Raw genomic sequence first — 72,089 nt, forward strand, 5'->3', positions numbered from 1 at the left:
CTCCACCCGGAATGCCGCCGGACACTACAGGAAGGATGGATGGCCCGGACCACCCTGACAGGTAGGGGGAGAGAAGCGGGTGGTGGTGGTGGTGGCGGCGGCGGTCTGTGGCACCGCAAAAGCCACTGCAGTGCATTGATTTAAAGCGCCCGCTTTAACCCCTTAAGGACTCAGCCTATTTTGGCCTTAAGGACTCAGACAATTTAATTTTTATGTTTTCATTTTTTCCTCCTCGCCTTCTAAAAATGATAACTCTTTTATATTTTCATCCACAGACTAGTATGAGGGCTTGTTTTTTGCGCGACCAGTTTTCCTTTGTAATGACATCACTCATTATATCATAAAATGTATGGCGCAACCAAAAAACACTATTTTTGTGGGGAAATTAAAACGAAAAACGCAATTTTGCTAATTTTGGAAGGTTTTGTTTTCACGCCGTACACTTTATGGTAAAAAAGACGTGTGTTCTTTATTCTGAGGGTCAATACAATTAAAATGATACCCATTATTACATACTTTTATATTATTGTTGCGCTTAAAAAAAATCACAAACTTTTTAACCAAATTACTATGTTTATAATCCCTTTATTTTGATGACCTCTAACTTTTTTATTTTTCCGTATAAGCGGCGGTATGGGGGCTCATTTTTTGAGCCATGATCTGTACTTTTTGATACCACATTTACATATAAAAAACTTTTAATTCATTTTTTATAATTTTTTTTTTAATAAAATGTATTAAAAAAGTAGGAATTTTGGACTTATTTTTTTTTTTCGTTCACGCCGTTCACCGTACGGGATCATTAACATTTTATTTTAATAGTTCGGACATTTACGCACGCGGCGATACCAAATATGTCTATAAAAAAAAATTTTTACGCTTTTTGGGGGTAAAATAGGAAAAAACGGACGTTTTACTTTTTTATTGGGGGAGGGGATTTTTCACTATTTTTTTTACTTTTACATTTTTTTTTACACTTGAATAGTCCCCATAGGGGACTATTCATAGCAATACCATGATTGCTAATACTGATCTGTTCTATGTATAGGACATAGAACAGATCAGTGTTTTCGGTGATCTTCTGCTCTGGTCTGCTCGATCACAGACCAGAGCAGGAGATGCCGGGAGCCGCACGGAGGAAGGAGAGGGGACCTCCGTGCGGTGTTATGAATGATCGGATCCCCGCAGCAGCGCTGCGGGCGATCCGATCATTCATTCAAACCGCGCACTGCCGCAGATGCCGGGATCTGTATTGATCCCGGCACCTGAGGGGTTAATGGCGGACGCCCGCGAGATCGCGGGCATCGGCCATTGCCGGCGGGTCCCTGGCTGCGATCAGCAGCCGGGATCAGCTGCGCATGACACGGGCATCGCTCCGATGCCCGCGGTTATGCACAGGACGTAAATGTACGTCCTGGTGCGTTAAGTACCACCTCACCAGGACGTACATTTACGTCCTGCGTCCTTAAGGGGTTAAATCAATGACCTGCAGCGGTGTCGAGGGGAGATAAATAGCCGATAACTTATACCGGAATATCGGTATAAGTTATCGGCTATAGGCCCTAACCTTTACCGATTGCCGGTATTGGCCCTAAAAAAACGATATCGGTCGATCCCTACCCTGGACTATAACTCGCATCATGGACAGAGTCTGTCATTGATGGGAGTAGTAGTCCTAAAAGTCCCGCAGCCAGGGGATGTGCAAGTGCCATCCCTCAGTGCTGCGGTACTACAACTACTCCCATCAAGGGACAGACTCTGTGCCATGATGGGAGTAGTAGTCCAAGGGCAGAGGGACAGATCGAGCTACACAGTCCAGGCCTGACTCTGTTCTCATTATGCGTTTTGCATAATGGGAACAGAGCCTTTCTGGCAGTGTGTTCCCAAACATGGAGACTCCAGCTGTTGCTTAACTACAGCCCCCATGATGGGAGTTGTAGTTTAGCAACAATTGGAGGCTCCCTGTTTATGAACACACTGCAATATGTGTGCTCTCCCCAGGGGAGAGCGTAAAAAATGTACTAACCCATATTTCTTGTTTTTCATTTCTTCTCATTTCAGATACCTGAATGCAGAGGACTACGACAGATTCGGTGGACTGCGACGATGACCAGCGTTTTTTTTTTATTTCAATAAAATGGTTAACGATGGCTGTGGGGGAGTGTTTTTTTTTAATAAAATTTTTTTTCAATGTGTTGTGTTTTTTATAATTGAATTTTCAGGCTTAGTAGTGGAAGCCGTCTTATAGATGAAATCCATTACTATGCCAGGGCTAACGCTAACCTCTAATTATTACCCCGGTACCCACCGCCACAGTGGTGCCAGGCAGAGCAGGTACCAACAGGCGTCAAAAATGGTGCTCTTGGGCCTAGGCAGTAACAGGCTGGCATTATTTAGGCTGGGAAGGGCCAGTAACAATGGTCCTCGCCCACCCTGGTAACATCAGGCTGTTGCTGCTTGGTTAGGAAGTAACTTCAAGTGGTTTCTTTTTTCTTAAAAAATCGGTGCGGTGCATATAATCCATAAAGCGGGACGCCAGAAGTCTGCGGGCAGAACAGGTGAATAGCTGCTTTCGCACGGAACAAGCACCGCTTCTTCTGACCAGCGTGTTGGTCAGAAGAAGCGCTGCTTGTTCGGCGCGAAAGCAGCTGTTCACCTGTTCGGCCTGCAGACTTCTGGCATCCCGCTTTATGGATTATATGCACCGCACCGATTTTTTAAGAATGAAGAAACCACTTGAAGTTACTTCTTAACCGTGAGTGCTCCCTCTGTTCTCTTCTATTGTGTATAAAATAGTTTGTATAGTATACTAAAGTACACATAGTCGTGTACACAATAAATGTACACATAGTTATGTATACACAATTCAAGTATACCTCAGTAACATACAGTAGTACTGTATCACTCACATTACACAGTCTACTCAGTGTCAAATGTCTCTAATGTCATATGTTCTTGTATTCTTGCGCAGGATACTTTCCTGGCCAGAAAGTACTCCTGAAACTAAACTAAAGCACGTAGTCAGTAAAATGTAACATGAATGTCAAAACGTTATCTGTATTCATTGTCTAGCATAAAAATGTTTAGAGAAAACTAAAAATAGTGTTCTGGGGAGATGTGTTTTTATGCCAAGAGACCCCAGTAGCCAAGGCATTGGGCAGAGAGCCTCAGGCAACCCAATCCAAAAATGTCTAAGTCTCAAATTCTAAGTCTAGTCATGTATACAATATCTAGTAGATAGTCTACAGACAAAGGATAAGTTAGCCAGCACTATTATATGGACCTGGCTTACAGGTGCACGCTGCTGGGCTAAATATACAGCAACAGAAGAATACAGCAGCACACTGCTAGCACAAAGATATAGCTAAAACAAGAGTATATAGATAAAACATGAAAAGCTATACAGCTATGGTGCAAATAAATGGAAATATAAAATTATGAAGTTATGAAATAGTGAGGTACTTAGCTTGCAATTTGGTGGCCAGATAGCTTGGACCATCCCACCACGGTAAGGTGACCTCATTGGGATGGACCCTACACTATGAATATGCCTCTGTGTGATCAGTTCAGCAGGCACTGCAGGACCTGAAACATCCAAGACACTTTATATACACCTGATAGAGGTGGGAGGGGTGTAAGAGCCAATATGGAGGTAGCCACCCCCCCCCCCCCCGTATGTGTATACAGACAAAGGATAAGTTAGCCAGCACTATTGATTCCAAACTATTATATGGACCCGGCTTACAGGTGCACGCTGCTGAGCTAAATATACAGCAACAGAAGAATACAGCAGCACACTGCTAGCATAAAGATATAGATAAAACATGAGTATATAGATAAAACATGAAAAGCTATACAGCTATAGTGCAAATAAACGGAAATATAAAATTATGAACTTATGAAATAGTGAGGTACTTAGCTTGCAATTTGGCGGCCAAATAGCTTGGACCATCCCACCACGGTAAGGTGACCTCATATAGTCTAGTCATGTACAGTATATCACATACGTAATCAAAATGTCATGTTATGTCTAGTAAACTGTTATGTAAATTAGTAAGTGCATAGTCAAAGATCCTTACCAGTAAAGTAAACTTATATGTACTAGTTATATATCATCGCTAATCCTGTTCAACCACAAGACAAAGCGTGTATGGACTATTATACAAAGCCTCTAATGATATTCGTTATTTCACCAGCCTGAAATGGACGTTTTTGCAAAAATGCCTCAGGACTGCATCTGGCCCCACGGCCACTTCCTTCCTCAACCCTGACAGAACCTAGATCAAGGATGACTTATGTTAAGTAGGGGGGGGTTATGATGTTCCAGCACAGGACATGGTCCTGTACTACCCTTAGGCCCTGTCAGGTTGAGACCCTCAGTGACCTGGGGACTCCCCTGCAAGGTCTCCCCCTGTTGTTCTATAATGTTGTGTATATCACTTTAATGCCTGAACAGTATCCTTATGAATAGGTAGTACAAAGGACCTGTGGGAGGTCTCAATGACCTGTGTATGTCTGTCACATGTTATGTTATGCAGTCACATGTTTGTTGTCACATGTTCACCCAGAGAGCATCAGCTTAATCTATGACCTGCAGTTTGACCAATGGGCTTTAGTTCAGCCCCCTACTATATAAAGGGGTGGCCATTACAATTCACTCTCTTTGCTACCAGCTCTGCTGCTGCAAGCATCAAGTCTTTGATGAGCACAGCAACCACCATAGATCTCAGTGCAAGTGATCGGCATCTGGAAGACCCCAAAAGCTGCAGTCATTCCAGTAAGTCTCAAGTCTATGTCTGCTGTCACTTAAACTACTCAAGTCCTGCATATAGTCAAGTCCAGTCTCAAGTCAAGTTAGTTACAAGTATATTGGTCCAGCAAGCTGCGAGGTCCTTCTGGGTCCTGGCCACCTCTCTGGGAAATCTGGCCTTAGCTGTGAAGATAATTCCATCTGTCTTATACTCAGTAAAGCCTCCGTTTGACCATAACTGGTTGTGAACTCTCATGTTACTACTAGCAACTGGGATAACGGAGAAACCGGGCGTGTGGTGTTCCGGAACCCTAAGACGACACTGGCATCACGAACACTAGGGGTTAACAACATCCCCCGGGGTTAATACCATCTAATCCCACCACTCACACCGCTACACCTGTGGTCCCGCCATATACCCGTGGGTCACCACATCTCCTGTTAAGAGAAGATTGCGCATGCATAATCACGGCCACAGGAGATATGAAATTAAATCTCTCTGCTTGCCAGAGAGATTTCATAGGTGAAGGGGCTCAGCACAGGGAGGATGGGTTTATGTGAAGATCAAGGCTAGATGGCATGGTGCACTTGGGGCTTGGGAGCTCATTCCAGGCCACCCTAAGGCCACTTCAGAAACTGTTTGGGACAATGTGGCCTCTGCAAGGCTTACCAATGGACACAAGGACTTGTTGTGGATGGCCATTCAAGGAGGACTGTCCCTGAGGTAATTTATGCATGACCGTGGCCTTAGCAGAACCAGGTACTGCCCCAGGTGCTTCTATGTGGAGGAAACATCTGTACATGTCTTTTGGCAGTACCCCTTTGCACAGGGTCTGTTGAACACCCTGGAACTTGAACTTAGAGACTTGGTACCCAGGAATAACTTATGGTACCATTCGGTGCTTTATGGATCTTTTCCTGGGGTTCACAAATTGGATGACATCCAGGAGGCCTGGCGCCTTATGAACTGTTTTAACACCTTAACGACGCAGGATGTAAATGTACGTCCTGGTGAGGTGGTACTTAACGCACCAGGATTTACATTTATGTCCTAAGCATAACCGCAAGCATCGGAGCGATGCCCAGATCATGCTCAGTAGGTCCCAGCTGCTGATCGCAGCCAGGGACCCGCCCGTAATGGCCATTAACCCCTCAGATGCCGTGATCAATACAGATCACGGCATCTGCAGCATCGCGGTCATTAAAATAGATGATCGGATCGCTCGCACGGCAGACGATGATCCGATCGTCCAGCACGGCAGACGGAGCTCCCCTCACCTGGCTCCGCTGCCTTACCGGCGTCTTCTGCTCTGATCTGCCTTCCCACAGACCAGAGCAGAAGATGACCGATGACACTGATCAGTGCTATGTCCTATACATAGCACTGAAGAGTATTAGCAATCGAACAATTACTATAAATAGTCCCCTATGGGGACTATTAAAGTGTAAAAAGAAAAGTAAAAAAATAAAGTTAAAAAAAAGTGAAAAACCCCCTCCCCCAATAAAAACGAAAATTGTCCCATTTTCCCTATTTCACCCCCAAAAAGTGTTAAAAAAATGTATATACATATTTGGTATCACCGCGTGCGTAAATATCTGAACTATTAAAATAAAATGTTAATGATACCATACGGAGAACGGCGTGAACGTTAAAAAAAAGTCCAAAATAGCTGCTTTTTTATAACATTTCATTAAAAAAAATTCATAAAAAATAGATTAAAAGTTTTATATAAGCAAATATGGTATCAACAAAAAGTACAGATCACGGCGCTAAAAATGAGCCCTCATACCGCCACTTATATGGAAAAATGAAAAAGTTATAGGTCTTCAAAATAGGGGGATTTTAAACGTACTAATTTGGTTAAAAAGTTTGCGATTTTTTTTAAGCGCAACAGTAATAGAAAAGTATGTTATCATGGGTATCATTTTAATCGTATTGACCCAAAGAATAAAGAACACATGTTATTTATACCATAAATTGTACGGCGTGAAAACAAAACCTTCCAAAATTAGCAAAATTGTGGTTTTCTTTTTAATTTCACCATACAAATAGTATTTTTTGGTTGCGCTATACATTTTATGATAAAGTGAGGGATGGCATTATACTAGTCTTTGGATGAAAATATAACAGGGTTATGATTTTTTGAAGGCGAGGAGGAAAAAACGAAAATGTAAAACTAAAATTGTCTGCGTCCTTAAGGGGTTAAGGACTCTATATGGTTGGCCAGGAACCGCCTCATCTTTAACAAGGAGGACATGTCCGTCCGGGACTGCCACAGGCTGATCCACAGCAGGCTTAGAGACTATTCCATCTTGGACAGTCCGAACGTCAATGAAGAAGAGGACTAACACCCCTCTACTTCCTCACCTCCCTATACGTTTGCTGAGTAGTTTGGCCCTGTGATCAGCCCCTCACTACCCCTATAGACCCCACACCCCCTCCCCAATCATAGATTATAATGCATTAACTTTGTTTCTTCGATAATGAGTGATGGAGCGGAATGTTTGTGCAACATGTGGTATAGTGTATAACGCAGAGAACCTGTGCTATATATTGTACTGTCATGCTATGTATGATTGTAATTTATTGTATGATTTGTAATGACAACTGAATGGTTACCCAAGCTTTTTCGATAAACGTGGGAACTTAATTTGCATAATAAGAAAACTTTGCCAGGCAGGGGGAAATACTCTGCATACGTGCTATGAGCAGACACACAGGGCTTTCCCCCCCCCCCCAAAGCCTGTTTGTATAGTGAGGTTTGGAGGCTGGGCGAGCGCAGAGTTGTAACTGGAATGTGATTCGCCTCCAAACCTTATTGCACACACAGGGCTATGGTGGGGAAAGCGTTGTGTTTAACCCTACCCTTAGGATCTATTCACACGTACAGATTCTGAAGCTGCAGATTTTATGCTGCAGTTTTCAATGTAAACTAAATGACTGAACACAGCATCAAATCTTCAGCTTCAAATCATGTGCATCAAATATGTGCAGGATACTGTACTTTTGAATAAACCCTAACCCAATGTTTTATTTCTTACAGCCTAGGGCTCTGGTATCTATAAATGCAGTATTGCATTTTTCTGTGTAACATAGTAGCATAAGTTCAACCTAAAACCCTACTGTGTTGATCCACAGGAAGGCAAAAAACCCCATGAGGCTGATGCCAATTGCCCCATGGCATTGGAAAGCGCCATATTAACCAATCAGATGGCTCCTTTAGAGGCCTTTTCAAAAATAGGCTGGGTTCACATTAGCATTCAAAGCTCTGTAGTGAAGCTCCGTTTGCTGATTCTGTAATTTTGACAGGCTTTAGAGGAGAAAGCCAGCCGTTATCAGCTGTTGTAACGGAGCTCCACAAAGTTGATGTGAACATATCCTTAGCTATGAGCAACTGCACCACTTTTTCTCTGCACAGGTTTTGAGAAATCTGCCCCATACAGTACATAGATTTGGTCATGAAAATGTAGAAAATTTTGCATTTTTCTATTGCAAAATTTCCGTGTATGATGCACGCTCTCCTGCTGTGTGTGCGTTAGCACTAAAATGCTGGTTTTACCCCAAATGTTTCATTTTCACAAGGGGTAATCGGAGAAAAAGCCTCCCAAAATTTGTAACCCCATTTCTGAAAATACCCCATATATGGATGTAAAGTGTTCTGCGGGCGAACTACAATGCTCATAAGAGAAGGAGCGCCGTGGTGCCAGAACAGTGGATGCCCCCAGATGTGACATTATTTTGGAAACTACACCCTTCACAGAATTTAATAAGGGGTGCAGTGAACATTTACACCCCACTGGCGTTTGACAGACCTTTGGAACAGAGAGGGCTGTGCAAATGAAAATTTTAATTTTTCATTTTTACAGACCACTGTTCCAAAAATCTGTCAGACAACTGTGGGTGTAAATGCTCACTGTACTCCTTGTTACAATACGTGAGGGGTGTAGTTTCCAAAATGGGGTCACATGTGGGGGGGTCCACTGTTCTGGCACTATGTGGGCTTTGTAAACACACATGGCCTTCAATTTCGGACACATTCTTTCTCCAGAAGCCCAATAGTGCTCCTTCTCTTCTGAGCATTGTAGGTCACCCGCAGAGCACTTTACATCCACATATGGGGTATGTTCTTACTCAGAGGAAATGAGGCAACACATTTTGGGGGGCTTTTTTCCTATTCTCCCTTGTGAAAATTAAAAATGTAGGGTAACACCAGCATTTTAGTGAAAATATTTTTTTTTCATTTTCACATCCAACTTTAACGGAAATTTGTCAAACACTTGTGGGGTGTTAAGGCTCACTTTACCCCTTGTTACATTCCGTGAGGGGTCTAGTTTCCAAAATGGGGTCACATGTGGGTATTTTTTGTTTTGCGTTTATGTCAGAACCCCTGTAAAATCAGCCAAACCTGTGCAAATCACCAATTTAGACCTCAAATGTACATGGCACGCTCTCACTTCTGAGCCATGTTGTGGGCCTGCAGAGCACTTTACGCCCACATATGGGGTAGTTCTGTACTCAGGAGAAATTGCGTTACAAATTTTGGGGGTCTTTTTTTCCTTTTACCGCTTTTGAAAATTAAAAGTATGGGGCAACATCAGCATGTTAGTGTAAAAAACTTTTTTTTTTACACTAACATGCTGGTGTAAACCCTAACTTTACCTTTTCATAATGGGTAAAAGGAGAAAAAGTCCCCCAAAATTTGTAACGCAATTTCTCCCGAGTACGGAGATACTCCATATGTGGCCCTAAACAGTTTCCTTGAAATACGACAGGGCTCCGAAGTGAGAGCGCCATGTGCATTTGAGGACTAAATTGGGGATTTGAATCCGTCACAAAAATACTCTATGGCAGTGTTTCCCAAACAGGGTGTCTCTAGCTGTTGCAAAACTCCCGGCATGCCTTGACAGTCAGGGAGCACTGGCGTACAATACGTTTTTTTTTATTTGGGGGGGACTGTGTAGGGGTATGAGTATATGTACTGTTTTACCCTTTATTATGTGTAGGTGTAGTGTAGTGTTTTTAGGGTACATTCACACGGGCAGAGGTTTACAAGGTTGAGTTTCTCGCTGGGAGTTTGAGCTGCAGCGGAAAATTTGCTGCATCTCAAACTTACAGCAGAACTCGCTGTAAACCCGCCCGTGTGAATGTACCCTATACATTCACATGGGGAGGGGGGGCGAACCTCCAGCTGTTGCAAAACTACAACTCCCAGCATGCACTGACATACCATACATGCTGGGAGTTGTAGTTATGAAACAGCTGGAGACACATTGGTTGCGAAACACAGAGTTTGTTACTTAACTCAGTGTTTCGAAACCAGTGTGCTTCCAGCTGTTGCAAAACTAGAACTCCCAGCACGTACTGTCTCTCAGTGCATGCTGGGAGTTGTATTTTTGCAACAGCTTGAGGCACACTGGTTGCAAAACACTGAGTTAGGTAACAAACTCGGTTTCATAACCAATGTGTCTCCAGCTGTTGCAAAACTGCAACAATCAGCATGCATTGACAGTGGAAGGGTATGCTGGGAGTTGTAGTTTTGCAATAGCTGGAGGCACACTGCTACAACTCCCAGCATGCCCTTTGGTAGTCTGTGCATACTGGGAGTTGTAGTTATGCAACAGCTGGCTGCACACTTTTTCATAGAAAAAAAAGTGCCTCCAGCTGTTGCATAACTACAACCCCCAGCATGCACAGACTACCAAAGGGCATGCTGGGAGTTGTAGATGGAACTCCAGCTGTTGCAAAACTACAACTCCCAGCATGCCCCTTGGCTGTGCATGCTGCGAGTTGTTGCTAAGCAACAGCAGGAGGTGAACAGGCCTCACCTCCTGCTGTATCCTGCCGCCGGGACCGCCGCTGATCCTGCTGCTCCTGTCACTGCCACCGATCCCGAGGGGACCCCCGCCAGACCAGGGCCAGGTAGGGGACTCCCGCCTGCGCCGATCGATCAATCACGTGATCGTGAGGCGGCACCCGTGCAACCTCACTCCTGCTGGGTAAGGGACCCCCCCGGGGTTTGCACAGGGTGCCTGCTGATAGATATCAGTAGTCACCCCGGTCCGGTCCCCGCCCGGCGAGCGGCGGGGACCGGAATTCCCTTGGGCGTATCCATACGCCCTCAGTCCTTAAAGGGGTATTCCGATGAAAACCTTTTTTCTTTTAAATCAACTGGTGGCAGAAAGTTAAACATATTTGTAAATTATTTCTATTAAAAAATCTTAATCCTTCCTCTACTTATTAGCTGCTGAATACTACAGAGGAAATTCTTTTCTTTTTGGAATGCTCTCTGATGACACCACAGTTCTCTCTGCTGACTAGAGATGAGTGAACTTACAGTAAATTCGATTCGTCACGAACTTCTCAGCTCGGCGGTTGCTGACTTTTTCTGCATAAATTAGTTCAGCTTTCCGGTGGGCTGGAAAAGGTGGATACAGTCCTAGGAAAGAGTCTCCTAGGACTGTATCCACCTTTTCCAGCCCACGGGAGCACCTGAAAGCTGAACTAATTTATGCAGGAAAAGTCAGCAACCGCCGAGCCGAGAAGTTCGTGACGAATCAAATTTACTGTAAGTTCGCTCATCTCTACTGCTGACGTTATTACAATAATAATAAATCATTATTTATCATTGTCCTTAGTGGGATTTGAACCCAAGTCCCCAGCACTGCAAGGCAGCAATGCTAACCACTGAGCCACCATGCTGCCCTTTGCATACATCTGCTATGCATCTGCTATGCATGGTTGCTAAAATGGACAGAGATGTCAGCAGAGAGCACTGTGTTCGTGATGTCATCAGTGTTCCAAAAAGAAAGGAATTTCCTCTGTAGCATTCAGCAGCTAATAAGTACTGGAAGGGTTAAGATTTTTTAAGAGAAGTAATTTACAAATATGTTTAACTTTCTGCCACCAGTTGATTTAAAAGAAAAAAGTTTTTCACCGGAGAAGGGGTTCTCCGGTGCTTACACAACTTTTCCCCTATCCAAAGGATAGGGGATAAGATGCCTGATCGCGGGAGTCCCGCCGCTGGGGACCCCCGAGATTATACACGCGGCACCCTGTTTGTAATCAGTCCCCGGAGCGCGCTCGCTAAGGGGACTGATTACAGGCGACCACCGGGCCGACCGCGTATAACGTCACGCCTCCGCCCCGTGTGATGTCACGCCTCCGCCCCTCAATGCAAGCCTACTGGAGGGGGTGTGATAGCTGTCATGCCCCCTCTCGTAGGCTTGCATTGAGGGGCGGAGCAGGACTTTAAAACAGGGGCGTATGGATACGCCTGGCATCGTTAAGGGGTTAATACTGATATGCCAATTGCCAGAATGATAACCCAGAGTATAGCCGAAAGTAAAAATGATGCCTGCCCCAAACCCTATGCTCTGAATTATCATTCTGGGAATGTGATGTGTGTCGCCATCCCTATTCTGTTACCTCAAATGCTCAGGTGGGGAGACAGCACTGCGCATTTAAGGCAACTGCAAACCCCCAATGCTGTTGATTCTGTGTCCCATGACCCATTTTTTGGGGGAAAATAAAAATTGGCAAAGGGGTGTTTTGGTTTTAAATTTGGAAGACAATGTACTCTGGACTGGTACATTGGAGTTGAATTCTGGGGAATGAAAATCGGGTGAAAATTTAGAACTCCATGGAAGTGTGATACTCCCTGAAGCAGTTTTTAATGCAGATGTCCGGATGATCGGGGCAAGTGTCGCACTGAGTGGTGGAGTCCTTCTGAAACTGCATCTTCTGAAACTGCGACACACTGCATTTTTTCTGGGATCGTCCCTTCTTTCCAGTGTGGGGGACCTCTACTGGAAAGTGTTGGCCGGGGACAATCCGGGGGCCCACAGTTCCAGCGCCCTGGGACAGTACAAAAGAGTTATACATGGCAACCTGTACCATGTACACCGCAACTTTTATGTACCATGCCCGTGTTTTGCGCATGGCATTATAGTCATGGCCGTAAATGTTGGCACCCCTGAATTTTTTCAAGAAGAATTATTTCTCACAGAAAAGGAGTGCAGTAACACATGTTTTGCACGTTTATTCCCTTTGTGTGTATTGGAACTAAACCAAAAAAAGCTAATTGGACATAATGTCACAACAAACTCCAAAAATGGTCTGGACAAAATTATTGGCACCCTTAACTTAATATTTGGTTGCACACCCTTTGGAAAAAATAACTGAAATCAGTCGCTTCCTATAACCATCGTATTTTTCGCCCTATAGGATGCAACGGCATATGAGACGCACCGAATTTGAAAGGTGCCGTTGGCTGTCCGGGCTGGGAGTTGTAGTTTTGCAACATCTGGAGGTCCGCAGGTTGAAGACCACTGGAGGAGGTAGTACTCACATGTCCCCGCCGCTCCGGACCCGTCACCGCTCGTCACCACTTCCCTGGATGTCGCTCCATCGCTGTTGCCGCGTCCCCGTGGTGTCCCCGACGATCCGGACGTCTTCTTCCCTGGGATCCACACTCTCCGTCGACGTCATCACGTCGCCGACATCACATCGCTACGCACGCCACTCCTATTGGATGACGGGATGGCGTGTGCGGCATAAGGTCCCTCCCGGTGTCCTGTAAGCTGTTCTGGACGCCACGATTTCACCGACTGAGCAGCCGGATTAGTGTCACTTTCCCTTCAGACGCGGCGGTCAGCTTTGATCGCCGCGTCTGAAGGGTTAATACAGGGCATCACCGCGATCGGTGATGTCCTGTATTAGCCGCGGGTCACGGCTGTTGATGGCCGCAGGGACCACCGCGATAGGTGTGTGTATTCGCCGTATAAGACGCACCAATTTTTTCTGCCCAGTTTTGGGGAAGAAAAAGGGCGTCTTATACGGCGAAAAATACGGTAAGCTTCTTACACCTCTCAGCCAGAAGGTTGGACCACTCTTCCTTTGCAAACTGCTCCAGGTCTCTCTTATTGGAAAAGCGCCTTTACTCAAAAGCAATTTTAAGATCTCTCCACAGGTGTCCAATGGGATTTGGATCTGGACTCATTTCTGGCCTCTTCAGAACTCTCCAACACTTTATTGCCATTCATTTCTGGGTGCTTTTTGACGTATGTTTGGGGTCATTGTCCTGCTGGAAGACCCAAGATCTCGGACACAAACCCAGCTTTCTGACACTGGGCTGTACAGTGCGACCCAAAATCTGTTGGTAATCCTCAGATTTCATGATGCCTTGCACACATTCAAGGCACCCAGTGCCAGAGGCAGCAAAACAACCCCAAAACATCATTGAACCTCCACCATATTTCACTGTAGGTACTGTGTTCTTTTCTTTGTCGGCCTCATTCCGTTTTCAGTAAACAGTAGAATGATGTGCTTTACCAAAAAGCTCTATCTTGGTCTTATCTGTCCACAAGATGTTTTCCCAGAAGGATTATGGCTTACTCAAGTTCATTTTGGCAAAATGTAGTGCTTTTTTATGTGTCTGTGTCAGCAGTGGGGTCCTCCTGGGTCTCCTGCCAGTGTTTCATTTCATTTAAATATCAACGGATAATTCACGCTGACACTGAGGCTTCCTGAGCCTGCAGGACAGCTTGAATGTCTTTGTAACTTGTTTGGGGCTGCTTAGCCACCATCCAGACTATCCCGCGTTGACACCTTTCATCAATTTTTATCTTCCATCCATGCCCAGGGAGATTAGCTACAGTGCCATGGGTTGCAAACTTCTTGATAATGTTGCACACTGTGGACAAAGGCAAATATAGATCTCTGGAGATGGACTTGTAACCTTGAGATTAATGATATTTTTCCACAATTTTGGTTCTCAAGTCCTCAGACAGTTCTCTTCTCCTCTTTCTGTTGTCCATGTTTAGTGTGGCACACACAGACACAATGCAAAGACTAAGTGAACTTCTCTCCTTTTTATCTGCTTTCAGGTGTGATTTTTATATTGCCCACACCTGTTACTTGCCCCAGATGAGTTTAAAGGAGCATCACATGCTTGAAACAATCTTATTTTTGGTGTGACATTATGTCCAATTAGCTTTTTTTCCTCCCTTTTATTGGTTTAGTTCCAATACACACAAAGGGAATAAACATGTGTATAGCAAAACATGTGTTACTGCAATCCTTTTCTGTGAGAAATACTTCATTTTTAAAAAAAAATTCAGGGGTGCCAACATTTACGGCCATGACTGTATATGGCTTGAGGACTTGATCAGAAAGATCAACTCCCCCCATATACTGATTGCAGTGCAGAATACAGTCAGGCTTGAGGACCGATCCCTTGGTACCTCGCACAGGGACAGAGGTGCTGCCGTTCCCATGAATTGTCGACAGCATAAGGACATCCCTCTTGTCCTTATACCGGAACAGCAACAGGTTTTCATGGGAAAAGGTACGGGACTCACCCGGGGGATAGAAATTTTGGCGGGGGGGGGGGGGGGGGGGGGGGATAGGAAAAAAGGCCTCTTTGATTCTTCTGCACTGTCCCACAAGCGAGCGTGGATCTGGTGGCGAGGGATATGAAAAGAGGGATACTAGTATAAAAGTAATCCATGTAAAGGTGGTAACCTTTATCTAGCAATGGGTGCAGAAGGCCCCAAACGATTTTCCTGTTAACACCCAGAGTGAGGGGACATTCTGGGGGTTCAATACGGGAATCTCGTCCCTCATACACGATAAACTTGCAAGTGTACCCAGAGGTACTCTCGCAAGGTTTATACATCTTCACGCCATACCACGCTCGCTTGGTTGGGATGTACGGAAGCTGAGTCTCCCCTTAAAGCTGATGAGAGACTCATCAATAGCGACCTCCCGCCCCAGGACATAGGCCTCCCAAAATTTGGCCCTGAAGTGATTGATGACCGGCCTGATTTTATACAGGCGGTCATACGTGGGGACATGCCGCATTATCAGCATAATGCAAACATTTCCGAATGGCCTCGAACCGGGGACATGTCATGGCCATATTGTAGAGCGGGGTCTCGTAAAGGACTAAACGACATCCCCACTCTAATATTGCCTGACACTGGGTTTTTTGACCAGCCCCATATGCACCTCCTATCAAATAAATGCACCAGACGTGAAAATATAAATAAAATAACAAGCTTTATTAAACATATATAATAATTGAATAAAAAACATAAATAATGAGAATCAGCAATAGCCAGAAAAATGTGCTATGATCTAATAAAGACTATTCTCTTAAAGGTTTGCCATTACCAGTTAAACACATACTGCAGAAAAACACTGCGACATTGAGCACACATAGAAAAGGCAAACAAAAAATGAATGATAATAAGAGAAGAGAGACAACGTATACAGGTGATCTATTGGTGCACTGTGGGAGCCTGAGAAAACTAGAGACAAAAGTGTGTTGGTATGAGACCTGAAGAAATCAACAAGTGCATCCATCGCAACATCACTGCACTAGAGAAATACGCCAGCCCACGGAAGGGAAGAAAGGGTAAACACGCTGCCACAGTGCATCCGGAGTCACCACGTTATACTCACATAAAAGATCACACACAACCCCTACGCCGTTTCGCTACCCGCTTCGTCAGGGAGTATCTGGGTGATAGCTGGGTAAACTATTTATACAACAGAGGACCAATCAGATATTTGGAATGAGAATTACCTGGATAAAAGCAGCTGTGTTCCGTACCGCCAGAGCTCATAGCTGCCGGCGCCATCTTGGGCTCTCGGGCGCACGCGCATGGTGGAGAGGCGACGTCTGTGCACCAAAGTCACCACGCACTGAATCGGCGCGTGCGCACAAGAGTTCACGAAGTAGACGCCAAGTGTTTGGCGCATGCGCAGACAAACTAGAGTCCGCTATGACACGGAGCCAGGTCTGGGCATGCGCATGAACTTAGACATGGAACAAGGAGACGGATGCACTAACATTGGTGTGCATAGTGAAACCCTTGGAAATAGATATAAGGAGTTTTATATAGAGAGAACATTTTATAATAAAAAGCAGAAAAAAACGTGAAGTGCAGGTGCAAAAGATAAGAACAAACGTGAACACACGTGAAGCATGCAGAGAGATTTATATATGTATATATATATACAAAGCATATGGATCATTTAGACAAAAATAAAAATAATATACCCCTGTATTAATCATAATGTGCTATTAAGCAAACTTGTGAACAACATGTAAGTGTGGCAATATGTATATATATATATGTGCACGTGTAGAATGGAATGTCAGGTATTAAGACTTGACACTCAGGTAAAAAATATATATAAAAAATTTTTGATAAATGTGTAAAAATACAATATTCATGAAAAGTGTAAGAAAATTGTTACGCCGAGCGCTCCGGGTCCCCGCTCCTCCCCGGAGCGCTCGCAACATCCTCGCTACGGCAGCGCCCCGGTCAGATCCACTGACCGGGTGCGCTGCGATACCGCCTCCAGCCGGGATGCGATTCGCGATGCGGGTGGCGCCCGCTCGCCATGCGCACCCCGGCTTCCGTACCTGACTCGCTCTCCCTCGGTCCTGTCCCGGCACGCGCGGCCCCGCTCCCTAGGGCGCGCGCGCGCCGGGTCTCTGCGATTTAAAGGGCCACTGCGCCACTGATTGGCGCAGTGGTTCCAATTAGTGTCTTCACCTGTGCACTCCCTATGTATACCTCACTTCCCCTGCACTCCCTCGCCGGATCTTGTTGCCCTTGTGCCTAGTGAAAGCGTTCCCTTGTGTGTTCCTAGCCTGTGTTCCAGACCTCCTGCCGTTGCCCCTGACTACGATCCTTGCTGCCTGCCCCGACCTTCTGCTACGTCCGACCTTGCTTTTGTCTACTCCCTTGTACCGCGCCTATCTTCAGCAGTCAGAGAGGTTGAGCCGTTGCTAGTGGATACGACCTGGTTACTACCGCCGCAGCAAGACCATCCCGCTTTGCGGCGGGCTCTGGTGAACACCAGTAGTACCTTAGAACCGGTCCACTAGCACGGTCCACGCCAATCCCTCTCTGGCACAGAGGATCCACCTCCTGCCAGCCGGCATCGTGACAGTAGATCCGGCCATGGATCCCGCTGAAGTTCCTTTGCCAGTTGTCGCCGACCTCACCACGGTGGTCGCCCAGCAGTCACAACAGATAGCGCAACAAGGCCATCAGCTGTCTCAACTGACCGTGATGCTACAGCAGCTACTACCACAGCTTCAGCAATCATCTCCTCCGCCAGCTCCTGCACCTCCTCCGCAGCGAGTGGCCGCTTCCAGCCTACGACTATCCTTGCCGGATAAATTTGATGGGGACTCTAAGTTTTGCCGTGGCTTTCTTTCACAATGTTCCCTGCACATGGAGATGATGTCGGACCAGTTTCCTACTGAAAGGTCTAAGGTGGCTTTCGTAGTCAGCCTTCTGTCTGGAAAAGCTCTGTCATGGGCCACACCGCTCTGGGACCGCAATGACCCCGTCACTGCCTCCGTACACTCCTTCTCGGAAATTCGAAGTGTCTTTGAGGAACCTGCCCGAGCCTCTTCTGCTGAGACTGCCCTGCTGAACCTGGTCCAGGGTAATTCTTCCGTTGGCGAGTACGCCATACAATTCCGTACTCTTGCTTCCGAATTATCCTGGAATGATGAGGCCCTCTGCGCGACCTTTAAAAAAGGCCTATCCAGCAACATTAAAGATGTTCTGGCCGCACGAGAAATTCCTGCTAACCTACATGAACTCATTCATCTAGCCACTCGCATTGACATGCGTTTTTCCGAAAGGCGTCAGGAGCTCCGCCAGGATATGGACTTTGTTCGCACGAGGCGTTTTTTCTCCCCGGCTCCTCTCTCCTCTGGTCCTCTGCAATCCGTTCCTGTGTCTCCCGCCGTGGAGGCTATGCAAGTTGACCGGTCTCGCCTGACACCTCAAGAGAGGACACGACGCCGCATGGAGAATCTCTGCCTGTACTGTGCCGGTACCGAACACTTCCTGAAGGATTGTCCTATCCGTCCTCCCCGCCTGGAAAGACGTACGCTGACTCCGCACAAAGGTGAAACAGTCCTTGATGTCAACTCTGCTTCTCCACGTCTTACTGTGCCTGTGCGGATATCTGCCTCTACCTTCTTCTTCTCCACTAAGGCCTTCTTGGATTCCGGATCTGCAGGAAACTTTATTTTGGCCTCTCTCATCAACAGGTTCAACATCCCAGTGACCAGTCTCGCCAGACCCCTCTACATCAATTGCGTTAACAATGAAAGATTGGACTGTGCCGTGCGTTACCGCACGGAACCCCTCCTAATGTGCATCGGACCTCATCACGAAAAAATTGAGTTTTTGGTCCTCCCCAATTGCACTTCCGAAATTCTCCTTGGACTACCATGGCTTCAACGCCATTCCCCTACCCTTGATTGGTCCACAGGGGAGATCAAGAGCTGGGGTACCTCTTGTTTCAAAGACTGCCTTAAACCGGTTCCCAGTACTCCCTGCCGTGACCCTGTGGTTCCCCCTGTAACCGGTCTCCCTAAGGCCTATATGGACTATGCTGACGTATTTTGCAAAAAACAAGCTGAGACTTTACCTCCTCACAGGCCTTATGACTGTCCTATTGACCTCCTTCCGGGCACTACTCCACCCCGGGGCAGAATTTATCCTCTGTCCGCCCCAGAGACTCTTGCTATGTCTGAATACATCCAGGAAAATTTAAAAAAGGGGTTTATCCGCAAATCCTCCTCTCCTGCCGGAGCTGGATTTTTCTTTGTGTCCAAGAAAGATGGCTCCCTACGTCCTTGCATTGACTACCGCGGACTTAATAAAATCACGGTAAAGAACCGCTACCCCCTACCTCTTATCTCTGAACTCTTTGATCGCCTCCAAGGTGCCCACATCTTTACCAAACTGGACTTAAGAGGTGCTTATAATCTCATCCGCATCAGGGAGGGGGACGAATGGAAAACGGCATTTAACACTAGAGATGGACACTTTGAGTATCTGGTCACGCCCTTTGGCCTGTGCAACGCCCCTGCCGTCTTCCAAGACTTTGTTAATGAAATTTTTCGTGATCTCTTATATTCCTGTGTTGTTGTGTATCTGGACGATATTCTGATTTTTTCTGCCAACTTAGAAGAACACCGCCAGCATGTCCGCATGGTTCTTCAGAGACTTCGAGACAATCAACTTTATGCCAAAATGGAGAAATGTCTGTTTGAATGTCAATCTCTTCCTTTCCTAGGATACTTGGTCTCTGGCCAGGGACTACAAATGGATCCAGATAAACTCTCTGCCGTCTTAGATTGGCCACGCCCCTCCGGACGTGCTATCCAACGTTTTTTGGGGTTCGCCAATTATTACAGACAATTTATTCCACATTTTTCCACCATTGTGGCTCCTATCGTGGCTTTAACCAAGAAGAATGCCAATCCTAAGTCCTGGCCTCCTCAAGCGGAAGACGCTTTTAAACGGCTCAAGTCTGCCTTTTCTTCTGCTCCCGTGCTCTCCAGACCTGACCCATCTAAACCCTTCCTATTGGAGGTTGATGCCTCCTCAGTGGGAGCTGGAGCGGTCCTTCTACAAAAAAACTCTTCCGGGCATGCTGTTACTTGTGGGTTTTTTTCTAGGACCTTCTCTCCGGCGGAGAGGAACTACTCCATCGGGGATCGAGAGCTACTGGCTATTAAATTAGCACTTGAGGAATGGAGGCATCTGCTGGAGGGATCAAAATTTCCAGTTATCATTTACACCGATCACAAGAATCTCTCCTATCTCCAGTCTGCCCAACGGCTGAATCCTCGCCAGGCCAGGTGGTCTCTGTTCTTTGCCCGTTTTAATTTTGAAATTCACTTTCGCCCTGCCGACAAGAACATTAGGGCCGATGCTCTCTCTCGTTCCTCGGATGCCTCGGAAGTAGAGCTCTCTCCGCAACACATCATTCCTCCTGACTGCCTGATCTCCACTTCTCCAGCCTCCATCAGGCAAACTCCTCCAGGGAAGACCTTTGTCTCTCCACGCCAACGCCTCGGAATCCTCAAATGGGGTCACTCCTCCCATCTCGCAGGCCATGCGGGCATCAAGAAATCCTTGCAACTCATCTCTCGTTTCTATTGGTGGCCGACTCTGGAGACGGATGTTGTTGATTTTGTGCGGGCCTGCACTGTCTGTGCCCGGGATAAGACTCCTCGCCAGAAGCCTGCTGGTCTCCTTCATCCTCTGCCTGTCCCCGAACAGCCTTGGTCTCTGATTGGTATGGACTTTATTACAGACTTACCCCCATCCCGTGGCAACACTGTTGTTTGGGTGGTCGTTGATCGATTTTCCAAGATGGCGCATTTTATTCCTCTTCCTGGTCTTCCTTCAGCGCCTCAGTTGGCAAAACAATTTTTTGTACACATTTTTCGTCTTCACAGGTTGCCCACGCAGATCGTCTCGGATAGAGGCGTCCAATTCGTGTCAAAATTCTGGAGGGCTCTCTGTAAACAACTCAAGATTAAATTAAACTTTTCTTCTGCTTATCATCCTCAATCCAATGGGCAAGTAGAAAGAATTAACCAGGTCCTGGGTGATTATTTACGGCATTTTGTTTCCTCCCGCCAGGATGACTGGGCAGATCTTCTACCATGGGCCGAATTCTCGTACAACTTCAGAGTCTCTGAATCTTCTTCCAAATCCCCATTTTTCGTGGTGTACGGCCGTCACCCTCTTCCCCCCCCCTCCCTACTCCTTTGCCCTCTGGTTTGCCCGCTGTGGATGAAATAACTCGTGATCTTTCCACCATATGGAAAGAGACCCAAAATTCTCTCTTACAGGCTTCATCGCGCATGAAAAAGTTTGCCGATAAGAAAAGAAGAGCTCCCCCCATTTTTTCTCCCGGAGACAAGGTATGGCTCTCCGCTAAATATGTCCGCTTCCGTGTTCCCAGCTACAAATTGGGACCACGCTATCTTGGTCCTTTCAAAATCTTGTGCCAAATTAATCCTGTCTCTTACAAACTTCTTCTTCCTCCTTCTCTTCGTATTCCTAATGCCTTTCATGTCTCTCTTCTTAAACCACTCATCATCAACCGTTTCTCTCCCAAACTTATTTCTCCTACTCCTGTCTCCGGTTCTTCAGACATCTTCTCCGTTAAGGAGATACTGGCCTCCAAAAAGGTCAGAGGAAAAACTTTTTTTTTAGTTGACTGGGAGGGCTGTGGTCCTGAAGAGAGATCCTGGGAACCTGAGGACAATATCCTAGATAAAAGTCTGGTCCTCAGGTTCTCAGGCTCTAAGAAGAGGGGGAGACCCAAGGGGGGGGTACTGTTACGCCGAGCGCTCCGGGTCCCCGCTCCTCCCCGGAGCGCTCGCAACATCCTCGCTACGGCAGCGCCCCGGTCAGATCCACTGACCGGGTGCGCTGCGATACCGCCTCCAGCCGGGATGCGATTCGCGATGCGGGTGGCGCCCGCTCGCGATGCGCACCCCGGCTTCCGTACCTGACTCGCTCTCCCTCGGTCCTGTCCCGGCGCGCGCGGCCCCGCTCCCTAGGGCGCGCGCGCGCCGGGTCTCTGCGATTTAAAGGGCCACTGCGCCACTGATTGGCGCAGTGGTTCCAATTAGTGTCTTCACCTGTGCACTCCCTATGTATACCTCACTTCCCCTGCACTCCCTCGCCGGATCTTGTTGCCCTTGTGCCTAGTGAAAGCGTTCCCTTGTGTGTTCCTAGCCTGTGTTCCAGACCTCCTGCCGTTGCCCCTGACTACGATCCTTGCTGCCTGCCCCGACCTTCTGCTACGTCCGACCTTGCTTTTGTCTACTCCCTTGTACCGCGCCTATCTTCAGCAGTCAGAGAGGTTGAGCCGTTGCTAGTGGATACGACCTGGTTACTACCGCTGCAGCAAGACCATCCCGCTTTGCGGCGGGCTCTGGTGAACACCAGTAGTACCTTAGAACCGGTCCACTAGCACGGTCCACGCCAATCCCTCTCTGGCACAGAGGATCCACCTCCTGCCAGCCGGCATCGTGACAAAAATAAATAAAATTGATAAATATAAATATCAATCGTTGTTACTTGTAATCATACAGTGTACTGAGATAAAGTGCTGTATAGATAAGCTATTATTCAAAAAAGTGCACTAGAATAAAGTGCAATATATAGAAGCAACTATAATAAATATCAATACATATACCGATCTAGTTATAAAGTTATTATCATGAAAATTATTATAATAAAACATTTTTTGTAAAGCATGCCCCACCCATCATACCCCTAGGGGTAGCATACTAAATATTAAAATGGGACAATAAGGGCCATATCATGACAAAATTAATAAGTCATCTGGCCATGAAAGGTGCTTCACTAGTGCCTTCCGGTCCACATCAAGCTGACACTTCTTCCAGGATCTAAAAAACACACAGACCAAGCTACAAACAAACAACAAACAGACAAACAAATAAACATAAAAAAAGAGACAAACAAAGAAACAGCCAAACACATAAGACACAATGAACAAACACCAAAAAACCAACAAGAAACAGCAACAAACACAAAACAAACGACAAAAAACAAACAACAAAAAACAAGAAAACAACAAAAAACAACAACAACAATGAGTAAGTGTGTAAAATAAATAGGTCCTAACTGTCTATGATGAAATGTCCTGTTAAAATAAAGCTAAAACCCCAAAACTAAAAATATGTATACAGAACAGATTACAATGTATTATACACCAAGTACATCACAAAAAAGATGTATAACTATTATTTTCCTTTAGTCCCCATGGGGTAATGGTTTTTAAGTCAAAAATCCAACGTGCCTCCTTCTGCGCTAATATTCTTTTCCAGTTTCCCCCTCTAGGGCCCACCATAACTTTGTCGATCCCCCTTACCTTCAAGAGACTGCTGTCACATGAGTGGTACTCCTTAAAGTGTCTTGGTATCGTCTTCAATTGATTCATGTCATCTTCATTTTTAGCAGCTTCAATACCCAAGACGTGTTCCCGAATACGTCTTCTCAGCTCCCTAGAAGTAAGGCCTATATACATCAAGTTGCAAGGGCATCGGGCACAGTAGACAACCCCTGGAGTACAACAATTGATTGCTTGTGTTATTTTATAACTCCTGGCTCCACTGGAGTCCCTGAAGTCTAGAGCTCTTTCCATGTTAAGGCATGCTACACAGCCACCGCAAGGTTTACTGCCCCATTTGGGGCCTTTTGTACCAAACACATTTTGTGTCTTTTTGTCCCTGTGGTGGCTGTGAACCAAGATGTCTCTCAAATTTTTGGAGCGTCGATAAGTTATTGCGGCTTTTTCAGGTAAGTATTTTGATAGCACCGGGTCCATCCGTAAGATAGCCCAATGTTTTTGTAAGGCCCTCTGTATTTGACGCCATCGGGTGTTATATGTGCTGATGAACCTCACCTGATCATCAGCAGGTTTCTTCATTGTGTGAGCCAATAGGTTGGTTCTAGATGTTTCATCCAGAGAGGATATCTCAGAGCCAGGTTTTGATAAATCTCCCCATAGATTAAAATTTTAAGCAAATATGCTACTAAACTCTCAATAAATGTGCGGGTTCTGCACTCCATGGGTTTGTTGCAGTGCCCAGATTATGGAGTGTAAGGAGTTCAATGGTGATGCTATTAACTCCGCAGCCTGTACAGTAAACAGCGGTGTACACAGGGCTGGCCTTAGGTGTTCAGGCGCCCTGTGCGAGCTAACCTTGTGGCGCCCCCACCCTCCATTACTCCATAAACATACAAAAAGAGGAAAAAAATCTTTGTAACAAATATTTTCACCAGTCCCCCTTAAGAAGGCTCAGACCCCCCCCCTTCACCAGTCCCATGTTCTTATTACTCAGTCCCCTGTCACTCATAATCAGACCATTTCCCCCCTTCACCCCTTAATCAGACCCTCCCCCTTCACCAGTCCCCCTTAATCAGACTTAGGTTGGCAGTATAAGTCCCCCACATTAGGTTGGCAGTATAAGTCCCCGCACATTAGGTTGGCAGTATAAGTCCCCACACTTTAGGTTGGCAGTATAAGTCCCCACACATTAGGTTGGCAGTAGAAGTTCCCCCATATTAGGTTGGCAGTACAGTTCCCCGCACATTAGGTTGGCAGTACAGTTACCCTACATTAGGTTGTCAGTACAGTTCCCCCACATTAGATGGGCAGTACAGTTCCCCACATTAGGTTGGCAGTACAGTTCCCCCACATTAGGTTGGCAGTACAGTTCCCCCACATTAGGTGTGCAGTACAGTTCCCCCACATTAGGTGTGCAGTACAGTTCCCCCACATTAGGTTGGCAGTACAGTTCCCCCACATTAGGTAGGCAGTACAGTTCCCCCACATTAGATGGGCAGTACAGTTCCCCAACATTAGGTGTGCAGTACATTTCCCCCACATTAGGTGTGCAGTACAGTTCCCCCTACATTAGGTTGTCAGTACAGTTCCCCCACATTAGATGGGCAGTACAGTTCCCCACATTAGGTTGGCAGTACAGTTCCCCCACATTAGGTTGGCAGTACAGTTCCCCCACATTAGGTGTGCAGTACAGTTCCCCCACATTAGGTGTGCAGTACAGTTCCCCCACATTAGGTTGGCAGTACAGTTCCCCCACATTAGGTTGGCAGTACAGTTCCCCCACATTAGATGGGCAGTACAGTTCCCCAACATTAGGTGTGCAGTACATTTCCCCCACATTAGGTGTGCAGTACAGTTCCCCCACATTGGGTGTGCAGTACAGGTCCCCCCCCCCCCACTTTAGGTTGGCAGTACAGTTCCCCCACATTAGGTTGGCAGTACAGTTCCCCCACATTAGGTTGGCAGTACAGTTCCCCCACATTAGGTTGGCAGTACAGTTCCCCCACATAAGGTGCAGTACAGTTCCCCAACATTAGGTGCAGTACAGTTCCCCCACATTAGGTTGGCAGTACAGTTCCCCCACATTAGGTGCAGTACAGTTCCCCCACATTAGGTTGGCAGTACAGTTCCCCCACATTAGGTGCAGTACAGTTCCCCACATTAGATGTGCAGTACAGTTCACCCATATTAGGTGCAGTAGAGTTCCCCCACATTAGGTGCAGTACAGTTCCCCACATTAGGTGCAGTATAGTTCCCCACATTAGGTGCAGTATAGTTCCCCACATCAGGTGTAGTATAGTTCCCCACATTAGGTGCAGTATAGTTCCCCATATTAGGTTGGCAGTATAGTTCCCCATATTAGGTGCATTACAGTTCCCCCACATTAGGTGCAGTATAGTTAACCACATTAGGTGCACTATAGTTCCCCACATTAGGTGCAGTATAGTTCCCCCACATTAGGTGCAGTATAGCTCCCCACATTAGGTGCAGTATAGCTCCCCACATTAGGTGCAGTACAGTTCCCCTACAGACATACAGCCTTCAGCCATATAGTGTATGGCTGGGGGCTGTATGCATGTTTACTGCCCCACTTCAGTGTTCCGACCACCGCTCCTCCGGTCCGGGGACCCCGGGCCATAGCAGTAGGTCCCAGGATCGGGGAGCAGAGGTCGGAACACTGAAGATGACATGCCGCTGGTGACTCACCATGCGCGTGCGTCCTCCTCAATGCTCCGCTCCGCTCTGCTTTTCTCCTATGGGCGCACGTACGGGATGTCAATGACGTCCCTGCATGCGCTACCTCCCGGCGGCCCCTGCGTTTTTAAAGTTAACGCGGGGACCGCCGCAGAGAGGTAACCGCCGGGACATCTTTGTGTCCTGAAAAGATTTTTCGGGACACAGGGATGTCCAGAATGTGACGGGGGCTGCGAGCTGTGTCGGACACCCGGCGCCCCTGTTGCTATGGCGCCCTGTGCGGCTGCACGGCTCACACACCCCAAAGGGTTGCCCTGGGTGTACAGTGCACTGCTGTTCACTATATAGGAGCCCTGACAGGAGTCCCTGCTCTAAAAAGGATTTCAAGTTTAAGAGCAGAAGGCTCCTGAGCTGGGAATGCAATGTAAGCCTTCTGCCAAGTCAGCCAAGAAGGAGTTAAGAGGCAATGCCGTTCATCACCCCTTACATCTTTTGTGGCCATACACAAAGCAGTGATATATATATATATATATATATATATATATATATATATATATGTAGATACTAGATATATAAAATACTATTGGTATAGAAAATTCCTCCTCTATTTATACTGATAGTATTAACAGAGTTAATAGAAGAGGTGCGCACTTATCTATACTAAGGCTAGGGTCACACATACAGGATCTTCTGCATAATTGATGCGCACTATTTGAAGCTGCAGATTTCAATGTAAACTTATTGACTGAACATAGATTAAAAACTGCAGCCTCAAATAGTACACATCATATATGCAGAAGATCCTGCACGTGTGACCGTACTCTAATAGTATTATAACTATATTTAACCCCTTAAGGACCCTTGACGTATGCCTACGTCATGACACCCTGGTACTTAAGGACCCATGACGTAGGCGTACGTCATGGAGAATTCCAGCCCCCGCCGCGCGCCGATCGGACCGGAATGCCTGCTGAAATCATTCAGCAGGCATCCCGTGCAGACGCCAAGGGGGGTCATCAGACCCCCCCCCCCCCCATGTAGGCGATCGCAGCAAATCGCAAGTGAATTCACACTTACGATTTGCGCGATTCCGGGTCATTACGGGTCTATGGCGACCCGGTGACCCGGAATATAAGGGGGTTTGCGGTTGTCTAAGACACACACAATCTCCCTGAAGGGATAGGAGTGAGGTGGCAGGGCTATCCCTGCTATTGGTGGTCTAGATGCGACCACCAATAGCAGATCGGGGGTTAACTTTCGTTTTCCCCGTCCTGCCCACCCACAATAGGCGGGGCAGGACGGGGGAAACGATGGGGACCGGCACCGAAGATCCACTTACCCGTCCGGGCGGGCGACGGAGGCTGCGGGCGACGGAGATCGGCAGGCGGCGACGTCGTGCGGCTGGATCGTACGGAAGCCGGTGAGTTGCCTAGCAACATCTGGAGAGTACAGTTTGAGACCATTATACAGTGGTCTCTAACTGTAGCCCTCCAGATGTTGCAAAACTACAACTCCTAGCATGCCCAAACAGCTGTTTGCTGTCTGGGCATGCTGGGATTTGTAGTTTTTCAACAGCTGGAGGACCACAGTTTGGAGATCACTTTGCAGTGTTCTATAAAACTGTAACCCTCCAGATGTTGCAAAACTGCAAATCCCAGCATGCCCAAACAGCTGTCTCGGCATGCTGGGAGTTGTAGTTGTGTACCTCCAGCTATTGCATAACTACATCATGCCCTTCGGCGATCAGTACATGCTGGGAGTTGTAGTTTTGCAACAGCTGGAGGCAGACTGGTTGGAATATACTGAGTTAGGTAACAGAACCAACCAGTGTGCCTCCAGCTGTTGCAAAACTACAACTCACAGCATGCACGGTCTGTCAGTACATGCTGGGAGTTGTAGTTTTGAAACAGCTGGAGGTTTGCCCCCCCCCCCCCCCCCCCCCCCCATGAGAACGTACAGGGTACATTCACACGGGCAGGTTTACAGTAAGTTTCCTGCTTCAAGTTTGGGCTGCGGCAAATTTTTCACCGCAGCGCAAACTCCTAGCGGGAAACTCACCGTAAACCGCTGCCAGTGTGAATGTGCCCTAAAAACACTACATTACACTACACTAACACATAATAAAGGGTAAAACACAACATATACACCCCTGTACACTGTCCCCCCCAATAAAAATTAAAAACGCATTGTATGGCAGTGTTTCCAAAACGGAGCCTCCAGCTGTTGCAAAACAACAACTCCCAGCATTACCGGACAGCCACTGACTCTCCAGGCATGCTGGGAATTTAGCAACAGCTGGAGGCACCCTGTTTGGGAATCACTGGCATAGAATACCCCTATGTCTACCCCTATGCAATCCCTAATTTAGTCCTCAAATGTGCATGGCGCTCTCTCACTTCGGAGCCCTGTTGTATTTCAAGGAAACAGTTTAGGGCCACATATGGGGTATTTCCGTACTCGGGAGAAATTGCACTACAAATTTTGGGGGGGCTTTTTTTCCTTTTATCCCTTATGAAAAGGAAAAGTTGGGGGCTACACCAGCTTGTTAGTGTAAAAAAAATAAAAATTTACAATAACTGCTGGTGTTGCCCCATACTTTTTATTTTCACAATCGTTAAAAGGGAAAAAAAGACCCCCAAAATTTGTAACACAATTTCTCCTGAATACGTAAACACCCCATATGTGGGCGTAAAATGCTCTGCGGGTGCACAACAAGGCTCAGGAGTGAGAGCGCACTATGTACATTTGAGGCCTAAATTGGTGATTTGCACAGGGGTGGCTGATTTTATAGCGGTTCTGCCATAAACGCAAAAAAAGAAATACCCACATGTGACCCCATTTTGGAAACTACACCCCTCACATAATGTAATAAGGGGTTCAGTGAGAATTTACGCTCCACAGGTGTCTGACAGATTTTTGGAACAGTAGTCCGTGAAAATGAAAAATTTTATTTTTTATTTGCACAGCCCACTGTTCCAAAGATCTGTCAAATGCCAGTGGGATGTAAATACTCACGGCATCTCTTATTAAATTCTGTGAGGTGTGTGGCTCACATGTGGGGGGGGGGTTCCACTGTTCTGGCACCATGGGGGGCTTTGTAAATGCACATGGCCCCTGACTTCCATTACAAACAATTTTTTTCCCATAAGCTCAATGGCGCTCCTTCTCTTCTGAGCATTGTAGAGCGCCAGCAGAGCACTTGACGTCGCAGTAGAGGGCTCAGAAGGGAAGCAGTATTTCCATACTCAGAAGAGATGGGGTCACAAATTTTGGGGGGCATTTTGTCGTATTATGCCTTGTAAAAAAAATGTAATTTGAGGGAAAACTAGCATTTTAGTGAAAAAATAAATAATCATTTACACATCCAAATTTAACGAAAAGTCGTCAAACACCTGTGGGGTGTTAAGGCTCACTGACCCCTTGTTACGTGCCTTGAGGGGTGTAGTTTCCAAAATAGTATGCCATGTGTTTTTTTTTTTGTTTTTTTTGCTGTTCTGGCACCATAGGGGCTTCCTAAATGTGACATGCCCCCCAAAAGCCATTTCATAAAAACTCACTCTCCAAAATCCCATTGTCACTCCTTCCCTTCTGAACCCTCTACTGCGCCCGCCAAACACTTGACATACACATATGAGGTATTTTCTAACTCGAGAGAAATTGGGTTACACATTTTAGGAAGATTTATCTCCTTTTACCCCTTGTAAAAATTCAATAACTGGGTCTACAAGAACATGCCAGCGTAAAAAATGAAGATTTTGAATTTTCTCCTTCAATTTGCTGCTATTCCTGTGAAACACCTAAAGGGTTAACAAACCTTTTTAATGTAATTTTGAATACTTTGAGGGGTGCAGTTTTTATAATGGGGTCATTTATGAGGTATTTCTAATAAGAAGGCCCTTCAAATCCACTTCAAACAGAACTGGTCCCTGAAAAATTTCGATTTTGAAAATTTTGTGAAAAATTGGAAAATTGCTGCTGAACTTTGAAGCCCTCTGATGTCTTCCAAAAGTAAAAACATGTCAAGTTTATGATGCAAACATAAAGTAGACATATTGTATATGTGAATCAATATATCATTTATTTGGAATATTCATTTTCCTTGTAAGCAGAGAGCTTTAAAGTAAAAAAAATGCAAAATTTTCAATTTTTTCATCAAATTTTGGAATTATTCACCAAGAAATGATGCAATGAACTTTCGACAACATTTTACCACTAACATAAAGTAGAATTTGTCACAAAAAAACAATCTCGGAATCAGAATGAAAGGTAAAAGCATCCCAGAGTTATTAACGCTTATAGTGAAAGTGGTCAGATGTGCAAAAAATGGCCGGGTCCTACAGTGAAAATTGGCTGGGTCCTTAAGGGGTTAAAGGTGTATTCCGGGCAAAAACATTTTATCCCCTATCCAAAGGATAGGGGATAAGATGTCTGATCGTGGGGGGCCCGCCGCTGGGATCCCCCCGACCTCCCTGCAGCACCCGCATTCTATGCGGCAGCTGCGTCTTCAGTTTCGGAAACCTCCAGGTTTCCGGGACTGGGGAAGTGATGTCACGCCACGCCCCCTCCATTCATGTCTATGTCACGGCGGGCCCCCAGCGATCAGGCATCTTATCCCCTATCCTTTGGATAGGGGATAAAATGTTTTTGCCCGGAATACCCCTTTAAGGCGTGACAGAGGGTGACAAAGAGGTGTAGAGGGGAAGGAGTGCAGTAACTGAAGCTGAGTAGGCCTCTTTGGATCCCGGCACCATGCTCAGCAGCGCCGCACCTGCTCTTTCCCCATCATTTTGCTAGGGGACCAGGGAAAATAGCTGTTACGCCGAGCGCTCCGGGTCCCTGCTCCTCCCCGGAGCGCTCGCGGCGTTCTCCTCTCTGCAGCGCCCCGGTCAGATCCGCTGACCGGGAGCGCTGCACTGACATTCACGATGGGGATGCGATTCGCATAGCGGGACGCGCCCGCTCGCGAATCGCATCCCAAGCCACTTACCCGTCCCGGTCCCCGGCTGTCACGTTCTGGCGCGCGCGGCTCTGCTCTCTAGGGAGCGCACGCGCCAGCTCTCTAAGATTTAAAGGGCCAGTGCACCAGTGATTGGTGCCTGGCCCAATCAGTCCAATTAGACCGAATGATCAAAAGGCAGCTTGCATCAACAAATGGTGCCAATAAAAAGTACCAATAAAAATGAGCTCTCACTCAATGATGTGATATAAAAAATAAAAAAGTTATGGCTGTTAGAACATGGCGACATAAAAAAGAGAGAAAAAAAGGATTTCGTTGTGAAATGGAAAATAGCTATATAAATTAGGTATTTCCAAGGGCATGCAAGGTGGGGCTACAACTATATATGGGTATATGGGGCACAGAGGGGCCTATATGGGGGCACAGAGGGGCCTAATACTGTATCTGGGGGCACAGAGGGCCTACAAATATATATAGGGACACAGAATGGGCCTACAACCATATGGTGGCACAGAGGGGGCCTACAACTATATATGGGTATATGGGGGCACAGAGGGGCCTATATGGGGGCACAGAGGTGCCTAATACTGTATCTGGGGGCACAGAGAGCCTACAAATATATATATATATAGGGGCACAGAATGGGCCTACAACCATATGGTGGCACAGAGGGGGCCTACAACTATATATGGGTATATGGGGGCACAGAGGGGCCTATATGGTGGCACAGAGGGGCCTAAGACTGTATCTGAGGGCACAGAGGGCCTACAAATATATATAGGGACACAGAATGGGCCTACAACCATATGGTGGCACAGAGGGGGCCTACAACTGTATATGGGGGCGCAGAGGAGCCTAATACTGTATCTGGGGGGCACAGAGGGCCTACAACTATATATAGGGACACAGAATGGGCTTACAACGATATGGTGGCACAGAGGGGGCCTACAACTATATATGGGGGTACAAAGTGGGCTCCATTACTGTGCGGAGCAATACACGTGGGGAGTTTGTAAAAAGGTGGGTATTGTGCTAGAGAATGGGGCATAAAATGTGTGTCTGGGAAGTTCTGTGGAGATAAGTTTTGGTTGGGAGAAATCTTTATGGTAGTCTAGGCCAGACAGTGTAGAAAAGTTAAAGGGGTACTCCTGGGCTCCAGCATTCTGAATATCTTGTTCAGAACCCTAGGAGCCGGAGGCCGTGATTGTGATGGAACAGCCAAGCCCCCTCCTGACATCACACCGCGCCCCCTCCATTCATGACTATGGGAGGGGTCGTGTCGGCCGACACGCCCTCTCCCATAGACATGAATAGAGGAAGTGTGATGTGACATCAGGAGGGGGCGTGGCCGTGATGTCACTACCACTGTCGCAGGAACCCTGCATTTGTTTAGAACGCCATTTGCTGTGGGAGATCTTGGGACTGTCAGCTGACACGCCCTCTCCCATAGACATGAATAGAGGAAGTGTGATGTGACATCAGGAGGGGGCGTGGCCGTGATGTCACGACCACTGTCGCAGGAACCCTGCATTTGTTTAGAACGCCGGTTGCTGTGGGAGATCTTGGGACTCCCACAATCAAAGATCTTATCCCCTATCCTTAACCCCTTTAAAGTAAATGACTTCCATTAGAGAAGATGCCCTTTGTGGTTCACTTTAAGAAGACGTCCCCTGTGAGTCACTAAATGTAACTGTTATCAGTAGTACTGTGTGCAGAACCAATGTTCAGTTGGTATCTACCACCATATGGTCATTGTATATGGCATTACTGGCATATTTTTATGGATTTTGTATCGCTAATGGGTTTTCAGCTGGTATCTACCACTATATGGTCATTGTATACGGAAATACTGGCATATTTCTATGGATTTTGTATCGCTAATGGGTGTTCAGCTGGTATCTACCACTATATGGTCATTGTATATGGAAATACTGGCATATTTCTATGGATTTTGTATCGCTAATGGGTGTTCAGCTGGTATCTACCCCTATATGGTCATTGTATATGGAAATACTGGCATATTTCTATGGATTTTGTATGGCTAATGGGTGTTCAGCTGGTATCTACCACCATATGGTCATTGTATATGGCATTACTGGCATATTTTTATGGATTTTGTATCGCTAATGGGTGTTCAGTTGGTATCTACCACCATATGGTCATTGTTTATGGCATTACTGGCATATTTTTATGGATTTTGTATCGCTAATGGGTGTTCAGTTGGTATCTACCACCATATGGTCATTGTATATGGAAATACTGGCATGTTTTTATGGATTTTGTATCGCTAATGGATGTTTAGTTGGTATCTACCACTATATGGTCATTGTATATGGAAATACGGGCATATTTCTATGGATTTTGTATCGCTAATGGGTGTTCAGCTGGTATCTACCACCATATGGTCATTGTATATGGCATTACTGGCATATTTTTATGGATTTTGTATCGCTAATGGGTGTTCAGCTGGTATCTACCACCATATGGTCATTGTATATGGAAATACGGGCATATTTCTATGGATTTTGTATCGCTAATGGGTGTTCAGCTGGTATTTACCACCATATGGTCATTGTATATGGAAATACGGGCATATTTCTATGGATTTTGTATCGCTAATGGGTGTTCAGCTGGTATCTACCTCTATATGGTCATTGTATATGGAAATACTGGCATGTTTTTATGGATTTTGTATCGCTAATGGGTGTTCAGTTGGTATCTACCACTATATGGTCATTGTATATGGAAATACGGGCATATTTCTATGGATTTTGTATCGCTAATGGGTGTTCAGCTGGTATCTACCACCATATGGTCATTGTATATGGCATTACTGGCATATTTTTATGGATTTTGTATCGCTAATGGGTGTTCAGTTGGTATCTACCACCATATGGTCATTGTATATGGCATTACTGGCATATTTTTATGGATTTTGTATCGCTAATGGGTGTTCAGCTGGTATCTACCACCATATGGTCATTGTATATGGAAATACGGGCATATTTTTATGGATTTTGTATCGCTAATGGGTGTTCAGCTGGTATTTACCACCATATGGTCATTGTATATGGAAATACGGGCATATTTCTATGGATTTTGTATCGCTAATGGGTGTTCAGCTGGTATCTACCACTATATGGTCATTGTATATGGAAATACTGGCATGTTTTTATGGATTTTGTATCGCTAATGGGTGTTCAGTTGGTATCTACCACTATATGGTCATTGTATATGGAAATACGGGCATATTTCTATGGATTTTGTATCGCTAATGGGTGTTCAGCTGGTATCTACCACCATATGGTCATTGTATATGGCATTACTGGCATATTTTTATGGATTTTGTATCGCTAATGGGTGTTCAGTTGGTATCTACCACCATATGGTCATTGTATATGGCATTACTGGCATATTTTTATGGATTTTGTATCGCTAATGGGTGTTCAGTTGGTATCTACCACCATATGGTCATTGTATATGGAAATACGGGCATATTTCTATGGATTTTGTATTGCTAATGGGTGTTCAGCTGGTATCTACCACTATATGGTCATTGTATATGGAAATACTGGCATATTTTTAGTGATTTTGTATCGCTAATGGTGTCCTTTTTTTCCCTGTAAATGGAACCTATTTAGTCAATGTGCAAATATGTTGAGAGATACGGACACATGTACATATGTTAGTATTCCAAGTATATTGTTTCTACTCTATATACACTCTCCAATAATAGTAAATATACCGCTATACTCCGTATATTGTGCGTTGGGAGCCCTGCAATTTTCTCACGGCATTGTGGGATGCAATAAGATGTAGGCAGAGGAGCGCGAGGGGAAAGTGCCGGCAGTGCTGGGGGAGGCGCGGCCAGCACCAATAGCCGGCGCGGTTGGCTGAGCCTCTGCAGGGGGCGGTGCTGCTATTTCAGAGGGACGGCGAGAGTCAGAGCGCTAATCGAGTCTACAGAGACCTACAGCTTGCGGAGAGGCTGCGCTACACTGTGACAGGTAAGCCATGGCCGCTCGCTACATGTGGTGGCTTTTTCTCTTAAAACCCAGTGGAAAGGTTGGGCGGTAACTTGTTTATCGTGGGTGGTGGTGGGCTACGCAGAAAGGTAAGTGGGTGAGTGGGCGGGGATCCTCTGTGAGGTGCAGAGCTCTGCTGGTCACTATCTTACGGATATACACCATAGGTGAGGGGTCGGGTGATGGGCCTATACTCTTCTGGCCGGTCTCCTGCATGTTTGCTGCGCCCATAGGTCCGTGCCCGCCAATCCCCTCATTCCGTGGTGAGGCCCTCAGCTATGTATCCGTGCTGGAGCAGGAAGGATTCCTGTCATGGTGGCTGTACTGTGCCCCGTTACCAGGGTGGGTCCTCTCCATGTAGTAATAGCTGCATCATCTTATGTGGAGGGGCCTATGAGGTTTCCATACAAAGTGTAGGCTGGCGCTATCTGCCGCCTTACTCCATAGGCTGGTGGTGTTCTGTGGTATTAGTCATTCCACTTGGATAGACGAGGACCATGAGTGACTTCAGGCCGCGCAGTGTATACAGCATGGCTCTCTAATAAAGTAGTGCCAAGGGACATGTGCTACCTCTAATGCTTCATCTGACCCACATAGTCCATTGTCTAGAGTCAGCCTCCAGCATGTGGAAAAAGTTCCATTTCTGTGAATGGTTTGTTCCATAGAAAACTGCTGCTATAGGCTGTAGTCAGTGAACAGCAAATGGAGAAATGGCCATTGTATGGTTCACGTGGGGGGGGGGGGGGGTGTTCACTGGTGGAAAGGCCCTAGATCAGTGGTCTCCAACCTGTGGACCTCCAGATGTTGCAAAACTACAACCCCCAGCATGCCCGGACAGCCAACGGCTGTCTGGGCATGCTAGGAGTTGTAGTTTTGCAACATCTGGAGGTCCACAGGTTGGAGACCACTGATCTAGATGTGTTATCTTAAAGGGATACTCCGGTGAAAACCTTTTTTCCTTTTGATTCAACTGGTGGCAGAAAGTTAAACATATTTGTAAATTACTTCTATTAAAAAATCTTAATCCTTCCAGTACTTATTAGCTGCTGTATGCTACAGAGGAAATTCCTTACTTTTTGGAACACAGATGACATCACGAGCACAGTGCTCTCTGCTGTTATTATAATAATGCTTTATTTATTGTTGTCCTTAGGGGGATTTGACCCCCAAGGCCCCAGCACTGCAAGGCAGCAGTGCTAACTACTGAGCCACCATGCTGCCCTTAGCATACATCTGCAATGCACAGTTGCTAAAATGGACAGATGTCAGCAGAGAGCACTGTTCGTGATGTCATCAGTGTTCCAAAATGAAAGGAATTTCCTCTGTTGCATTCAGCAGCTAATAAGTACTGGAAGGATTAAGATTTTTTTTATAGAAGTAATTTACAAATATGTTTAACTTTCTGCCACCAGTTGATTAAAAAAAAAAAGTTTTCACCGGAGTACCCCTTTAAGATGCCTTCATGGCGAATGGAGTATTTACATCTGTGTTGTATTGTGGCTTACTTGATCCATCCCACAATAAAGTGGACTAGAAAGTCAGAGGAAGCAGTCTAAATAGTCTCTGCAAAGTTTTGTGCTGTCAGACTTGTTGCAGCCATTCAGGAACAGATTTATCAAAACCTGTGCAGAAGAAAAGTTGCCCATAGCAACCAATCAGATTGCTGCTTTCATTTTTAAGAAGGCCTCTGCAAAATGAAAGGAGCGATCTGATTGGTTGCTATAGGAAACTGGACTACTTTTCCTCTGCACAGGTTTTGATAAATCTCCCCCATAATGTGAAATTGACAGGAATTCCTTGTATCGGCTAAATATGAATTGTATTTTCCAAACTCCATTCACGTGAATAGTACAAAGCAAAACGCGGGACATCTTAATGGTCTATTCACACATACAGTATTCAAGTTTACATTGATATCTGCAGCAGAAAATCCTGTGCAGTATACTGCAGTGTGAATAGACCATAAAGGGGTACTTTGGGAGTCTGTAGGGACTGTTGTGACTACTTGTGTTAGTCGCCCCCCCCCCCCCCCCTCTTCTTGCTTGGAAGATTATTGGTTGAGCAGGCAGGCCTGATCCAGCACTTCGGCTAGGTATTACTTGTTCTTACAGTAGCTGGAAGTGCCATAAAAAAGGATCCTGTAATATCACTAACATAGCTGCTCCAATTACCTGTGGAAGCATTTGAATAAAAAAATGGACTGTTGAAAACCTATGGGTATCATATGGGGGATGTTATTTCAAGAAGTATATGGAAACTGCTTTTAATGTTGTTCCCTAAACTTTGAGGGTCAGTTGTAGCAAATTGATTTCACACTTGCCCCTATAGCAAACAGTCAGAGCTCAGCATTAAAGGGGTACTCCGCACCCCTAGACATCTTATCCCCCTATCCAAAGGCCTCCAGCGTTGCTGGTGTGAGGTGGAAGCTATACAGGTGGGTTCAGCAGCCGAGATCCTGGGGGCCCCCAGCAGTGGGACCCGGCCATCTGACATCTTGGGGATAAGATTTAGAGAGTAGCTCCATATATAATTATTATTTTTTTTTCTGACCCTGCCTATTGCCCATCTATCCCTAACCACCTTCCTGCCTTTAAATTTTTTATTTTTTTACTCTCTTAGAAATAGGGATTGACCGATTATCGGCGGATAATCACGCTTTTGGACATTATCGGTATCGGCACTTACCTTGCCGATAATGCCCCGCCCCCACCGCGTCTCACCCGCACCGCGTCGCACCCCCCCAACGTAGTGCTGGGCGGTATACCGGTATGAACCGGATACCATTTTTTTTTTTTCTCCCATGGTATGGATTTTTGCCTATACCGGTCGGGCCCCACCCTCCGAGTCAATAAAAAAAAAAAAAATTAAACTTGGCTGGAATGGGGGTGGTCCGGGCCATCCATCCTTCCTGTAGTGTCCGGCGGCATTCCGGGTGGAGGATGAACCGGTCCGGGCTGTCCTTCTCCAGGGATGCTCTTCTCCACTCCGGGCAGGCTCCGGCCTAGTACGCTGCATAGACGCCGTGACGTCAGGTGCGTCGCTGCGCACGGGCGTCGCTGCGCACGGGCGTCACTGCGCAGTGGCATCTGCTGCGTTACTAGGTCGGAGCCTGCCTGGAGTGGAGAAGAGCACCCCCGGAGAAGGACAGCCCGGACCGGTTCACCCTCCACCCGGAATGCCGCCGGACACTACAGGAAGGATGGATGGCCCGGACCACCCTGACAGGTAGGGCAAGAGAAGTGGGGGGGGGGGGGGTGGCGTCGGCCTATGGCACCGCAAAAGCCATTGCAGTGCATTGATTTAAAGCACCCGCTTTAAATCAATGACCTGCAGCGGTGTCGCAGGGGATAAATAGCCGATAACTTATACCGGAATATCGGTATAAGCTATCGGCCCTAACCTCCACCGATTATCGGTATCGGCCCTAAAAAACCAATATCGGTCGATCCCTACTTAGAAATAACTTGTCTGCCTGGTAGCAGGCGCAACTTCACTGATGCCTGCAGGGGGCCGATTTCCGCCCTTAGTTCACCTAGACAGGATGCCTCCAGCTGTTTCACCACTACAACTCCCAGCTTGCCTTGAAATCTTACAAAGCAGCAGCAGTGCCTGCTCCCCCTATCCCATAAAACAAGACAGCAGCATCGCAAGCGCTGCCACGTGTACATGTCGGGAGGCAGGGCCAGCGTGATGCCAGGGAGCCAATGCGCTAAAGACCTGGCTTTCACAGCGCTCGCTCCCGCCTGTCTGATAGGCAGGGAGCGAGCGCAGGCTGAATGAATTAGGACAGATTGCCTAGCCGGCATCGATCCGAATTCAAGTGTGACATCACCTAATCATGCAGCCGGCCAGTAGGTGGGAGACCCCTAGTGGCTGGTTTTCAAATGTAAATGAAAGCATCTTAATAAAAAAAAAGTTTTAACTATATTAGAGATGTTGTAGTACATAAGTACTACAACATATCAAAACAAATGTTGGGGACAGTGCCCATTTTAATTTTTTAAACTCTAGTGCTCTAGTGAGAGTGAAAGCTAAGTAGAGTGGTTGCGGTGTGTGTATATATTATAATTATTATTATTTTTTTATTGGCACAATTCCTGTTTTTGATTGGACATTTTGATCTTTTTTCTGCTATATTAATAGTTCGGACATTTATGCACACGGCTATATCACATATGTTTTAGTTTTTTTTATTTAAAAAATGGGGGGGGGGGGGGGGGGGGTTTTAAACTTTTATTTAGGGAGGGGATTTATTCACATTTATTGCCTTTTATTTTTCAACTTATTTGTTTAATCTCTATGTAGCAGTGTTTTCACATAGCCAAAAGCTGTATGGGCATGCTGGGAGTTGTAGTTTTGCTTGAGACCCACAGATGTAAATTTTTATTTTTTTGCTGCTTCTAGACACTGATCAATGTTGTGCCATAGGAGCGTATACCACAGCACTGATCAGTGTTATCGACGCTCCATTAATACAGGCTGTTGAGGCCTACATTATTGGAGTGCTGATCGGACAACCTGGAGGCAGGTAGGGATCCTCCCGCCTGTCTTCTCAGATGATTGGGACCCCATTTTGCCGCCAGTGTCCCAAACGGCTCCACTGAGCTACCGGCACTTGTGGTCAGCATTTTAGACACTGCCATCAACTTTGATCGTGGTGTCTAAAGGGTTAATGCTGGACATCACATCTGTAAGACTAAATGGGTTTTCTGGGCAGGGAGCCCTAGGAAAAATACTTCTCTTGCCTGCACCATTCCTCTTTACTGCTTCCTGTGACATTTTGTGCAGACCGGAATATCATACTAAGCCAATCACTATGCTGAGCAGACAGTTCCTTTCCACAGGAACCAGAAAGACAATTGCATCAGAGACTGGATACTAGGGAAATGGTAGGGGAGCAGGCAAGGAGTACACCTTTTTATATTTTCACTGCAATTTTAAAGTGAATCTGTAATCAGTATAACACAAACTATAACCTGTTGGTACAGGATTAAGTGACAATGATGAAACTATACTTGCCTATCTTCGGTCTGTGGCTCCCTTCTTCTGTAATCCCCAGTCTTTTGGATATGGTAATGAGGAGCTTGGGGTATGGTGGCGTTCCCAACCACCATGCATGGTGATGCCTGGTGTTCTGAAGATGAGTGCTTGCTGGCTTTTTCATTGACATGTCTCCTCCCCCTGTGCCAAGCTTGCTGAACTGCAGAATGGAGCTCCACTCTGCAGCATAGCAGGCTTGGCACGAGGAGATGGCAAGCAACATCGGACATCACTGTGCACAGAGTTCTTGGGGGAACAACCCCTTGTGGCAAGCTCCTCATTATCATAAAGACTGGGGATTACAGAACATTTGGTAGTGTGGTTTTCATCATTGACTCCTGTACAGTGGGGGAACTACTGGACTTAGACATCACTTTTTTTTCTTTTTTTTTCTTTGCAGCTTTTCAACATTCACCCTTATCTACTTGTGTTTTTTATTTTTGTGTTAATGTAGTGGACATTGACTCAACTGCGACTTTTTAAAAAATTGCAAAAAAGGCAACACTCATGCACAAAACTACACTAACAAACTTGTCCATTTCACAGACCCTACTTTATTTACAAAAAAGGTAGTTCTAAATAAAGCTTGAAATTAGGGATCGACCGATTATCTGTTTGGCCGATATTATTGGCCTATATTCACGATTTTGGGCGTTATCAGTAATTACCTTGCCGATAATGCACCGCACTGCCCCAGCCCCATTGCCTCACCCATTCCCGGTTTTATAACTACCTGTTGCCGGGGTCCACGCTACTTCTGGCTCCTGCTGCATTACGCTGTGCGCAATGACGAGTGACGCGACGTCACCGTCAGTGCGCACAGTCACAGCTCAGGAGGACACCACCGGAGCCAGATTTAGAGTGGGCCCCAGGAAAAGGTAATGATAAAACCAGGGATGTGGGAGGGGTGGTGGTGATAGGACTCGGGACCCCCGGACAGGCAGGGGGAGAGAAGCAGGTGGCGGCGGCCTATGGCACTGCAAAAGCCGCTGCAGTTCATTGATTTAAAGCGCCCGCTTTAAATCAATGATCTGGGGGGGGGGGGGGGGGGGAGATTAATAGCCGATGGCTTATACCGATATTCTGGTTTAAGTTATCGGCCCCAGCCTCCAGATTATCGGTATCTGCCCTAAAAAAAAAAAATCTATCGGTTGATCCCTATTTGAAATTATTTTTGACATGGGTAAGTGCTGGAGGGCTTTGAGTTGTTACAAAAGGACTACAGATGAGCAAAGTTAGTGATTCGATACATCATGAACCTTGCAACTCACCGGTTGCTGACTTTAGCCTACATAAATGAGTTCAGCTTTCAGGTGCTCAGTCTTCTAGGACTGTCCACCTTTTCCAGCCCACCGGAGCACCTGAAAGCTGAACTAATTTATGCAGGCTAAAGTCAGCAACTGCTGAGAAGTTGGTGACAAATCACTAACTTTGCTCATCTCTAGAAAGGACAAAAAAAATTGCCAGATACCTGGAATTTCACCAACAAAGGTGGTCAACAAAAGCTGATGTAACAAACTGAAGTTGGACTGGTGTAGTGAAGTCCTTTTTACTGGGTGTTTTGTAAGCTGCTCCAAACTTATCATAGTGCAACCTAAATTTGGTGTAAGTGTCACTTTTTAGTTGTGATAAATTTGACAAAGCATCCATACAGCACACACTTTGATAAATTCCCCTCTATAACCCTGTATCAACAGGTTAGTGCATGTGATACTGATGACAGATGCCCTTTTAAGTTTTCTGAAATTCCAAAAAATGCGTTGAAGGTGAAATGGGATTTTCCACTTTGGAATGTGTAACTGCATTTTTTTTCTGTTCTAGGTGCATCATGTCTGACAGAAAGGCTGTGATAAAGAATGCTGATATGTCCGAGGACATGCAGCAGGATGCAGTGGACTGTGCCACACAAGCTATGGAGAAATATAACATTGAGAAGGATATTGCAGCTTATATTAAGAAGGTAGGTTGAACATGAAGGTCAGTGACAATGGCTACTGTAATGAATAAGGACACCAGTACTACTTGTATGTCAGCTGATGAATTGGACAACCAAGGCCTGGCCATCCACAAGCTAAAACTAAAGCCTTTGCTCTTTAAATTGCAGGAATTTGACAAGAAATACAACCCGACTTGGCATTGCATTGTCGGCAGAAACTTTGGCAGCTATGTAACACACGAGACAAAGCATTTCATCTATTTTTATTTGGGCCAGGTTGCAATTCTCCTCTTCAAGTCTGGCTAGAAAGAATGAAATTCATGGACTGTAATGCACTGATGGCTGGAGCCCGGATCCCCTCTAACATGGCTGTGCAGCTGCATGGACTGTATACTATATTTAATGTGTATATGTTGCAGTAAAATGACTTTTGTTTAGTTGCCTGGAGAGAAGGCGGCTTTATTTTGTTACTGCTTTCTTTTCCTTAATTTTTTCCCCTTTTTTGTTGTATTGCACTTGGGGAAACTGTAAATGCTTTTCAATGGCCTTTAAACAGGAAGAAAATAAACGATTCTACATCAAACCACTATGCCAGTGATGCATATATTTTTCCCTTCATGATGATCTTAGTTTCATTTAGCTTGTACGATGGACCGACTCATCTGGAAGTATGGGTTGAGTAAACTGCTTTGATTTGACAATCAGCTACTCAACTATTGGATGGTCATATCAACTGAAGAAGCATTGAATCTGGTTTAATTTTCTGTAAGTAAAGAGAACTGTGTGGTTTGTATATGTGTAGACAGTGGGGCAGACTTATTACTGTTGTAAATTTAGGTAATAAAACTTGACCAGACTAGCACAAGCTGCACCAAATTTTTCAACAGCATATACAATCTCTGACTTGGGCACAGCTTTACTAAAACTAATTCTTAAACAATGTAAACTTGGATGCACCAGATCGCTCAGGCTGTTTGATAAACCTGTCTAATATTTTGCATAAAAATGGTGCATGCCGCTGGTAAATCGGGTGCACTGCTCGTCTTAAACTGTCTACGCATTTGAAACAGTTGCAAAGCTACCTGGAAACTACTTAGTAATTCTCCCTGTTGTGGTGGTCTCAATCTTACCAAACTTCACTTGTCAAAGGACTACAAAAGCTCTTGTAGCAAACTGTAATGGTATCAGACCTGTATTTGGGTGGCTATGCTAAAGTACTGTGACTGGAAGAAAAAACTAAATGGGGCATTATACTATACTGATCTCCAACCAGAACCAGAATGTGAGAAATTGTGAAGATTTACTGGCAAGATGTGCTACAATAGTGGTTCAAGGGTACGTTCACACGCTGATAACGATTAGAGGGGAAATCTGCTGTGAGTCATGCTACCATACATTTAAACTGGTCCACTGGCAATCTGCAAATCTGACACAATTACAAACTGTCCATGGCCATAGACAAGTGAATGGTAGCATAAATTGCAGTTGGCTTCCTGCAGTGGGAACTGCTAGTTGCCAGCCTGTGAACGTACCCTGAAGGTACACCTTAACTAAAGTGAAGACCAAAAACAATGATTATTTTTTTTTCTATATGGTGTGCTGGGCTTTCTGCAAACAATATTGGAGCAAAGAGGTGGCATATGGAAGATAAGTGCCTAACAAGCAGGCCCACACTTATCAAGCATGCACCAAACATGAATTGGGTGCAATGTCTGCCTGTTTAGTTATATGCTGTCTAAATTTAGGACCTTTAAACAGATTTATTTAAAATGCCAAACTGTAAATATATACATGCTGGTTTTTATTGCAAAACTGAATTTTTATTTTTTTTTCCACTTCGTCATGACAGCACCACCATGAGATTATCCCCTGTAGCTCTAATAGGAACAGGAAACAGATAGGTTAAATTGGCCTCTCCCCATCCACCCCTCAGTGTGTTCTGTTCCTAGGAGCATACACAGTGAGGTTCTGCTCCGGATGGGGCTGCCAGTCAGTGGGGGATTCATTCATGCTGGCAACTCCATCCCCCTTTGCTGCAACAGGTTGTGTTTTCCTCCAGGTTGTTGCCACCTGGTCACTTCCTCCTGACACTGCACTCGCCCTGGCTTATGTAGGGTCCTGTTCTGGCAGGTCTCTGTTCTCCTTAGAGCTCCATGCTGCTGGGTTGCACGCGTCTAACGTTGTGGCGAGTGTGTATGTCGTTGCGTACGGACGCATGCGTGTTAAGGCACTGGCTGGGGACTGGAAGTCTCTCCCCAAGATGGCGGCACCTACCAGAATGCCAGAGAGGTGTGGAGGGGCACCAGATTTGAACAGAGTATAAATTGCTCCTCTGTTCCATCCTAATGTCCCTCTGAGTCATGGATGTGTCTGCTGCCCCCGCTCTGCTCATCTGGAGCACTTGGCAGCGGCTGTAACCGTGAGTAGCTGGCCCATAGTGGGTTCACTCACTTTCTCTGCTGCTCTTTCTTGTATTACATGGTGGTTTCTATAGTGGTGGTTTCTTCGTGGCTAGAACCATATTGCCTTGCTCTATGCTACTCCCCCCCCCCCCCCCCCCCCCTTTTATATTCTACTTTCTTTAGTATATAGTTTTGATTCTTAGGCTAGGTTCACACTGGAATCTCCATGCAGAAAATTTCTGCCCGGAGATTCCAAGTGCAGCCAGTGCCAACTGAATCAGCTAGGGCCGTGCGGACACTGCAGTCTCAATAGACTGCAATTTGTTCCGCGAGTATTTCCACCTGAATGAGCAACGCCATTCTTCAGGCAGAAATTTTCAAGTGGATTTTTCCGTTCACAAATTCCGAAGTGTGAATTTGTGAACGGAAACCCATTCACTATACTATACATTTTAGTAAGCGGAATTGCAGGCGCAAATTCGGTAGTGTGAACCTAGCCTTATGGGTATTGCCTTTCCCACTTACGGGAGAAAAGGAGGACCTGAACAAATCAAGACTCCTCTAAAGAAACTAAGTCCAAAAAAAAAGTGGAATCTGTGTTGTGGGGTTACCGGATACCCATCCAAAATGCCTTTTGAAAGGCTTGTACAGATTTGTTTTCCAAGAATCTCTGCCCTTTTATGGATGAGCTCCGGTCACTTATAAATCAGCAAGTACAGTCTGCCATAGCTACTGCACTGCCTAGTCCCTCGGCTCCCACTACTATTGATAGGCCTGTGGCTAAACCTCCTCCACAAAAAACTGATATTGTTTGAGACTTGGCTTTTAATGAAGATTTGAATTCTGGTGTTACTTTCTCTTAGGAGTGTCTCGAATTTCACTCTCCTCTTCAGAGAGATTATAAATATACAAATTATTATATCTATATATTTTTTTTTTCCTTTTCTAAAGTTAAATATCTTACTGCTGTCAATATAAGATACTGCAGAACCTAAGTCTGTCTAGGACAGGATGTCTGCTGGTCTGGAGCCGCAAGTTTTTTCCCCTTCCATGATACCGTAAAAACTGTAGGTGTGGTAGGTGCTGGAGAGGCGCTTGCAGATTCCTAAAGAACTTCAGTTTCTCCATTGACCCTAATGAAGTAAAGCTGTGGCGTGAACCTCAAACATGAATGTGCATCTTTCTGAAGTTAAAAGTACTGTGCATCCATGTGAGGATGCGGCTCGGCTTAAGGACACCCTAGACAGCAAAATGGATGGTCTTCTAAAAAGATCCTGGGAAGCCTATTCTGCTTTAACAAACGCCAATATTGTGGCTACTACTGTAACCAGGTCTCACTTAATATGGTTAGAGAGCAATTTGCTCAATAAAACATCTAGAGAAAATATTTTCGTAAATTACAATGTTAAAACTAGCCACAGCATTTTTAGGTGGTTGCATCAGCGGAATCAGTTTTTCAGCAAAAGCCACCACCTTATATAACTGCTAAGAGCCCTATGGGTTAAACATTTGCAAGGTGACTCTACCTCCTAAGGTTAAGCTTTGTGCCATCCCCTTCCAGGGTAATCTGGTCTTTGGCCTGGTCCTTGAAAAATACTAGAACAGGTGGCTGACAGGAAAAAGATTTCTCTACAGAAAAAACCTAAACAAAACAATTATTGTTCTATTAATAGGAACAAAGAATATAAAGGGGGGGGGGGGGGGGGGAAAGGTCACTTGAGCTATCCCAAAAGAGGGAATAGCAAAGACTATCCTCAATCCCAATTCTGATTACAAAAAGCAATGACAATCTTGTGGGAGGAAGTCTCTTCAGTCACCAGTGGTCCCAGATCTAAAGAAAAAATTCCCTTCATTATAAATTCCATATCTCAGGGCTACAGAATAGTTTCAGCCTGCCTTCCTCCCAAGATTTGTAGAACAAAATATTGATCAGACATTTTAACCAAACGTCTTCTCTTTTCAGGCAAACTCTTTTTGTCTCTAGGAGCTGTCCTTCCGGTCCCCCATCTTGGAACAAGGTCTGGGTCACTACTCCCATCTATTTATGGTGCCCAAGCCAAATGACACATTCAGAACTATTTATAAATCTAAAGTTTTTCATACAAAAGGTTCAAGATGGAGATCCTGAAGACAGACATACCTCTGATTCAAAGACTCCTGGTTCTGCACCAGAGATCTAAAAGATGCCTACTTCCACCTACCAATTCATCCCTCGTCAAAAATACCTCAGGTTTGCAATTCAGTCATTCTACTCTCCATTTCCAGTTTCGGGCCCTTCCTTTTGGAATATCCTCCGCCCTGAGGATATTTAAAGTAATGGTAGAGGTAGTTGCTCATCTGAGACAAAAACGAATTTTAATAATTCCTTACCTGGATGATTTACTAATTATTGCCCAGTTAAAGGAGACCCTTTTATCAGCACTAGAGATGAGCGAACTTGCGGTAATTCGATTCGTCACAAACTTCTCCGCTCGGCAGTTGCTGACTTTAGCCTGCATAACTTACGTTAAGCTTTCAGGTGCTGCAGTGTGCTGGAAAAGGTGGCTACAGTACTAGGAGAGAGTCTCCTAGGACTGTATCCACCTTTTCCAGCCCACTGGAGCACCTGCAAGCTGAATCATTTATGCAGGCTAAAGTCAGCAACGGCTGAGCCGAGAAGTTCGTGACGAATCGAATCACTGTAAGGTCTCTCGTCTCTAATCAGCACCTCCTTCTAACTCTCTTGTCTTCAGAACCTCGGCTGGATCATAAACTGACAGAAGTCGGATTTAATTCCAGCAAGGAAGAAGAAATTTCTGGGCATGATCCTAATTTCGGAGAAACAAGACTTTTCTCCCAGAAGGCAGGATTCTATCCCTTCAGCTGAAAATAAAAAAAAATCTGATAACTGAGAAATTTTTATCCTATAAGAACAGCCATGTCAGTCTTGGGGTCAATGACATCCTGTATACCGGCAGTACCGTGGGCATACAGCCATTTGAGACCCCTTCAATCCCTGATTTTGAAAGTATGGGACAGATCCCAACTGTCTTTTAGAGAAGAGATTTCAAATTCCACATCAGGTAAAAGCCTCATTAGCTTGGTGGCTGAAGAAAAAGAATCTTACTATGGGAATTAATTGGATCCTCTCTCCTGCTGTTACAGTGACGATAGACTCGAGTCGTTGGGGTGCTCACGTCGAGCACCTTTATCTTCAGGGCTCATGGTCCCAGAAAACTTAATGTCTCTCCTCAAACTTTCGGCAATTGAAGGCAGTTTTAATGGCATTAAGAGCTTCAGAACTTCTCTTAAGATAACCATCACTTGAAGGTATATTTGGACAATATAACCACAGTGGCCTTTCTCAACCACCAAGGGGGAAAGAGACATTCCCCTTTAAGAGATCTCTCCTCAAAGATTTTCATCTGGGCAGAGAAAAATGTTCTTTTCCCTTTTTTACAGCTGTACATCTGAAGGGCGTAGAAAATCAGGAAGCAGACTTCCTAAGCTGGATCCAGGGGAATGGGAACTAAATTTACAAGTCTTTCAGTCACTGGTGAGAGTTTGGGGGAACCCGGAAATAGATCTCTTTGCCAACAAGAAAAATTGCAAAGTCCAGAACTTTTTCTCCCTCAATCTGAGGGAGAAACCTCTTGCAGTAGATGCCCTTCAACAAGTTTGGGACTTCTCTCTCATCCTGAAAGCGCTCCAAAAGATTCAAGCGGAGAAAGTTTGTATCCTCTTCATAGCGCCTTGGTGGCCCAAGAGAGGTTGGTTCAGTCTCCTAAATATCCTCTCTGTAACAGATCCGTTCCGGCTTCCTCAGGTGAAGAATCTCCTGACGCAGGGACCTCCATGTTACCAAGACCTAGAAACCCTACAGTTAACAGCATGGCTCTTGAAAGGCAGATCCTACTAAAGAAAGGACTTTCTAGTAAGGTGGTTAATACATTGTTAATAAGTAAAAATGGTTCTTCTGCTATACTGGAAGATATTTATCTCATGGTGTGGTTCTTCCCCACCGGACATCCCTAAGATATTAGACTTTCTCCAAGAAGGGTTCAAAAAAGGTCTATCAGTACCTTTTTAAAAGTTCAGACTGCAGCTTTGGGATGCTACTTTTGATACCTCTCTAGCTGAACATGGATAAAAAAAAAATAATAATAATTCTGCCATTTCTAGATTAAAACCTAAAATATCTAACTTGACTCTTCCATGTGATTTTAAATTTAGTTAGTTCGGTCTGCCTTAACCAAACATCCCTTTTGAACCTCTGTCTGAGACTTCTGTTAAATTTTCGACCTGCAAAACTGCGCTATTAGTTGCCATCACATCAGCAAGAAGGGTTGGAGAAATCCAGGCTCTATCTATTGAAGAACCATATTGTATCCTCCTGGATGATAGGATTATCTTCAAACTTAATCCATCTTTTCTTCCAAAAGTGGTCACAAATTTTCACAGGTCTCAGGATATTACATTACCCTCATTCTGCAATAATCCAAAAAAATTCAGAAGGAGGAAGTCTTACATAACCTTGATGTTTAGAAGATATTATTCATTACTTGGAAACTACTAAATCCTGGAGAAAAGATTCTAACCTTTTCGATCAATTTCAAGGGCCCAATAAGGGCAAGAAAGCTTCAAAAACTTCAATTTCTAGGTGGCTGAAGAGAGCCATCCAGGAGGCCTATAAATCTTCCGGTAAGCAAGTCCCTGAAGGTCTTCCTGCACACTCAACCAGGGCGCTAGCTGTCTCCTGGGCCAAAAAAAAAAGCCTCAGCCTTTGTCGAAAACATGGTTATCTCCGCATATTTTCTTCAACCATTATAGGTTGAATGTAACATCTTCCTAAGATCTTTCTTTTGGCCGGAAGGTGTTGCAAACTGTGGACCCTCCCTAAAGTCACCTGTTTATCTGGTATGTCTCATGGTGGTGCTGTCATGATGACTAGGTAAAAAGTTGGAATCATTACTTGCCGATTGATTCGTTTTATGAGTCCATCATGACAGCACCCTTTAATCCCCCCCCCCTTCTATGTGGAAAAGTATAATAAACAAATTGTTTGTTTATGCTCTACTAGTTAATTTAAAACTACTGAGGGGTGGGGAGGGGGCTATTTAACCTTGGTGTTTCCTGTTCCTATTAGAGCTACAGGGGATAATCTCATGGTGGTGCTGTCATGATCGCCACATCTAAAGTGAAAATAAAACGTTGCCGGTTAGCTCAGGGAGCGGTTGGGGATCCCAAACAGCTTACAAGACAGCCGGAGGATCCCTAACTGCCTCCTTGCTGTCCGATCGGCAAATGACTGCTCAGTGCCTGAGATCCAGGCATGAGCCGTCAAGCGGCATTATCATCGATCAATGGTTTCCTGAGAAACCATTGAACGATGTAAAAGATCAGTGTGTGCAGTGTTATAGCCCTCTATGGGAGCTATAACATTGCAAAAAAAAGTGAATAAAGATCATTTAACCCCTTCCCTAATAAAAGTTTGAATCACCCCCCTTTTCCCAATAAAAAAATAAAAATAAATAGAGTATCATTTTAATCGTATGGACGTACAAAATAAAGAGGTGTAATTTTTACCGAAAAATGTACTGTGTAGAAACGGAAGCCCCCAAAATTTACAAAATGGCATTTTTTTTTTATCTTTCAATTTTGTCTCGCAATGATTTTTTTTCCCGTTTTGCCGTAGATTTTTGGGTAAAATGGCTGACGAATTGGTGGCACAAAAAATAAGCCATCATATGGATTTTTAGGTGCAAAATTGAGAGTTATGAAAAACCCCAGGTCCTTAAGTGGTTAAAGGTATCCCAGTGTCCAATAAATTTATCCACTAAAGAATGGGTCCCCCAAAATGTTGTCCTGAATCTGGACACTGCTCTCCTCCTGGTTGAATGGAGCAGTAGAACAAGCATTCAAACCACTGCTTCCGGTAAAGTACAGTGCATAGCTATTCCCAGGGGCTCAAAGAGAATTGAGAGGTGGTGTGCATGCTCATATCTTTACTTCAGCCGAGTGTCTGGGTCCCAGTGGTCAGAACCCCTGCAGTCAGATATACATGCCCTGTTGATAGAGGATGATATTGGGCACTGGATTATCTGTGTAAGGATGTGTTAAACAGAAGCTGCAGTGTGGATTGCGGCAATCAAGAGAACTCTGCTCTTAAACAAATGTGTGGGTTTTCCATAGTTACTTAAAATATTGGGTAACTATAATGTCCTTTTTAATTTGAGCAGTGATCCCTCAACTTGCAATGGCGTCGGGATACAATCTTTTTTTTCCCCCTGCGAAACCTGTCTTTAGACTATTGTAAGAGTCTGCTGGCTGATGTGAATGGTCAGATCTTCTGGTCAAAAGTGAGTATTTCACTGGTAAAACCCCTGTATTCTTGAAGCGGATGCATACATTTTCAGTCTAGTATTGCTGCCCTATAGTACAGAGCAGTTTTGTACTGCTCTTTACTAGGGATCGTCCGATATCGTTTATTTTTTATTTTTAGGGCTGATACTGATAATCTGCGGCCTTTCAGGCCAATAGCTGATAACTTATACCGATATTTCGATATAAGTCATCGGCTATTCCCCCCCCCCCCCCTCCCCGGCCCCGCAGATCAATGTTTTAAAGCGGGTGCTTTAAATCAATGAACTGCAGCATTTGCGGGTCCAGAGACCACCCCCTCACGCTTCTCTCCCCTGCCTGTCCTGGGGTCCTCCCTAGTCCAACCACAACCGTTGCTCCATTGCCTCCCCCATCCCTGGTTTTATAATTACCTGTTCCCGGGGTCCACGCTACTTCTTGCTTCGGGAACAGGTAATTATAAAACCGGGGATGGGGGAGACAATGGGGCAGCAGTGGTTTCTGACCGGGGGTGGGGAGAGGTGTGTGTGTGTGTGTCATTATCGGCAAGGTAATTACCGATACTGATAATGTCCAAAATCGTGAATATCGGCGGATTTAATATCGGCCAAACTGATAATCGATCGATCCCTACTCTTTACTAGTTCCAGGGCTTGCCGCTCCTTTTGAACACAAGTGAGTTTCTCAATTATTAGTTTCTCCAGGAAACTGTGCATACTGTACAGGACCACCGAAGAAGCGCCTGCCTATGTATAAAGTCACAGCTTTTACGACCTATTTCTACATTTTATATGTAAGGACTTGTTTTATCTATAGTCCCTTTTTCTTGTCTTATTTTGGGTTGATAATTTAAAGACAACTAGTAACCTATTCCTAAGTCTCCAGAGTTAGACTAGAGATACAATGTTTGTCCCAGAACCAAGTAATATAAATTGAGGGATCACTGTATTTTGCATGAGTTCTAGTTCTTCTTGATTTAAGAATCAACCTATTTATACAGTGCCTCCGGTTTTCCCTTATTTCAGTGCATTGTCTTGAATTGCAGCTACCAAGCAAAGTTTGTTGGTCACATGTCTAACTAGAACAGGGAAACTGTTTCCAGGGCAATTAACCACTTCTTGAAAGTGTGGATTTCAGTTGGAGTTACACAGAAATGTTCATGCAGGTTGACATCTTGATAGAGGCAGAATTATGTCTTAAGATTCTGGGTAAAGAACATTTATGTTCTTATCAATTATAAAAGAACTATAATATTTGCTGACCAAAATACTAATCAGGTTTTGTCTGGGACTGATAAATCAGACCATATGTGTGAACATTATGGACAGCTTTGATACATGAGGCCCACTGGGGGCAATTTAGAAAAACTTGTGCGTAAGAACAGTGGATCAGTTTCCCATGGAAACCAGGTTCAAGCTCTGACAGGATCGGATGTCTTATAAAAACTAAAGCTGAAATCTGGTTGCTATGGGCAGCTACTCCACTGTGCCTGCCTATGTGTACTATTTTTATTCTAAGAATATCCTGTGATGTTCGTTAAGAGAAATCTTTGTGCAGCTGAATGTTTAGAAGCTGGATTAGCTTTTTTCTGTATATACATACCTATTGAGAGCTTCATTATGCTAAGCTGTGGGAGTCCTTCCTTCATTTAATGAAGAACTGTAAGGTGCATGCTTTAAACTTATTTTTTTTTTTTTCTCAAGTAGAATTTTATAAAAATGATTCAGTTATTTTAAAAAGGCTTGAATTGTGCACCTTACATTACACCATTAGTACCTGCAGTGTATGTTATCCGACAGGTGTTGGTATGCCATTTGTATTTTGTTTGCAAAATGTTACCCTGTTCACATTTGCCACAAACTTGTGCTTTATATTTTCTGAATAATTTGTATCTCATTGTGAAAACTATTTTATTGTTGTGATTTTTATTTTATTTCTGTGAATAGGCGAAATAAAGTGTACATTATGAGCTCATGCTCAATACCAAAGTGATTGTTTGACTCTTTTGTTCAAGATCATTACGGTGCATGGCAGCACACAGGTATCACTGAAAGACTGGAACTGACATATAGTTAAAATAGTTGGGAATTTAATTGCATGGGGGGGCACACGTGGCTAGGCATGGCAGACTGAGGATGCGTGCTGCTTTAGCTCTGGTTCTGCACCACTTTCGTTAGCTTTACACTTGACACTTGTTATGGGGAAATCCCTTACCTCACTAGGGCTTGACAGGATATTTTATCTGCTCGCAGCCACACCGCAGCGTGTCCCTGCTGCCGGGCAAGATGGTCGCTGGATCCTCCATGGCTGCTGATCTTACTGAAGCACGGACAGGCGGGTAGGCTTCTCCATTGTCGCTCTTACCGCTTTGGACCTGCTACATGCCCGCCTGCATTTCGCCTCTCTTCCAGCTGTGTCCTATGCTGCTGCAGTTCAATCATTGGGCCCTGCTTCTGCTCCTCAGCAGTCATAGCCCATCATTCCTCAGGCGCATGGTGCTTTGGCCTTATGTAGCTTTCCCTGGCCTGCCTGTGCAGGGCTACATACAATGGACTGGGCCTCCATCATCCTCACAGGCCCTGCCTGCTGCCTAAATGGGACCCACTCCAGCTGGCCCTGTATATGCCCTGCTGGGCTCTATTCCTGTTGAATGGCCCCGGGCCCCTATGCAGAGCTAACCTCCTGCATTAGCATTTTGTGCTATGCGCTCTTCATACCAGGGTGTCCAGCTTGCTTTGGTACCCCCCCTCTCCACAATGGTCCACAGGATCCTCATGGTGTTTCTCCTCCAGCGCCCCTCACCTCTGCCTGTCATGGGAGGTGTACCGCACTTGCCAGCAGTGCAGTCGGCTGCAGTGGACTGTGACCCAGAAGTACCTCTGATGGGTCCTTGCTGAGCTTGAGGGGTACCTCTCCCATCTTTGGGGTGCACTCCGGGATCCTTTTCCACTGGCCTGCGGGTCAACATCCCCTAGGGGCTCCTACTCCACTGGGCATACTTCCTCCTCCGTGTTTGATCGCCCTGTCACACTGGCAGACCTCTAGTCTCTACCTACAAAGGATGACCTTTCTATACTTGCTTATTAGATGATTACGGAGTGCAAGCAACTTCGCACGGAGGTGTCCGCCTTATCTGCCAGGGTTGAGGTTGTTGAATCTGCTCAGGAATCCTCTGCCTCTTCTATTCAAGCTCTCTAGGAGGTCGTACGGAAGCAAAGTGCTCAGCTCTTCACCCTGCCGCAACATCTTGATGACGCTGAGAACCGTAACAGGCGCAACAATATATGCCTGCGGAGCTTACCAGAGATGGTGGGCCCTGACTAGCAGTATCCCTGATGCCCACATTGAATTGGACAGGGTGCATAGGGACTTTGGCCCTCTTCACTCGGATGACCAGTGCCCGAGGGACGTGAGCTGTCGAGTGCATTTCAACGCCATTAAAGAGGACATCCTCCGTTCAGCCCATGCTCGACGTCAAATTCTCTACAAGGATGTCCAGGCCCAACTGTTCCCGGACTTGTCACGACACACCCTGGCTCAACGGCAGGGATGTGGAATTCCTGACACCCAAGGCCCGGGACATGCAGTTCCGGGTGCCGGGCAGGTGAATTTTTTCAGGCCAGCAGGGCTCGGCGGTGGCGCTCAGCAGTCTGTATGGAGCGTGGTCCGGACTCGTGCCCGCTCCATACTTTGCAGCCCCCGACTGGTCTCAGTAGCCGGGGGCCGTGGCGGCGGCTGGCTATTAAGCCTTTTTTAGATCGCTGCTGTCGAAGCTGACAGCGGCGTCTAAAGGGACATGTGAACGCTTCCTGGTGGGCTAGTGGGGTGGATCGCCCCCCCGCAGTGCGATCGCGTGGGGGCAATCCACTATAGAGGTAGCCGGAGGCCTCTGTTCCCTGGTGTCCGTGGCTCTTGTCATTGATAGAGCCTGGCTGGACTAGGCTCAATCAAAGGATCACAGAGCCCACAGATCTATAGGATTCAATAGAACTCTATTGATCTGTATGAGGAATCTAATGATTCCTCCTAAAAGTCTAATAAAGTGTAAAAATAAAAAAAAGTTTTAATAAAAGTTTAAAAGACACACATTAACCCCTTCCATGTTTAGAAGTTCAAATCACCCCCTTTTATATAAAAACGTAAACATAATAATAAACATATTTAGTATTGCTGCCTGCGTAATTGTACGAACTATTAAAATATAACCTTATGTATCCCATACGGTAAATGACTTAAATGTAAAAAAAAATATAAAACCAGAGAATTGAAATTTTTATAATATCCCAGAGAAAAAAAGTTAAAGCGATTTAAAAATTGAAATCAATACCAAAAAGTTACCGATACAAAAACAGATTATGGCGCTAAAAATTAGCCCTCTTACAGCTTGGTATGCGAAATAAAAAAAAGCTACAGGGGTCAAAAAATGGCAATTAAAATTTTTTCAAAAAGTTCTGAATTTTTTTTAAATTTGTAAAACATAAGGGAAACTATACAAATCTGGTATTGCTGTAATCAGGCTGGCCTAATGTATCAAAACAACACTCAAAACCACCAAATTTGCTAAATAATCTTTTACTATTTCAATTTTTTATTTTTTTTTTTTACTGTTAATTTTTGCAATCCCCAAATCTAGTATGGCCTCCATGTTGGAAAAGGCATTCCAGTGTGCATCTTGCACAATGTATGCAATCCTTGAACAGCAGTTTGAGGGTGCATACTGTGTGAGATGTGTGCGAGTTGTTTATTTGGAAGCCCAGATCCTGGATATAGAGGAGCAACTGGCAACACTGAGACACATTGACAACCTGGAGAGGAGTCTCCAGGTTGAGCAAGTACTCTCTGGGGTAGAGGTGGGGGAGGATAGTGGGACGGATTGGCAGATGAGGGGGATGCCCGGTTGGCAGATGAGGGGGATGCCATTTCAGAGATAGCGGTACTGCAACAGGACTCTGCCTCTGACCACCAGGGGGGTGTCTGCTCCAGTAAGAAAGAAGGGAGCAGTGCAGGTCAGGCCAGACAGGTACTGGTAGTGGGGGACTCAATTATTAGGGGGACAGACAGGGCGATCTGTCAGAAAGTGTGTTGTCTTCCTGGCGCTCAAGTTCGGCACATCGCGGGGTTGACAGGTTGCTTGGTTGGGCTGGAGAGGACCCAGCTGTCATGGTACATATTGGCACCAATGACAAAGTAAGAGGTAGGTGGAGTGTCCTTAAAAATGATTTCAGGGACTTAGGCCGCAAGCTTAAGGCAAGGACCTCAAAGGTAGTATTTTCTGAAATATTACCTGTACCACGAGCCACACCAGAGAGGCAGCGGGAGATTAGGAAGGTAAACAAGTGGCTCAGAAGCTGGGGTAGGAAGGAGGGGTTTGGGTTCATGGAGAATTCGCTGTCGGATACTGGCTCTACCGTAGGGATGTGCTGCACCTCAATGGGGAGGGTGCAGCTGTGCTTGGGGAGAAGATGGCTAGAAGGGTGGAGGAGTGTTTAAACTAGGGGCTGGGGGGAGGGAACCTACAACATGGAGGGGGAAGATAGTGTAGATAGGGGGGGGACATAATAATATACCTGGGGGTGGAGCGGAGGGAGGGGTTAGAGGATAGGCATAATAGGAAAAAAAAATTACATCATTTACTTGCATGTTGACTAATGCCAGAAGTCTGTCCAATAAAACTGACAAACGATTTGAAAATTTCTGGAGGAGGATTATGACATAGTGGGTATAACAGAGACTTGGTTGGACGATAGCTGTGACTGGGCGGTCAACATACAGGGTTATATAGTCTATTCAGGAAGGATCGGACAAAACGGAAAGGTAGAGGAGTTTGGCTTTATGTAAAGTCCAGTCTGAAGGCCGCACTGCTGGAGGATATTTGGGAGGGAAACGATAATGTGGAGTCACTATGGGTAGAAATATATGGAGATAAAAATTTAAAAAATTCTTATAGGGGTTTGCTATAAGCTACCAAACATAATGGAAGAGCTAGTTTATTTGAGGCAAATAAACAAGGCAGCAAATCAGAATGAGGTGATAATAATGGGGGACTTTAACTATCCTGATATAAACTGGGAGACTGAGACCTGTGAATCTTATAAAGGAAACAGGTTTCTGACTATTTAGCTAAAGAGAATTATCTGTCCCAAATGGTGCAGGGCCCGACCAGAGGGGGTGCCCTACTAGACTTAATATGAACCAACGTACCTGACAGAGTAAATAATGTGCAAGTAGAAGGACACCTAGGAAATATTGATCATAATATAATACATTATAAATTGTTCTTCAATAAGGGAATCTCATGAGGGGCCACAAAAACAATGAACTTTAGGAAGGCAAAGTTCGATCAACCCAGAGAAGCCCTTAACAATATAAAATGGGATCATGTCCTCAAAAAGAACAATACTGACACTAAATGGGAGACTTTTAAAAATATCTTAAATTTTCACTGTAAGATGTATATACCTTTATGGGAATAAAAGGGTCTGAAATAAAAGAAAACCAATATAGATGAATAAAAATGTTAAGGAAGCAATAAAAGGCAAAAATAAAGCATTTAAATTACTAAAACAGGACGGTAGTGAAGAGGCATTAAAAAACTATAAAGAAACATGTAACATATGTAAAAATACAGATAAAAGTCGCAAAAATAGAGACAGACTCATTGCTAAAGAGAGTAAAACTAACCCCAAAATGTTCTTTAACTATATAAATAGCAAAAAGGTCAAAAATGAAAGTGTAGGCCCTTTAAAAAATGATGAGGAAGAAATTATAAATGGGGATCAGGAAAAAGCAAATATATTAAACAAATTCTTCTCCACTGTATTCACCGAGGAAAATGAAATGCCAGGTGAAATACAGTGCGATAAGGTAAACTCCGCAGTACAGGTCACCTGTCTAACCCAGGAAGAAGTGCAGTGCTGCCTACTAAAAATCAAAATAAACAAATTGTTACGCCTAGCGCTCCGGGTCCCCGCTCCTCCCCGGAGCGCTCACGGCGTCTTTCTCCCTGCAGCTCCCCGGTCAGTCCCGCTGACCGGGAGCGCTGCACTGTCATGGCCGTCGGGGATGCGATTCGCACAGCGGGACGCGCCCGCTCGCGAATCGCATCCCAGGTCACTTACCCGTCCCGGTCCCCTGCTGTCATGTGCTGGCGCGCGCGGCTCCGCTCTCTAGGGCGCGCGCGCGCCAGCTCTCTGAGACTTAAAGGGCCAGTGCACCAATGATTGGTGCCTGGCCCAATTAGCTTAATTGGCTTCCACCTGCTCCCTGGCTATATCTGATCTCCTCCCATGCACTCCCTTGCCGGATCTTGTTGCCTTGTGCCAGTGAAAGCGTTTAGTGTGTCCAAAGCCTGTGTACCTGAACTTCTGCTATCCATCCTGACTACGAACCTTGCCGCCTGCCCCCGACCTTCTGCTACGTCTGACCTTGCCTCTGCCTTGTCCTTCTGTCCCACGCCTTCTCAGCAGTCAGTGAGGTTGAGCCGTTGCTAGTGGATACGACCTGGTTGCTACTGCCGCAGCAAGACCATCCCGCTTTGCGGCGGGCTCTGGTGAAAACCAGTAGCCTCTTAGAACCGGTCCACTAGCACGGTCCACGCCAATCCCTCGCTGACACAGCGGATCCACAACCCGTAAGCCGAATCGTGACACAAATCACCAGGTCCAGATGGTATTCACCCCCGTGTTCTAAAGGAATTATGTAATGTAATAGACAGACCCCCTATTTTTAACCCCTTAAGGACACAGACCATTTTCACCTCTAGGACGTAGCCCTTTTTTGCACATCTGACCACTGTCACTTTAAACATTAATAACTCTGGAATGCTTTTACTTATTAATCTGATTCCGAGATAGTTTTTTTCATGACATATTCTACTTTAACATAGTGGTAAATTTTTGTGGTAACTTGCATCCTTTCTTGGTGAAAAATACCCAAATTTGATGAAAAAATTGAAAATTTTGCATTTTTCTAACTTTGAAGCTCTCTGCTTGTAAGGAAAATGGATATTCCAAATATATATTTTTTGGATTCACATATACAATATGTCTACTTTATATTTTCATTATAAAATTGACGTGTTTTTACTTTTGGAAGACACCAGAGGGCTTCAAAGTTCAGCAGCAATTTTACAATTTTTCACAAAATTTTCAAACTCGCTATTTTTCATGGACCAGTTCAGGTTTGAAGTGGATTTGAAGGGTCTTCATATTAGAAATACCCCATAAATGACCCCATTACAAAAACTGCACCCCCAAAGTATTCAAAATGACATTCAGTAAGTGTTTTAACCCTTTAGGTGTTTCACAGGAAAAGCAGCAAAGTGAAGGAGAAAATTCTAAATCTTCATTTTTTCCACTTGAATGTTCTTGTAGACCCAATTTTTTTTATTTTTACAAGGGGTAAAAGGATAAAATTTATACTTGAATTTGTAGCCCAATTTCTCTCGAGTAAGCACATACCTCATATGTCTATGTAAAGTGTTCGGCGGGCGCAGTAGAGGGCTCAGAAGCGAAGGAGCGACAAGGGGATTTTGGAGAGTACGTTTTTCTGAAATGGTTTTTGGGGGGCATGTTGCATTTAGGAAGCCCCTATGGTGCCAAAAAGGCAAAAAAAACAAAAAACACATGGCATACCATTTTGGAAACTAGACCCCTTGAGGAACGTAACAAGGAATTAAGTGAGCCTTAATACCCCACAGGTGTTTCATGACTTTTGCATATGTAAAAAAAAAAAATAATGTTTTCACTAAAATGTGTGTTTCCCCCCAAATTTCACATTTTTGCAAGGGTTAATAGCAGAAAATACCCCCCAAAATGTATAACCCCATCTCTTCTGAGTATGGAGGTACCCCATAAGTTGACCTGAAGTGCACTACGGGCGAACTACAATGCTCAGAAGAGAAGGAGTCATATTTGGCTTTTTGAGAGCAAATTTTGCTCGGGGGGCATGTCGCATTTAGGAAGCCCCTATGGTGCCAGGACAGAAAAAAAAAAACACAAGGCATACCATTTTGGAAACTAGACCCCTTGAGGAACATAACAAGGGATAAAGTGAACCTTAATACCCCACAGGTGTTTCACGACTTTTGCATATGTAGAAAAAAATAAATTTTTTACCAAAAATGCTTTTAGCAAATATTTAACATTTTAAAAAAAGGTAATAGCAGAAAATAACCCCCAAAATTTGAAGCCCAATTTCTCCCGATTCAGAAAACACCCAATATGGGGATGAAAAGTGCTCTGTTGGCGCACTACAGGTCTCAGAAGAGAAGGAGTCACATTTGGCTTTTTGGAAGCAAATTTTGCTCTGGGGGCATGCCGCATTTAGGAAGCCCCTATGGTGCCAGGACAGAAAAAAAAAAAAAACACATGGCATACCATTTTGGAAACTAGACCCCTTGGGGAACGTAACAAGGGGTAAAGTGAACCTTAATACCCCACAGGTGTTTAACGACTTTTGCATATGTTAAAAAAAAAAAAAAAAAAATTTTTACACTGAAATGCTTGTTTTCCCCCAAATTTTACATTTTTACAAGGGATAATAGCAGAAAATACCCCCCAAAATTTGTAACCCCATCTCTTCTGAGTATGGAAATACCCCATAAGTGGACGTGAAGTGCACTGGGGGCGAACTACAATGCTCAGAAGAGAAGGAGCATCATTGAGCTTTTGGAGAGAGAATTTGGCCATGTGCATTTCCAAAGCCCCCCGTGGTGCCAGAACAGTGGACCCCCCCACATGTGACCCCATTTTTAAAACTACACCCCTCACGGAAGGTTATAAGGGGTGCAGGGAGAATTTACACCCCACTGGCATTTAATGGATCTTTGGAACAGTGGGCTGTGCAAATAAACAATTTTATTTTTCATTTTCACAGACCCCTGTTTCAAAGATCTGTCAGACACCTGTGGGGTTTAAATGCTCACTGTACCCCTTATTACATTCCATGAGGGGTATAGTTTCCAAAATGGGGTCACATGTGGGTATTTATTGTTTTGCACTTATGTCAGAACCGCTGTAAAATCAGCCACCCCTGTGCAAATCACCAATTTAGACCTCAAATTTACATGGTGCACTCTCCCTTCTGAGCCTTGTTGTGCGTCCCCAGAACACTTTGCGCCCACATATGGGGTATCTCCGTACTCAGGAGAAATTGCATTAGAAATTTTGGAGGCTCTTTTCTTTTACCGCTTGTGAAATTTTAAAGTATGGGGGCAACACCAGTATGTTAGTGTACAAAAATGTTTTTTTTTACACTAACATGCTGGTGTAGACCCCAACTTTACCTTTTCATAAGGGGTAAAAGGAGAAAAAGCCCCCCAAATTTGTTAGGCAATTTCTCCCGAGTACGGCGATACCCCATATGTGGCCCTAAACTGTTGCCTTGAAATACGACAGGGCTCCAAAGTGAGAGCGCCATGCGCATTTGAGGCCTAAATTAGGGATTTGCATAGGGGTGGACATAGGGGTATTCTACACCAGTGATTCCCAAACAGGGTGCCTCCAGCTGTTGCTAAACTTCCAGCATGCTGGGACAGTCAATGGCTGTCCAGAAATGCTGGGAGTTTTTGTTTTGCAACAGCTGGAGGCTCCGTTTTGGAAACACTGCTGTAGGATACGTTTTTCATTTTTATTGGGGGGGAAGGGGGGTGGTGTACGTGTGTATATGTAGTGTTTTACTCTTTATTTTATGTTAGTGTAGTGTTTTTAGGTTACATTCACACTGACGGCGGATTACACTGAGTCTCTCGCTAGGAGTTTGAGCTGCGGCTGCAGCTCAAACTTGAAGCAGGGAACTCACTGTAATCCGCCGCTAGTGTGAATGTAACCTGTACATTCACATGGGAGGGGGTGGGGCAAAACTACAACTCCCAGCATGCACTGACAGAACGTTCATGCTGGGAGTTGTAGTTTTGCAACAGCTGGAGGCACACTGGTTGGAAAATACTGAGTTAGGTAATAGAACCTATTACCTAACTCGGTATTTCCCAACCAGTGTGCCTCCAGCTGTTGCAGAACTACAACTCTCAGCATGTACTGATTGCCAAAGGGAATGCTGGGAGATGTAGTTATGCAACAGCTGGAGGCACGCAAGTACAACTCCCAGCATGCCGAGACTCCCATTTGCTGTTCCTGAATGCTGGGAGTTGTAGTTTTGCAAGATTTAGAGGGGTTCAGGCTGGAGATCACTGACAGTGGTCTCTAAACTGTGGCCCTCCAGATGTTGCAAAACTACAAATCTCAGCATGCTAAGAGAGCAAACTGCTGTCTGGGCATGCTGGGAGTTGTAGTTTTGTAACATCTGGAGGGCTACAGTTTAGAGACCACTGTCAGTGATCTCTAGCCTGAACCCCTCTAAATCTTGCAAAACTACAACTCCCAGCATGCCAACACAGCAAACAGCTGTCAAGGCATGGTGGGAGTTGTATTTTTGCAACATCTGGAGGGCCACAGTTTAGAGACCACTCTCCAAACTGTCGCCCTGCAGATGTTGCTAGGCAACAGACTCCAGGACACGCGGCGCCATACTCACCTCCACCGCCGCCATGATCACAGCCGCCGCCGGGTAAGTGACCGCCGCTGCTACTACACGGTTCCCCCCGCTGTGCCCGGACACCGATGGGTGGGCATAGCGGGGGGGGGGGGAACCTAACTTTAACCCCCCCCTGCCCTCAGTCTGCTATTGGTCGGTCGCTCCGCCGATCAATAGCAGGGATAGGAGGGGTGGCAACCCTGCCACCTCACTCCTATCTCTTCAAGGGGGATCGAAGGTGTCTTGGACACCCTCGATCCCCCTTATTTAATCGTGGCGCCGCCGTTGGTGGGCAGGGGGAGAGCGCTCCCCCTGCAAACACCATAGATGCCGTGATCAGAACTGATCACGGCATCTATGGGGTTAATGCTGCAGGGACCGGCGCGATCGCGGCCCCGGCAGCTGTGGTGGGACTCCGGCTGTGATTGACAGCTGAGTCCCACCCGCTATCTCCTGCGCTGCCCGCGGCAGAGCAGGAGATCGCTTGGACGTATGCATACGTCCATTTGCGCGAACGTGTAGTTCGCCTGGACGTATGCATACGTCCAATAGCGGGAAGGGGTTAATATTCAGGGACTCTATAGTGACAGGGACTGTTCCCCAGGACTGGCTTATGGCAAATGTGGTGCCAATATCTAAAAAGGGGTCAAAAGGTGACCCCAGGAATTATAGACCTGTTAGTTTAACCTTGGTTGTTTGAGGGTTTTCTGATAGATGCTATTTTGGAATATCTTGATAAAAATAAATGTATGACTCCTTATCAGCATGGAAATATGAGTGATCGGTTGTGTCAAACTAACCTGATCAGCTTTTATGAGGAGGTGAGCTCCAGACTGGACCAGGGGCAATCGCTGGATGTCGTATATCTGGATTTTTCCAATGCATTTGATACGGTTCCACATAAAAGGTTGGTGCGTAAAATGAAAGTATTTTAAAAGTATTGGGCTGGGGGAGAATGTGTGTAAGTGGGTAAGTAACTGGCACAGTGATAGGAAACAGAGGGTGGTTATTAATGGTACTTATTCTGATTGGGTGACTGTTACTAGTGGGGTACCACAGGGGTCAGTCTTGGGTCCTGTTCTATATAATATATTAATTAATGACCTTGTAGAGGGGTTGAATAGTAAAGTAGCAATCTTTGCAGATTATACTAAACTCTGTTAAGCGGTAAACACAATAGAGGACAGTGAACTGTTACAAATTGATCTGGATAGGTTGGAGGTTTGGGCTGGGAAGTGGCAGATGAGGTTCAACACTGATAAATGTAAGGTAATGAGCTGGGATTATGTATTAAATGGGAGAACACTTGGGACGACTGACATGGAAAATGACTTTAGGAGTCTTAGTTAACAGTAAATTTAGCTGTAGAGACCAGTGTCAGGCAGCTGCTGCCAAGGCAAATAAAATCATGGGGTGCAATCAATAGGGGCATAGATGCCCACGACAAGGAAATAATTCTACCACTGTACAAATTACTAGTCAGACCACACATGGAATACTGTGTACAGTACTGGGCACCAGTGTACAAGAAAGATATAGTGGAGCTGGAGACAGTTCAAAGACGGGCAACCAGGGTAATACAGGGAATGGGAGGACTACAGTACCCAGAAAGATTATGAGAATTAGGGTTATTTAGTTAAGAAAAAAAAGAAGGCTTAGGGGAGACCTAATAACTATGTATAAATATATTGGGGGACAGTACAGAGATCTTTCTCATGATCTGTTTATACCCAGGACTGTATCTATAACAAGGGGGCATCAACTACGTCTAGAGGAAAGAGGGTTTTGACTGCCATATTTGGAGTCAGGAAGTAATTTTTACCTCTAGTATGAGTTTTTTTTGCCTTTATCTGGATCAACTCAACTCAGTAGGGACTTATTAGAGTTATAGGTGGAACTTAATGGACTCTGGTCTTTTTTCAACCTTATGAACTATGTTACTATATATATATATATATATATATATATATATATTTTTTTTTTTATATATATATTTTTTGTTTCAAAGAATGTTATTGAAAAATTTTAAAAGGTATCATAATAGTAGGTAGTTATGGCTATTATAGGGAGCGAGGAGGAAAAAACGAGCGTATAAAAGCGAAAATTGGCCCGGACAAGTGGATTGTCATGAGGGACAAGTAGATTTTGCTCCGTTTTAGTCCTATAGACAAGTAGTTTTTTATTAAATTCCCACACTAATGAACGTGCTGCTCTGAAGTCAGTCCTTGAGGTCCTGCGGGAGCGGGACCTTTCTTATCACTGAGGTTTCACCTTTGCCCCCTCTGTATGGAAGGACGGAAAGACTTTTACTATGCATTCTTCTGATGATCTGCCTGGGTTCCTACACGACTTTGACATTACTACCATCTCGTTACCTGATTGGCCTATACTGTCATCTCTGACCCCTAAGACACCCCTGCAGAGATCCCCAGAAGTCCTCCAAGCAGGTCCCACCTAGGGGTCAATGATGCCAATGGCTGATCACCCATTGGGAATCTATTCCTTCCTTGTCCCATATACAGTGGGGATCAAAAGTTTGGGCACCCCAGGTAAAAATTTGTATTAATGTACATAAAGAAGCCAAGGAAAGATGGAAAAATCTCCAAAAGGCATCAAATTACAGATTAGACATTCTTATAATATGTCAACAAAAGTTAGATTTTATTTCCATCATTTACACTTTCAAAATAACAGAAAACAAAAAAATGGCATCTGCAAAAGTTTGGGAACCCTGCAGAGTTAATACCTTGTACTGCCCCCTTTGGCAAGTATCACAGCTTGTAAACGCTTTTTGTAGCCAGCCAAGAGTCTTTCAATTCTTGTTTGAGGTATCTTTGCCCATTCTTCCTTACAAAAGTCTTCCAGTTCTTTGGGATTTCTGGTCTGTCTGTCACACACTGCTCTTTTAAGGTCTATCCATAGATTTTCAATTATGTTGAGGTCAGGAGATTGTGAAGGCTATGGCAAAACATTCAGTTTATGCCTCTTGATGTAATCCCCATGGATTTTGAGGTGTGTTTAGGATCATTATCCATTTGTAGAAGCCATCCTCTCTTTAACTTCAGCTTTTTCACAGATGGCATCAAGTTAGCATCCAATATTTGCTGAAATTTTATTGAATCCATTTTTCCTTCTACTTGTGAGATGTTCCTGTGCCCCTGGCTGCAATACAACCCCAAAGCATGATTGATCCACCCCCATGCTTAACAGTTGGACAGAGGTTCTTTTCATTAAATTCTGTTCCCCTTCTTCTCCAAACATACCTTTGCTCATTCCAGCCAAAAAGTTCAATTTTAACCTCATCGGTCCACAGAACTTGATTCCAAAATGCATTAGGCCTGTCTATATGTTCATTTGCAAAGTTCAAACGCTGATTTTTGTGGTGAGGACGTAGAAGAGGTTTTCTTCTGATGACTCTTCCATGAAGACCGTATTTCTACAATTATTTGTACCACAACTCCAGTGTCTGTCAGATCTTTCTGGAGGGATTGTGCAGTAAAACGTGGGTTTTGAATTGTTTTTCTCACAATCCTGCGAGCTGTTCTGTCTGATATTTTTCTTCGTCTTCCAGATCTTGCTTTAACTTCCACTGTTCCTGATGACTGCCATTTCTTAATTACATTCTGAACAGAGGATATTGACATCTGAAAACGTTTTGCTATCTTCTTATAGCCTTCTCCAGCTTTGTGAGCGTCAACTATTTTCAGTTTCAGATTTCTAGACAACTGCTTAGAAGAACTCATGGTGCTGATTGTTGGGGCAAGGTCAGATGAGTCTGGGCATTTAAAACCTTTGAGATTGACATCACCTGGTCTTCCCAGATGATGATTGAGAACAATCCATGACACTGGCAGGTCTCAGCTTTGCAAAGGGGGCAGTGCATGCTATAAATTCTGCAGGGTGCCCAAACTCCATTTTTTTTTTGTTATTTTGAAAGTGTAAATGATGGAAATAAAATCTAACTTTTCTGGACATATTATAAGAATGTCTAATCTGTAATTTGATGCCTTTTGGAGATTTTTCCATCTTTCCTTTATGCACATTAACCTGTTAAGGACCAAGGACGTACCGCTACATCCTGAGTCCTTTCCCTTTCTATAACGCGGGGCCACGGCGTAGCCCCGCGTCATAGCGGGTCGGGCCTGGCCTCTAACAACGGCCAGGACCCGTGGCTAATAGCGCGCAGCACTGATCGCGGTGCCGGGCGTTATTAACCCTTTAGACGCGGCGTTCAAAGTAGAACGTCACTTCTAAAGTGAAAGTAAAACAATGCCGATTAGCTCAGGGAGCTGTTCGGGATGGCTGCGGCAAAATCGCGGCATCCCGAACAGCTTACAAGACAGCCGGAGGATCCCTACCTGCCTCCATGCTGTCCGATCGCCGAATGACTGCTCAGTGCCTGAGAACCAGGCATGAGCAGTCAAGCGGCATAATCATTGAACACTGGTTTCCTATGAGAAACCAGTGATCAATGTAAAAGATCAGTGTGTGCAGTGTTATAGCCTCCTATGGGAGCTATAACATTGCAAAAAAAAGTGAATAAAGATCATTTAACTCCTACCCTAATAAAAGTTTGAATCGCCCACCTTTTCCCATTTAAAAAAAAAAAAAAAAACTGTGTAAATAAAAATAAACATGTGGTATCGCCGCGTGCGGAAATGTCAGACTTATAAAAATATATCATTAATTAAACTGCACAGTCAATGGCGTACTCGCAAAAAAATTCCAAAGTCCAAAAGTGTATTTTTAATCACTTTTTATATCATGAAAAAAAGAATAAAAAGCGATCAATAAGTCTGATCAATACAAAAATGGTACCGCTAAAAACTTCAGATCACGGCGCAAAAAATGAGCCCTCATAAGTGGAAAAATAAAAAAGTTTTAGGGGTCAGAAGATGACAATTTTAAAGTATACATTTTCCTGAATGTAGTTATGATTTTTTTCAGAAGTACGACAAAATCCAACCTATATAAGTAGGGTATCATTTTAATCGTATGGACCTACAGAATAAAGAAAATGTGTCATTTTTACTAAAAAATGTACGGCGTAGAAACAGAAGACCCCAAAAATTACAAAATGGCGTTTTTTTTTTCAATTTTGTCTCACTATGATTCATTTTTTCGTTTCACCGTAGATTTTTGCCTAAAATGACTGATGTCATTACAAAGAAGAATTGGTGGCGCAAAAAATAAGCCATGATATGGTTTTTTGGTGCAAAATTTAAAGAGTTATGATTTTTTAAAGGTAAGGAGGAAAAAATTTAAGTGCAAAAACGGAAAAACCCCTGGTCCTTAAGGGGTTAATACAAATTTTTACCTGGGGTGCCCAAACTTTTGATCCCCACTGTATTGTGTTTTTTTGTCTTTAATGGAAGGGTACCATCAATCAATTTTGTCAACGCCTGTATATGTATGTGCTACATATCTGATTTTACCAACTTTTCTTAGTGGGACAACTCATTTAAGTAGCCGTTTGCCAAACATTCATCCAACCAATAGCTTTTTCTTCCATTTAACCCCTTAAATGGGCACTGTCAGATACAAAACATTTTTATATGTTGTACATCTTGGCAAAACTTTTCTAATATACTTTGTAAGAAAAATGTATTTCCTTTTTATAGAAATCATGGCTTATAAAATCATGGCTTTGTCCAAGCTGGAGCTCAGGCATGGAAAAAGTCCAGTAAGTGAGGGTGGACTAGCACTCCTCTGTGCTCTCTCCTGTTTGATAGAAAAGGAGAGCGCACAAAGGAGTCCTGTCAGACAGGAGAGAGCACAGAGGAGTCCTATCAGACAGGAGAGAGCACAGAGGAGTCCTATCAGACAGGAGAGAGCAACGAGGAGTCCTATCAGACAGGAGAGCAAGCGCACAGAGGAGTGCTATATCAGACAGGAGAGCGAGCGCACAGAGGAGTGCGATCAGACAGGAGAGAGCACAGAGGAGTCCTATCAGACAGGAGAGAGCACAGAGGAGTGCTATCTCACCCTCACTAGACTTTTTCCATGCCTGTCCTTCAGCTTTGAAGGGGTACTTTGGTGGAAAACTTTTTTTTTTGTAATCAACTGGTGCCAGAAAGTTAAACAGATTTGTAAATTACTTCTATAAAAAGGAAATTCTTTTCTATTATAAACACAGAGCTCTCTGCTGACATCATGACAAGAGATGAGCGAATCAAAGCTGACGAACCCGAATTCGTTACGAATTTCATGAAAAATTCGATTCGCAATGAATGCGAATATTGCCGCGATTCTATAGCGCGAATCGCTTCATTAAACTCCATTTTACAGCGTGTCAGTACATGGGACTGGGGATTATGGGAGGGCGGGAAACTGCGGCGGGAATGAAGGTAGGCGGGATGACCCTGAATCACATGTGAGATGCAGCCTATCAGCATTCATTGACCCCTGTGATGTCAGAGCCCTATATAATCGACGCCATCTTGCCTCTCTTCATTTCATCCATACACTCAGAGATAGAGAGGACGGGACTGCGTGTGTGTGAATTGCTTATACCACAGCGTACTACTGCAACTGCTAGTCACATCAACATTGGGGAAAGACAGGAGTGCAGTGCTTTGGTGTTCTCACTGAGACGGATCTTTGATATATAAACCTCCTATTCACATTATTGAGCATTGCATCAGAGAGGGGCAGATAGCTGTCAGCTGCCTCATACAGATCAACAAGCTGCCTGGACTTTATGAACCATCTTATCTCCTCATTTTTCAGCGCAATTCAGTGTTTTTTTTTTTTGCTCCACAAATCATCTGCTGCTCAGAATTGTGTGACAGAGTGCAATTTAGGGTTTAATCCCTGTTTTTTATTTTTTTTTGTGGTGCTGCACTGTTTGGTCCTGCTGCTGTTCACAAATAAGTTATTTTTCAGCAGACTGTAGTGCATTTGTCTGCCCTCATACGTGCATACCGCAAGCCTACATCAAAGCAGTCTACTATTCTGTATCTGTAACAAGTCTAGATACAGGGAAAGTCCTGACAAAAGTAATCACCTGCTGATGTTTTTAAAAAATTACAGATCAGATCAGTACATACCGCATACATACATCCAAGTATTGTACCATTTTGTACCTGTTAATCTGTCAAGGGCCTACATACTGTGAAAGTCCAAACAATAGTATTCCCCGGCTGGTGTTTTACAAAAATACTGATTTTTTACTGCGTAATGTTGCACATATTTCTGCCCTCATCAGTGCATACCGCATACGTACATCCAAGTAGTGTACCATTTTGTACCTGTTAATCTGTCAAGGACCTACATACTGTGAAAGTCCAAACAATAGTATTCACTGACTGGTGTTTTACAAAAAATACAGATTTTTTTTCTGCGTATAGTTGCGCATATTACTGCCCTCATCAGTGCATACCGCATACGTACATCCAAGTATTGTACCATTTTGTACCTGTTAATCCGTCAAGGACCTACATACTGTGAAAGTCCAAACAATAGTATTCACCGGCTGGTGTTTTACAAAAATACAGTTTTTTTTCCTGCGTATTGTTACGCATATTTCTGCCCTCATCAGTGCATACCGCATACGTACATCTAATTAGTGTACCATTTTGTACCTGTTAATCTGTCAAGGGCCTACATACTGTGAAAGGACAGCCATAAGTAATCACCTGCTACTGTTCTAGACAAATACTGTTTAAAGAGTAGTGTAGCGTATTGTAATACCCTCATACTCAAGCAGGGAATACCAGTTCACAAAAAGCTAGGCACAGTGTTATGGTAATCTCACAACATAGCCATTTAGCCCCAAGACAAGCACATATTCTTCCTAAGCATGTCCATTACTGCCTGCCAGGTACGTACTAAAATCACCTTATGGTGGATAACCCCTTTAAGGACTCTGACAATTTTATTTTTAAGTTTTCGTTTTTTCCTCCTTGCTTTCTAAAAATCATAACTCTTTTATATTCATCCACAGACTAGTATGCGGGCTTGTTTTTTGCGCAACCAGTTGTCCTTTGTAATGACATCACTCACTTTACCATAAAATGTGTGGCGCAACCAAAAAATACTATTTGTGTGGGGAAATTGATAAGAAAACCGCAGTTTTGCAAATTTTGGAAGGTTTCGTTTTCATGCTGTACACTTAACAGTAAAATAGACATGTTTTCTTTATTCTGTGGGTCAATACGATTAAAATGATACCCATGATTATATACTTCTCTATTATTATACCTCTTAAAAAAAAAATCGCAAAGTTTTTAACCAAGTTAGTTTGAAATCCTTCTATTTTGCTGACCTATAACTTTTTCATTTTTCCGTGTAAGTGGCAGTATGAGGGCTCATTTTTTTGCACAGTGATCTGTAATTTTTTTTTGTACCACATTTGCAAATATATAAAACTTTTAATAGACTTTAACAGTAGAAGAAGGAGGCACTCACCACTGGGATTTCGTGAAAATTAATTTGTAGCTTTATTTCAGACGTGCAGAAGCATAGAGGACTGGTGTGGACGCAGCACACCGTGCAGAGGTTACAGCTATTTCACGCCTACTGTGGGCGCTTCTTCAGACCATGCCTTTGCCCTTCCATCCAGGTGGTTATAACCACCTACCTGGATGACGTCAGGGCAATAGGGCGTTCACAAGAATTGTGCATACAAAACACTAAAGTGAAGTCACTTTAGTGACCCAGCAGGATAGACCCGCCTCCAGGCCCTGAGGTAATCAGTTTTAAGCTTAGTGTCTAAGGAGGTGGACATGGTCTGGAGTTCTCTCCAGACCAGGTCTTGTTTTATTATTTTCCTAGATTTAGGGATGTGTTAGATTTTTTATTCCATTTTCTTTCCTGTTTTCAGGTGGGGACTCAGGAACTGCGGCTCGCTGTTTCCCCATTGCGAGTAAGGGGGCACAGACATTGCATATATGCGCTGTTCACCCCCTCTCGCCAACGGTCAGCGCCTGGGTTTGTACCTCATGGGTCCGGGTCACTATCACCCTGCTCGCCTCGCTCACACATGGTAGCCCAGCATGATGCAGGTGATAAAAGCTGGCTGAAGACTTCATAGGAAGACTTCATGAGGTAAGTTCTTCTGACTGAGGTGAGTATATTTCCCTTTCTCCTTAGGTGCAGATTTGCAACATCTGGACACCCTCAGTTTTTGGCCCACTTTCTCATGGGTCTAATGGGGCTGGCCTGGACAGGGGGTCCTCTATTAAAAACTGGGGTGAGCAGTGGCAGTTTGAATGGGCAACTTTCTACACTTTATTCATATATATTTGTGTGTGTGTGTGTGAAACGACTGTGTGTTTTTTTTTACATTGAAGTGGCTGACAGCCGCGGCGTTCTCTATGCGGGCGCTCTGAGTGTCGGCTTACTTTCACTTTCGGCAGCGGCTGCTGCCGGCAGCGTCTAGTCCGCTCAGTTCCCTGCGAGCGCACATGCATTCACATGTGCGCTCGGGGCAAGGAGCGGGTGCCATTTCGGGACTTCTTGCACTTTAGCTCCGCCCACCCAGGGCCGCCGAAGCTTCTCTGGGCGTGAACTGTGCACCAATCAGCGCTGTGCGCGCGATTGGTGGCAGGGGCCAATCAGTGGTGCCCCCTGCTCCTAACACGCCCCCCCTTTGCTATTGGATTTCTCCTCTCTGACAGCTGGAGACCACCGAGTGTTACAGTGTTGTGGTTTAAGTTTAAAAATAGGATGGGGATCTCAAAGCAT

At 44.8% G+C, this 72,089-nt stretch overlaps 1 protein-coding gene and 1 long non-coding RNA gene across 2 annotated transcripts; one reads left to right on the top strand and one right to left on the bottom strand.

The window, feature by feature from the left end:
• Positions 1–22,338: 22,338 nt before the first annotated feature.
• Positions 22,339–35,416, bottom strand: LOC130356262 (uncharacterized). Its single transcript, XR_008888823.1, has 3 exons — positions 35,316–35,416; positions 23,499–23,631; positions 22,339–23,034 (listed from the first exon to the last, which is right to left on the bottom strand). It is a non-coding gene; the product is annotated as an uncharacterized LOC130356262 (long non-coding RNA).
• Positions 34,982–52,858, top strand: DYNLL2 (dynein light chain LC8-type 2). Its single transcript, XM_056557511.1, has 3 exons — positions 34,982–35,135; positions 42,015–42,153; positions 42,298–52,858. The coding sequence occupies exons 2-3, from the start codon at positions 42,022–42,024 to the stop codon at positions 42,433–42,435; spliced, it is 270 nt and encodes an 89-aa protein (XP_056413486.1). The 5' UTR covers positions 34,982–35,135; positions 42,015–42,021; the 3' UTR covers positions 42,436–52,858.
• Positions 52,859–72,089: the final 19,231 nt, after the last annotated feature.

The sequence above is a fragment of the Hyla sarda genome, chromosome 2 (genome assembly GCF_029499605.1).
Source record: "Hyla sarda isolate aHylSar1 chromosome 2, aHylSar1.hap1, whole genome shotgun sequence".
Lineage (NCBI taxonomy): Eukaryota > Metazoa > Chordata > Amphibia > Anura > Hylidae > Hyla > Hyla sarda.

Excerpts from the sequence above, each read along its gene's own strand:
- DYNLL2 (XM_056557511.1), top strand. The coding sequence starts at position 42,022 with ATGTCTGACAGAAAGGCTGTGATAAAGAATGCTGATATGTCCGAGGAC. Across the intron at positions 42,154-42,297 it reads TTGCAGCTTATATTAAGAAG|GAATTTGACAAGAAATACAA; the intron begins GTAGGTTGAACA and ends TTTAAATTGCAG.